General features: G+C 39.3%; 3 long non-coding RNA genes across 4 annotated transcripts; 1 reads left to right on the top strand and 2 right to left on the bottom strand.

Moving 5' to 3' along the window:
• Nucleotides 1-19,501: 19,501 nt before the first annotated feature.
• On the bottom strand, nucleotides 19,502-39,503 carry LOC125961899 (uncharacterized). Its single transcript, XR_007473003.1, has 3 exons — nucleotides 34,695-39,503; nucleotides 34,321-34,362; nucleotides 19,502-20,324 (listed from the first exon to the last, which is right to left on the bottom strand). It is a non-coding gene; the product is annotated as an uncharacterized LOC125961899 (long non-coding RNA).
• On the top strand, nucleotides 31,400-53,347 carry LOC117196090 (uncharacterized). 2 transcript variants are annotated; one of them, XR_007473002.1, is made up of 3 exons: nucleotides 31,400-31,920; nucleotides 32,960-33,468; nucleotides 52,682-53,347. It is a non-coding gene; the product is annotated as an uncharacterized LOC117196090 (long non-coding RNA). The 2 variants fall into 2 exon arrangements; XR_004476095.2 differs by lacking the exon at nucleotides 52,682-53,347 and having other exon boundaries at nucleotides 32,960-33,900.
• On the bottom strand, nucleotides 40,512-43,727 carry LOC117196086 (uncharacterized). Its single transcript, XR_004476086.2, has 3 exons — nucleotides 43,499-43,727; nucleotides 43,013-43,152; nucleotides 40,512-42,329 (listed from the first exon to the last, which is right to left on the bottom strand). It is a non-coding gene; the product is annotated as an uncharacterized LOC117196086 (long non-coding RNA).
• Nucleotides 53,348-72,089: the final 18,742 nt, after the last annotated feature.

Consider the following 72,089-nt stretch of genomic DNA (forward strand, 5'->3'; position numbering starts at 1 on the left):
TAAATGGCTATCTTGGGGTTTTCTTCCTTCCACGTTGTTTTTCCTTCTCACGCCACCAAATTTCACTTCTCGGAATCAGGACCTGAACCAAAGTTAAACATCATAAAGAAATTTGCCCAGTGAAACAGGATTTTTATTGACTGAAAAGCATTTTTACAGTGTAATCTGCATTTTTGTAAGTCCTTGTGGAAAATCCCCTAGGACTGAGTGGTACCTAAAGATTGAAAAATACACATTGCCCGGGAAGATTTCATAAATGGAAGAAAGGAGACAGAGAGGAAAAGAACTGATATATCTGACCCACCAGCCTGTTAACCACCTAAAGGACGAAAAGGCTGCTTTTATAAAGGACCGCAAATTTGGCCTCATCACTCAGACTGGACCCTAGATCTTGGGGAGATGCCTGTTCTCTGCCCAACAATGAAACCCTGACAAGACCAGGACAGCAGTCCCCTCTCTGCTCTGAGGACCCCTTCCCAGATCCTCTGTCTGCCGTCATTTGCATTCATATCCTTTCCTTCTTCTCTGTCCTCCCCAGTTTTCGCCCTTCACCAAAAATTTTCCTTTTCAACAAAAGTTTTATTCTCTAGACTCATTTATTCAAACAACTTCATCAGTTCATCAGAGGTTCTCATGAGCCAGAGGTCCACAGGTCCCTTCCCTTTCTTTTAATGTGAAATGACTAAGACACAAAAGCCCCCTGTCCATTTCTCTGATAACACATTAACCCCTTAATCCATAGCTCTGGACTCTCCCTTTCTCTTGTTTTCTGGCTCATACATGTGAGTGATTTGTATAAATGGGAGGGGATTCAATTGTTACTCTTTCTTCTTTGCACCTCGATAGGCTTTCTTGAGTGGGTGAGAATTGGGTGAAATTACAGTTAATTTGCCAGAAATCATATACTCCCATGAGAGCATGGAACACACGAACATTCTCAATCATGTGTACACAGTGGAAAATTTTTGAGAGCCACTGCTGAGGCATGCTATGCTGGTCTATTTTTACTAAATTTGCTCTATATTTTAAATTCTGTGCTCTTATTTAAAGTACCTTTTCTGGTCTTCTGTTTTGAGGCTCTCTTTGGTTCCTCTGAGGCTGTCTGGTGGCCTTCAGTCAAACGGTCTCTGGTCTCCTCCATGCTAAAACAAAAGAGAACGGAACACACCCACCTGTCAACCATCACACCATCACTCTGTTTTGGATCAATCCCTTTCTTCTCTTGATCATGCCAATTCCTTCTTTTCCTTTAAAATCCCCAATCTTCTTCCTATTCTATCATTTTTGAAACTATGTAGAGATCTGGGTTTTTATGGCCATCTTCATCATCATCCCAAAAGATGAATGCATTCCATACATGTGGATTGGCACTAAGTAATGTCTACGTTCGATGTTGTTGCCTGCTTTCTCCCTAGCATCAACTTGTGGTCAGCTTTCCTTCCGAATAGCCTTCTGCCTCTATGTTCATCCCTTTACAACCTTCCTTCCTGCGTGCCCCCCTCCCTCTGTGCCTGATCTTATTCCCACATTCTTGAACTTTGTCAAGAAGTTTTCATTCCCAAGTCACTTTTTTCATGCTCTCTCATCCTCCTTTCCTCACTTGTAGGATCTGTTTTGTGTAGCCCTTTACCCCCCAAATTTTCCTCCTCTCCTCTTATATAGAATCTGACATGGAAAAAGACATCCTAACTCCAAACCTATCAACACTTGGAATAGCAAATGACAAAGCAAAGACATAACTTCTTTTTTTCCTTTAGAAAAAGTCTACAGTTTCCCCAATATAGTTGGCAGCAAAATAAATTCTATATTTTTTCTTGAAATTGTAACTTTAAGTAAATTCTGAAGCTTCACAGTTTTTCCCCATAAACTTACCAGTTATGTCTTCCAGAGCATCATTTTAAAGATCTACCTACACTTTTGCTGAGCTGATTGAGTGATTTGGCATTGAGTGGAGGAACCATGACTACTTTTAAAACACACATGAGTTTATTCTTGAAACAGGATTTATTCAATCATGTATTGACTTACATTTGAAAGCTAATTATTGATTTTCACATCGGCAGTATTCTTCTGCTAATAATTGTAACCTATAGTTAAGTAGTATATGCCCCAATTAGGCATTCAATTGTCTTATTAAAATACTTATACCTAGAATTTTTTAGAAAATGTTTTCTTTATTTTATATTAATAATACTTCCTACTATCAGGTTTAAAATTTACCCAAGAAAAACCTTGAGGTTACAACTAAATGACATACTTTATTTTGGGTCATACATATCTAGATTGTAAGTTTATAAAGGACGTAAGTCTACAGCTAGAACAGAACTTAAAAAAGTAAGCTATGAATATGTTATAGACTTCTGAAACTCAACATGTACCAAGCCGAGTCATTAATTTTTTCCCTAAATTTCATCTAATTCTATGGCCATTTCTATACAAATTCCTACCAAATCTTTACCTTAAACCCTATGTTCAGACTTCCCTGGTGGCACAGTGGTTAAGAATCTGCCTGCCAATGCAGGGGACACAGGTTCGAGCTCTGGTCTGGGAAGATACCACATGTCACAGAGCAACTAAGCCCATGCACTACAACTACTGAGCCCTACTACTACTATTGTATGTGGCAGGTTATCCATTGTTATCTACTGAATTGAATTGAATAAATGGTTACTGAATGAAAAATATACATATAATTTTATCTACATAATTATAGCTAAGCTGATACAGGTGTGTACTATGTAATTCTTTTTGTTTCCAAGCCCCAACTTGCTGTTGAATCATTTGTAGACTTCCTGACAGATTATTTTTTTTATATTGCTAGGATTTAGTGGTATAAAAATATGATCTAACAATTTGACTTACTGCAAAAGTAGTTCCTTAGTTTTATAATCTGTGTATAGTAAGGGTGGTAACTGCATTATTCTTCCATCTTAAGTAAGGCAGGTTCAGTTTTAGGGTGAGGTTTTGCCTTTTGACTTTTGATGTCAGGCCTTTAAACTCAAACGGAACAATTTTATTCCCACAGAAGCTGATAAAAATTACACTACAGATGAATCTTGTGTTGCACATAGTTTATGGCCCATACTAAAATAAATTTTCAATAGTCTCTGCATATAAATTGAATGATTTGGTATAGACGGTCATACCCTGTACTAAATCTTCAACAACTCAAACTTTTCTGCAATGAATAAAGTCATCATAATAATATCATTTCCAGGTGGCAGCAGCTGATTGGAAATAAATAAAATATTAGGGAAGTTTCATTTACCTTGGCCCATTTCTATGTTGGAGATGGTAGCGACCCAAACTTCTCAGCTCTCCTATTTGGGGGCATCTTGGTGGCTTGGGGACACTTGAGCCACTGGAACATTTTCAGTCACTGACTCTCTGCCTTCAGCCTTAAAGGTCAATCCTATTTTGTTCTTGAGCCACTTGGATCACAGTTTCACTAATATCAGCCCCATGCCTACGTGAAGACCTGAAATTGGTATTTATCTTTACATTTTATTTTATAATAAATGCTTTTCATATTTCAAAACAAATCATAAGCAATTAATTTAAAACCGAAATCTAAAAAATTAACTGTAAGTTGATTAAAATACGGTCTTTAATTTGAAACTCCTTTCTCTGTTCCAAAGATTTAAAAGGGTTATTTTGCTCATTGAATTATGCCCAAAACTAATGATCAAATGTCTGGCAAATTAACCTGAAAACGTAATAGATTCAAATGAAGAACTCTATTACAGGCTTTTAAAATACAATTCATATGTTTCAATCACAAATCTTATTGATTTTAATCAAATATATTAGTCTCTAGTAGAGTCCTACATATCTGACATAATGTTTAGTCCATTCTGCTTGATATATTGAATTTTTTCATTTTTGAATAAAAGTTTGTCATTAAAAACAAGTCTCAGACTTCCCTGGTGGCACAGTGGTTAAGAATCCGCCTGCCAATGCAGGGGACATGGGTTCAAGCCCTGCTCCGGGAAGATCCCACATGCCACGGAGCAACTAAGCCCGTGTGCCACAAGTACTGAAGCCTGTGTGCCTAGAGCCTGTGCTCCGCAACGAGAAGCCACCACAATGAGAAGCCTGCGCACCACAACGAAGAGTAGCCCCTGCTCGCAGCAACTAGAGAAAGCCCGCGTGCACCCAAAAATAAAAATAAATTAATTAATTTAAAAAAACAGAAAAACAAAACAAGCAAGTCTCATCCATTGTAGTTAGAAGGCAAGTTTGTAGTTTCACAAACGAATGTATCAAATTTTAAAAGCCTATTTTTTCGGTAAAAGTAAATGTTCCCAGTGTCTTATAGAGCATTGCTTTTAACACATACAATGTCCTCCAGTGATCCCAGACCTACTTTCACTAGAAATTCTGAAATATTGTCCACTGTGATTGTTTCATTGGCCCTTGTCAGAATTCATAAGGGAGAAATTCTATAGCTCCAAATGAAAACAACTTTTGGCCTTTGAAACACATTACTTCATTTAGCCACGGCGTATGTTATTCCCTGTTCTGTGCATAGTAAGATTAATCCGAAGTAGGAGACAAAGCCCTTGGCCTCAAACAAGTCATTATAATCACATAACACAAAGGGCACAGACAACAAAAACTGTAGGAATTCCAGATGAGAAGAAATAGAGAAGCTGAGAGCAGGAAGAACGGTATTTGACCTTTTTGGTGGGTGTTGAGGAAACCCAACACGAGAAATGCTTGGGGTTAACCCTGAGGTGTTCAAGGATCAGAGGAATTCTGTTGAGGAGCAATAGAGATGGGGACAGATTCAAGTGTGAGGAGTATGGACAAGGAGTGAGAATGGTAGAAAAAATCCCTTGTTTTGCAGATGGTAGAACTGGGTTTGAGTTCGTAGTCTGCACCGAGCTGAGTGCCTGGGTCTGTGCTAAGACCTTAAGCAAAGGATTTGAACTCCATGAGCCTTCATTGATGAGATTCAGCACTTGTAAACCATAAAGCTCATTAAAAAAAGGCAAGATGATTTAAAAAATTATTAACATGTTATTAATGATCATATTAAAACATTCTCTGTTTAAAACCCTCTAGGGACTTCCCTTGGCACTTACCATCAAATCTCAACTTGTTGTGATCTACAGACGCTGACAGCATCTGGGACCTACCTACTCTTCAGCTTTGGTTTATTCTGTTGCTCACTTTTCTTCCGACGTACTGTCCCCCCTTCCTACACCCCCAGAACTTCCAAGCTGAACTACATCATCTGAACTTCCTATTTTCTCTGCTCATCGCTCCCTCCTCCCGACCCCACCCCCACTGAAAAAATCCATATCTCAACTCAAACATTTCAGAAAGGCCTTCTTTAGCCACTTTAAAGATCCCAGTTGTTCTCTGGATCCCTATCCTATGTGGTTTCTTCGTGGCATTTACTGTCATCTGAAATGACATCGTTTTGCAGTTTCTTTGTTGACCATTGGCTCCTGCATCATCAGTTGTTTCTGCTCTACTGCATTATTCTCATCCCCACGGAGCAACAAAACAAAACTTCTTGAGTCTACATCTCTCTTCAGTCGTTGCTTCCCTTTACTGCCTGCAAAACTCATTGAAAAGAGTTCTGAACATGCTGGCTCTATTTTCTGCTCTCCCCTCAGTCTCGAACTTACTCCAGTCAGGCCCTCTTCCACCCCACCCCATGACCCACTCCCTGACACTGCTCTTACTAACGTCATTAATGGCCTCACATTGCCAAATCCAATGGCCAATTCTCAACAACCATCTTCCTTTGATCAACAGCATTTGACAACATTGATCATTGCTTCCTCCTTAACATGTTTTTTTCCTTGGCCTCCCGGACTCCATTTTCTCTTTGTTCTTCTACAACCTCATAGACAGCTCTTAGTCTCCTTTATTAGGTCCTCACCATCTTGGAGGTCAGGAAGTAGGGCTCATCTTCAGGCTTTCACTCTGTCTACTCTCCCTCCCTAACTTGCCTTATTCAGTACTATGACTTTAATATCATCTCTGTGTTGGGCTTCAGATCATCCCCCCATAAGATGTCTTTATTTTGCAGAAGGACTCTGTCACCCACCACATAGTTGTTTCTGCACCTAATGTTATTTGCTAAAAAGCAACCTGATTGTTTAGGCAGTCAATAATGTGGTACCCCACTCTTGTAGAAACATAGATTTTTTTCTTGTTCATTGCTTTATTAGATATGAAAAATAACCCTAATTGTTTTAACAGATAAACCTCCCAATCTCAGTGACTTAGCACAAAATCTGTATCTCATTCATATCACAGTCCAACATGGGCCGAGGATTCAAGGACTCAAGTCTTTATCTGTGACTGCCTATTCCTCTGGGTCCCTGAAGGGCTTCCAATTTATCTATCTCATTGTGGTTCCTTCTTTGTGTCTTTAGTTTTAGAAGATCTTTTCTGGTATGTTCTGGTCTTTTTCATAGATGGTTGGTCTACAGACAGTTGTGATTTTGGTGTGCTCATGAGAGGAGGTGAACTCAGGGTGTTTCTACTCTGCCATCTTCCTGCTCACATCAATGAAACATAGAGTTCATAAAGACCTTAGTGGGCACTTAGCCTTTCTTTGTCATTTTACATAAGGAATTTGATAAGAGAGAAATCAAATGACTTGTCATAAGTCACATAGAGCCGAGGCTACAATCCAAGTTTTCTGATTCTAAAGATTCCTAAATCAAAGTTCTTTCTGATAGCCAACATTGCCTGAATTCTTACGTGAAAATATGTGCCTAAACATCAAGTATCACAGAACTAAAAACTAGCAGTGCCCTTCATCATCATCATTTCAGCTTTATCCCTTTGTAATTGGATGTGTCTCCACTGCCATTTAAAGCAGAGGAAATATATGCTACAACCAGTTACAGATTTGGACCTTCAGGCACAAAGACCCATGAGATGACAGGTTTCTTGAAATTCAGTCCATGCTCTTAAACTTTTATTAATCTAAATTCTGCTTGTCTTTTATTTATCTTTCTGCATCATCCCAGAGTATTTCTCTCTTTTCATTCATTATTAGTAGGGTTATTTCATCTGCTATTCTTTTGAAACCTTGCCATTCTGAAATGTCACATGGAAAAGTATTTACTTTGGCTTGAGAGCAGTTTCCCCTTCACAATGTCCTGTCCCACTCTATAACATTCTGTTCAGCTGGTCGGGTTGTCAACATAGGATGTTTGGTGATAAAATGCTGACATATTGCCTGTTTATATGCTGTCATGTCACTTTCTAATTGAGTGGCTTGAAAATAGAAGTTTATTATTCTCTGGATCCCTTCCACTGTTTGTTTCAATGTTCTTTCTTGGCAATCTCACTGGTTGTTGACTGACGTCAAAGCATTCTAAGCTGTTGTATCCTACTGAGGTTTGTTTCTTCTTTTTTTTTTTTAAGATTTTTGTTGTTGTTGTTTCTGTTTTATGTTTTGGTTTTTTGGCCATGAGGCATGTGGCATCTTAGCTCCCTGACCAGGGATAGAACCCACACCCCCTGCATTGGAAGGCAAAGTCTTAACCACTGGACTGCCAGGGAATTTCTGATAGTTCTACCCGATCAGGCAATGCCAGTTTCCTGCCTTCACAGTGTAGGACAGTCCATCACCGAAAGCAAGCTTTATCCCTAGCACCACTTTACCTTGAATTCACCATTCCCCCGTTAATTTACTTAGAAATTCTAGGATGAAGTGCAATGAATTACAACGTGTTTAGTCTTCAGTTGGCCAGCCTTTGCTCACCCCACAATATTGGACATGACGTTTATCATTCTTTTACTATCCTAAAGATGGGGGAAATATCACGACTTTTTTCCCAGAAGAACTTTCCTCATTTTCATCTTATTGATTCCTTCTTAATTTGGAGACAATGTCAAATTTCATTTTCAAACTTCATTTTTCCAAGGCCAGTGCAAGTCCCAGCTCAAAATATCTGTTTTTATAGCTATCATTTTTTACCTTCCTTCTTATCTAATAAGCAGAGATATCCCAGTTCCTTGCCTTCTTGCCATTCTATGATCTTCCTGCTCTACGAACTTACTTCTTCTGTTAATCCCTGCCCCTCCAGCAGGTTCAATGTCTGCATTGAATTGTTCTGTCTCTTCTGTCTTGCAAAAGGTGTCTTGAAAACCACCTTCCTGCTGCCTACACTTCATTCCTTTTGGTTGTCAAACTTCTCACCTGCTGCCTTCTACCCCTCCTGCCACCATCACTTTTCACTCTGGTCTCTCTCCAAACCATCACAATTCTGAAAGCCTGTTCTAAGGTTAACAATGACCTCCTTATCGATAAATTCAGTGCCCTTGGCACATTCCTTAGGGGCATTTGTAGTGTCTATCTACAGATTAGACCCTGCACTCCAGGCTGGAAACCCCCTCTCTGTAATCTATTTTTACTTCAACCTTTGGTTTCTCCTTCACCCCCTGCCAGTTCTTTACCTGCCTTCTTAGCAGCCTCTTCAATGCTTTCCCACTCCTCTAAGTATAAGGCTCTCCTAGGTATAGCTTCTGTCCTCTGCGCCTCTCTATACCTCAGCAATTTCATTTCCCATCTTAATTGTAAAACAGTATATCTTCAACTAAATTCACCCTACCCCTCTGAAAACTGGCTGCCCCTTCACACTTCTCTTTTAATAGACCACCATTTCCTAAGTCAGAGGATCTCAAAATTTCAGTATTGCCTGTATCAATTTTCTCTTACCTGTACTTCCTTACTCATGTTCAATCAGTCATGAAGTCTTATTTTTCTTCTGCACAAAATCTCTTAAATCTAACCCCCTGTTATTGTTTTTATCCTTATTATCAACATTATAATTTGGGCATTTACTTACTCATGCTAGATTTAATGCAATAGTTTTAAAGCACTGTCCTGGCCTGTAACTCCGGCCCTCCCCACAGTCCATTTTTTACATTATTATCCTATATGGCAGTTTTACATTATGTCACTGTCCACATCAAAAACCATCCCTGGTTACCTACCAACACACATAATTCACATTCCTTAATTTGCCATCTACTAAACAGCATCGTACTAAGCACTTTATTTATGCATTATGTCAATTTATACACACACACACATACACACACACACACACCTACCTCTAAGGAATAATTACGATTAACAATATTTTATAGATGAAGAAATGGAGGATTAGAAAGATGCTTTCTTTTCCCCCCAAAATAGTGAGTAGGTAACTTCTGGAATTCAAACCCAAGACTCAAAAGCAGCTCTTAATACCTAGGATATATTGTTTTTACCCTTGGACGCCAACCTACTTCTCAGACTGCAATTCTCCATTTTTCCCTTTCCACAAAAACATAACTGGCATGTTCCTATCTCTGTATTCTCTTCTTCATCTCCATCTACACATATTCTACTGGGACCCATCCTAGACCATTGAGCCCTCATAACTCTCTTTCCCTCTTGGACATTTACTATCACCACCATTCATTTGGTTCTCAACTGTATGTTGCTTGTTGATGTGTCTTGTAATGTTGTCTTGTATTGCTATTTCATCCTAGTCAACACTAATGCACATCAATGTATATTGTCTCATCAACTACATTGTAAGGAAAACAACTTTTCTTATATGTTTTTGGATCCACCTCTCAAATTCTATCTATCACGCTAACTCAATTTCCTCATAGCCCATGCTTATTGCATAGGTGACAATATGATTTTATTTGATGCCTACTGTATATATAGCAATATATGTTCTTTTTTTCCTTCAGAATGTATGGTTATTTTTGTGGTTTACTTACAGGGATTATTCATCTCAACAAGCATTTATTTTAAGTAGTCTAGCTTTTGATAATGTTTGTATTTTTAAATTTTTTCCAGCTTTATTGAGGTATATTAGATAAATAAAAATTATATATATTTAAGGTGTACAATATGATGCTTTGATATATGTGAATCGTGAAATGATACTACAATCAAGTTAATTAACATATCCATCACCTCACATGGTTACTTTTTCTATATGTGTGGTGAGAACACTTATGATCAACTCTCTTGGCAAATTTTGATTCTACAATACAGCATTATTACCTGTAGCCACCATGCTACACATTAGATCTCCAGAACTTATTCATCCCACACAACTGAACCTTTGTACCCTTTGACCAACATCTCCCCATTTCCCCCAGCACTCTCTCTTCTTCATAGATGACATGGCTCCTGCATTTGTGATCTAGTGGCTCCAGAAGATGTAAATTTGGAATGGTAAGTATGTCCTAAAAATGATGAAAGTTTGAAAGCATCCAAATAATATGTAATTCCACACCAAGCATACCAGATCTGTTTTAATATCCTATATATTTTATCATTTTTAAAATGTACTACTGCTAATGTAGTACATTTTATCATTTTTAAAATGTACTACTGCTAATCTCCTCCTTTATTTCCCAATGAGATGAGCTCTATTACAAACATTAAAAACATACAAAGGGCTAAAAGAAATCACAGTAGACATTCAGCCTAGAATCAAACAGCCAAAGTAAAATAAATATACAATATTTTATCTCTCTTAATTTTCCTTTGGTTGGTTTTAATAAAACTTGGTATTTTTAAGAGATTTATATAAATCTCTTAAAAAGCAATTCTGAATGATGATAAAACAGTTTTTGAAGGTGAATGGAAAAGCATCTCTGTCCAGGACCTACAGATTCTCCATAACCAAACTGAAAGCCCCCAATAAAGATTACATGAAAATATTTTGTTTCTTTCCAGATTTATTGGTTTTTATTGTATTTATTTAAAGTATACAACATGGTGATTTGATATACACATACATTGTGAGATGATTATCACAATCAAGTTAATTAACACATCCATCACCTCACATAGTTACCTTTTATTGAGTGGTAAGAATGCTGAAGATCTCCTTTCTCAGCATATTTCAAACGTACAGTACAATATTATTAACTCTAGTCTCCATGCTGTAATTAGACCCTCAGAAGTTATTCATCTGATAACTGAAAGATTATACCCTTTACCAACGTCCCCCCCATTTCCCCAACTCTTCAGCCAATTGCAATCATTATTCTAATTTCTGTTACTATGACGTCGACTTTTTTTTCTTTTTCGATTCCATATATAAGTGATTCCATGCAGTATTTGTCTTTCAATGTCTGGTTTATTTTATTTAGCATAGTGCCTTCAAGGTTCATCTGTGACATCCTGAATTTCCAAATGACAGGATTTCCTTCTTTTTTATGGTTAAAAAATATTCCATTGTACACACTTTCTTTATCCATTCATCCATCAATGGAAACTTACGTTGTTTCCATGTCTTGGCTATTGTAAATAATGCTGCAGTGAACATGGGGGTCCAAAAAACTCTTCAATATAGTGATATTATTTCCTTTAGATATACATCCATATGCTATGTCATATGACAGTTCTATTTTTAATTTGTTAAGGAAACTTCATACTGTTTTCCATAGTAGCTACACCAATTTACATTCCCACTGACAGGGCACAAGGGTTCCTTTTTCTCCTTATCCTCACCAATATTTATCTCTTGTATTTCTGATAATAGCCATTCCAACATGTGTGTGGTGATATCTCATGGTGTTTTTGATTTGCATTTACAAGATAATTATTGATGTTGACCATAATTTCATGTACCAGTTGGCCATTTTATTAATGTCTTTATTGGAGTATGATTGCTTTACAACGGTGTGTTAGTTTCTGCTTTATAAAAAAGTGAATCAGCCATACATATACTTATATCCTCATTTCCCCTCCCTCTTTCATCTCCCTCCCACCCTCCCTATCCCACCCCTCTAGGTGGTCACAAAGCACCGAGCTGATCTCCCTGTGCTATGCGGCTGCTATCTATTTTACATTTGCTAGTGTATATATGTTCATGCCACTCTCTCACTTCGTCCCATCTTACCCTTCCCACTCCCCGTGTCCTCAAGCCCATTCTCTACATCTGTGTCTTTATTCCTGTCCTGCCCCTAGGTTCTTCAGAACCACTTTTTTTTTAATTCCATACATATGTGTTAGCATATGGTATTTGTGTTTCTCTTTCTGACTTACTTCACTCTGTATGACAAACCCTAGTTTCATCCACCTCACTACAAATAACTCAATTTCGTTTCTTTTACGGCTGAGTAATATTCCATTGCATAGATGTGCCACATCTTCTTTATCCATTCATCTGTCGATAGACACTTAGGTTACTTACATGTCCTGGCTATTATAAATAGAGCTACAATGAACACTGTGGCACATGACTCTCTTTGAATTATAGTTTTCCCAGGGTATGTGCCCAGTACTGGGATTGCTGGGTCATATGGTAGTTCTATTTTTAGTTGTTTAAGGAACCTCCGTACTGTTCTCCATAGTGGCTGTATCAATTTACATTCCACCTATAGTGCAAGAGAGTTCCCTTTTCTCCACACCCTCTCCAGCATTTATTGTTTGCAGATTTTTTGATGATGGCCATTCTGACTGGTGTGAGGTGATACCTCATTGTACTTTTGATTTGCATTTCTCTAATTATTAGTGATATTGAGCATCCTTTCATGTGTTTCCTGGCTATCTGTATATCCTCTTTGGGGAAATGTCTATTTAGGTCTTCTTCTGATTTTTGGATTGGGTTATTTGTTTTTTTGATATTGAGCTGCATGAGCTGCTTGAATATTTTGGAGATTAATCCTTTGTCAGTTGCTTCGTTTGCAAATATTTTCTCCCATTTTGAGGGTTTTCTTTTCATCTTGTTTATGTTTTCCTTTGCTGTGCAAAAGCTTTTAGGTTTCATTAGGTCCCATTTGTTTATTCTTGTTTTTATTTCCATTTCTGTAGAACGTGGGTCAAAAAGGTTCTTGCTGTGATGTATGTCATAGAGTGTTCTGCCTAAGTTTTCCTCTAAGAGTTTTATAGTGTCTGGCCTTACATTTAGGTTTTTAATCCATTTTGATTTTATTCTTGTGTATGGTGTTAGGGAGTGTTCTAATTTCACTCTTTTACATGTAGCTGTCCAGTTTTCCCAATGCCACTTATTGAAGAGGATGTCTTTTCTCCATTGTATATTCTTGCCTCCTTTATCAAAAATAAGGTGACCATATATGTGTGGGTTTATCTCTGGGCTTTCTATCCTGTTCCATTGATCCGTATTTCTGTTTTTGTGCCAGTACCATACTGTCTTGATTACTGTAGCTTTATAGTATAGTCAGAAATCCAGGAGCCTGATTCCTCCAGCTCTGTTTTTCTTTCTCAAGATTGCTTTGGCTATTCGGGGTCTTTTGCATTTCTGTGAAAATTGTGAAATTTTTTGTTTTAGTTCTGTGAAAATGCCATTGGTATTTTGATAGGGATTGCATTGGCTCTGTAGATTGCTTTGGGAAGTATATTCATCTTCACAAGGTTGATTCTTCCAATCCAAGACATGGTATGTCTCTCCATCTGTTTGTATCATTTTTAACTTCTTTCAACAGTGTCTTAAAGTTTTCTGCATACAGGTCTTTTGTCTCCTTAGGTAGGTTTATTCCTAGGTGTTTAATCTTTTTGTTGCAGTGGCATATGGGAGTGTTTCCTTAATTTCTCTTTCAGACTTTTCATCATTAGTGTATAGAAATGCAAGAGATTTCTGTGCATTAATTTTGTATCCTACTACTTTACCAAATTCATTGATTAGCTCTAGTAGCTTTCTGCTAGTATCTTTAGGATTCTTTATGTATAGTATCATGTCATCTGCAAACAGTGACAGTTTACTTATTCTTTTCCAATTTGGATTCATTTTATTTCTTTCTCTTCTCTGATTGCTGTGGCTAAAACTTCCAAGACTATGTTGAATAATAGTGGTGAGAGTGGTCAACCTAGTCTTGTTCCTAATCTTAGAGGAAATGGTTTTGGTTTTTCACCATTGAGAACAATGTTGGCTGTGGGTTTGTCATATATGGCCTTTGTTATGTTGAGGTAAGTTCCCTCTATGCCTACTTTCTAGAGAGTTTTTATCATAAATTGGTGTTGAATTTTGTCAAAAGCTTTTTCTGCATCTATTGAGATTATCATATGGATTTATCCTTCAATTTATTCATATGGTTTATCACATTGATTGATTTGTGTATATTGAAGAATCCTTGCATTCCTAGGATAAACCCCACTTGATCTTGGTGTATGATCCTTTTAATGTGTTGTTGGATTCTGTTTGCTAGTATTTAGTTGAGGATTTTTGCATCTATGTTCGTGAGGGATATTGGCCTGTAGTTTTCTTTTTTTGTAGTATCTTTGCCTGGTTTTGGTATCAGGGTGATGAAAGCCTCGTAGAATGAGTTTGGGAGTGCTCCTCCTTCTGCTATATTTTGGAAGAGTTTGAGCAGGATAGGTGTTAGCTCTTCTCTAAATGTTTGATAGAATTCGCCTATGAAGGCATCTGGTCCTGGGCTTTTGCTCGCTGGAAGATTTTTAATCATAGTCTCAATTTCAATGCTTGTGATTGGTCTGTTTATATTTTCTATTTCTTCCTGGTTCAGTCTTGGAAGGTTGTGCTTTTCTAAGAAATTGTCCATTTCTTCCAGGTTGTCCATTGTATTGGCATATAGTTACTTGTAGTAATCTCTCATGATCTTTTGAACCTATGCAGTTTCAGTTGTTACTTCTCCTTTTTCATTTCTAATTCTATTGATTTGAGTCTTCTCCCTTTTTTTCTTGATGAGTCTGGCTAATGGTTTATCAATGTCGTCTATCTTCTCAAAGAACCAGTTTCTAGTTTTATCGATCTTTGCTATTGTTTCTTTCATTTCTTCTTCATTTATTTCTGATCTGATCTTTATGATTTCTTTCCATCTGCTAACTGTATGGTTTTTTTGTTCTTCTTTCTCTCATTGTTTTAGGTGTAAGGTTAGGTTGTTTATTTGAGATGTTTCTTGTTTCTTGAGGTAGGATTGTATTGTGTAAACTTCCCTCTTAGAACTGCTTTTGCTGCTTCCCATAGGTTTTGGGTCATCATGTTTTCATTGTCATTTGTTTCTAGGTATTTTTTGATTTCCTCTTTGATTTTTTCAGTGATCTGTTGGTTATTTAGTAATGTATTGTTTAGCCTCCCTCTGTTTGTATTTTTTACAGATTTTTTTCCTGTAATTGATATCTACTCTCATAGCATTGTGCTTGGGAGGATATTTGATACAATTTCAATTTTCTTAAGTTTACCAGGGCTTGATTTGTGACCCAAGATATGATCTATTCTGGAGAATGTCCAATTAGCACTTGAGAAGAAATTGTTTTCTGTTGTTTTTGGATGGAATGTCCTAAAATATCAATTAAGTCTACCTTGTTTAATGTATCATTTAAAGCTTGTGTTTCCTCATTTACTTTCATTTTAGATGATCTGTCCATTGGTGAAACTGGGGTGTTAAAGTTCCCTACTATGATTGTGTTACTGTCAATTTCCCTTTTTATGGCTGTTAGAATTTGCCTTATGTATTAAGGTGTCCCCAAATTGGGCACATAAATATTTACAGCTGTTATATCTTCTTCTTGGATTGATGCCTTGATCATTATGTAGTGTCCTTCTTTGTCTCTTGTAATAGAATTTGTTTTACAGTCTATTTTGTCTGATATGAGAATTGCTACTCCAGTTTTCTTTTGATTTCCATTTGCATGGAATATCTTTTTCCATCCCCTCACTTTCAGTCAGTATGTGTCCCTAGGTGTGAAGTGGATCTCTTGTAGACAGCATATATATGGGTCATGTTTTTGTATCCATTCAGCCAGCCTATGTCTTTTGGTTGGAGCATTTAATCCATTTACATTTATGGTAATTATCAATATGTATGTTCCTATTACCATTTTCTTAATTGTTTTGGGTTTGTTATTGCAGGTCTTTTCCTTCTCTTGTGTTTCCACCCTAGAGAAGTTCCTTTAGCATTTGTTGTAAAGCTGGTTTAGTGGTACTGAATTCTCTTAGATTTTGTTTGTCTGTAAAGTTTTTAATTTCTCTGTCAAATCTGAATGAGATCCTTGCTGGATAGAGTAATCTTGGTTGTAGGTTTTTGCCTTTCATCACTTTAAATATGTCCTGCCACTCCCTTCTGGCTTGCAGAGTTTCTGCTGAAAGATCAGCTGTTAACTTTATGGGGATTCCCTTGTATGTTATTTGTTGTTTTTCCCTTGCTGCTTTTAATATGTTTTCTTTGTATTTAATTTTGATAGTTTGATTAATATGTGCTTTGGCATGTTTCTCCTTGGATTTATCCTATATGGGACTCTCTGTGCTTCCTGGACTTGATTAACTATTTCCTTTCCCATATTAGGGAAGTTTTCAACTATAACCTCTTCAAATATTTTCTCAGTCCCTTTCTTTTTCTCTTCTTCTGGGACCCCTTATAATTCGAATGTTGCTGCGTTTAATATTGTCCCAGAGGTCTCTGAGACTGTCCTCAATTTTTTTCATTTTTTTCTTTATTCTGCTGTGCAGTAGTTATTTCCATTATTTTATCTTCCAGGTCACTAATCCATTCTTCTGCCTCAGTTATTCTGCTCTTGATTCCTTCCAGAGAATTTTTAATTTCATTTAGTGTATTTTTCATGATTGTTTCTTTGCTTTTTTGTTCTTCTAGGTCCATGTTAAACGTTTCTTTTATTTTACCCATTCTATTTCCAAGATTTTGGATCATCTTACTATCATTATTCTGATTCTTTTTCAGGTAGACTTCCTTTTCCTCTTAATTTGTTCAGCCTGGTAGGTTTTTACCTTGCTCCTTCATCTGTTGTGTGTTTCTCTGTCTTCTCATTTTGCTTAACTTACTGTGTTCGGGTTCTCTTATTTGCAGGCTGCAGGTTCGTAGTTCCTGTTGTTTTTGTTGTCTGCCCCCAGTGGCTAAGGTTTGTTCAGTGGGTTGTGTAGGCTTCCTGGTGGAGGGGACTAGTGCCTGTGTTCCGGTGGATGAGGATGGATCTTGTCTTTCTGGTGGACAGGTCCACGTCTGGTGGTGTGTTTTGGGGTGTCTGTGACCTTATTATGATTTTAGGCAGCCTCTCTGCTAATGGGTGGGGTTGTGTTTCTGTCTTGCTAGTTGTTTGGCATAGGGTGTCCAGCACTGTAAATTGCTGGTCATTGAGTGGAGCTGGGTCTTGGCATTGAGGTGGAGATCTCTGGGAGATTTTCTCCATTTGATATTACGTGGAGCTGAGAGGTCTCTTGTGGACCAGTGTCCTGAACTTGGCTCTCCCACCTCAGAGGCACAGCCCTGATGCCTGGCTGGAGCACCACGAGCCTGTCATCCACACGGCTCAGAATAAAAGGGAGAAAAGAAGAAAGAAAGAAAGAAAAAGATTTTTTTTAAGTTATTAAAATAAAAAACAAAAATAATTATTAAAAAAAATTCTTTAAGTAATTAAGAAAAGGAAAGAAAGAAGAGAACAACCAAACCAAAAAACAAATCCACCAATGATAACAAGCACAGAAAACTATACTAAAAAGAACAAAACAGGAAAAAAATGGACAGACAGAACCCTAGGACAAATGGTAAAAGCAAAGCTATACAGACAAAATCACACATGGAAGCATACACATACACACTCACAAAAAGAGAAAAAGGGAAAAAATATATATATCATTGCTCCCAAAGTCCACCTACTCAATTTGGGATGATTAGTTATCTATTCAGGTATTCCACAGATGCAGGTACAACAAGTTGATTGTGGAGATTTAATCCGCTGCTCCTGAGGCTGCTGGGAGAGATTTCCCTTTCTCTTCTTTGTTCTCACAGCTCCCGGGGTTCAGTTTTGGATCTGGACCCACCTCTGCATGTAGGTCGCCTGAGGGCCTCTGTTCTTCCCTCAGACAGGATGGGGTTAAAGGAGCAGCTGATTTCGGGGGCTCTGGCTCACTCAGGCCAGGGGGAGGGAGAGGTGCGGATGCAGGGTGAGCCTGCAGCGGCAGAGGCCGGCGTGACGTTGCACCAGCCTGAGGCGCACCGTGCGTTCTCCCGGGGAAGTTGTCCTTGGATCACGGGACCCTGGCAGTGGCGGGCTATACAGGCTCCCAGGAGGGGAGGTGTGGAGAGTGACCTGTGCTTGCACACAAGCTTCTTGGTTGCGGCAGCAGCAGCCTTAGCATCTCATGCCCATCTCTGGGGTCCGCGCTGATAGCCGCGGCTTGCGCCCGTCTCTGGAGCTCCTTTAAGCAGCGCTCTTAATCCCCTCTCCTCACAGACCAGGAAATAAAGAGGCAAGAAAAAGTCTCCTGCCTCTTCGGCAGGTCCAGACTTTTCCCTGGACTCTCTCCCAGCTAGCTGTGGCACACTAGCCCCCTTCAGGCTATGTTCATGCCGCCAACCCCAGTCCTCTCCCTGGGATCCGACCAAAGCCCGAGCCTCAGCTCCCAGCCCCCATCCACCCCAGCAGGTGAGCAGACAAGCCTCTCGGTCTGGCGAGTGCTGGTCGGCCCTGACCCTCTGTACAGGAATCTCTCCACATTTCCCCCCGCACCCCTGTTGCTGCACTCTCCTCTGCGGCTCCGAAGCTTCCCCGCTCCACCACCCGCAGTCTCCGCCCACGAAGGGGCTTCCTATTGTGTGGAAACCTTTCCTCCTTCACAGCTCCCTCCCACTGGTGCAGGTCCCATCCCTATTCTTTTGTCTCTGTTTATTCTTTTTTCTTTTGCCCTACCCAGGTACGTGGGGGGGTTTCTTGCCTTTTGGGAAGTCTGAGGTGTTCTGCCAGCCTTCAGTAGGTGTTCTGTAGGAGTTGTTCCACATGTAGATGTATTTCTGACGTATTTGTGGGGAGGAAGGTGATCTCCACGTCTTACTCTTCCGCCATCTTGAAGCTCCTCCAGGTCTTGTTTTTGTATCCATTCAGCCAGTATATGTCTTGTGGTTGGGGCATTTAATCCATTTACATTTACGGTAATTATCGATATGTATGTTCCTATTACCATTTTCTTAATTGTTTTGGGTTTGTTATTGTAGGTCTTTTCCTTCTTTTGTGTTTCCTGCCTAAAGTAGTTCCTTTAGCTTTTGTTGTAAATCTGGTTTGATGGTGCTGAATTCTCTTAGATTTTGCTTACCTGTAAAGTTTTTAATTTCTCTGTCAAATCTGAATGAGATCCTTGCTGTATAAAGTAATCTTGGTTGTAGGTTTTTCCCTTTCATCACTTTAAATATGTCCTGCCACTCCCTTCTGGCTTGCAGAGATTCTACTGAAAGATCAGCTGTTAACCTTATGGGGATTCCCTTGTGTATTATTTGTTGTTTTCCCTTGCTGCTTTTAATATTTTTTCTTTAATTTTTGATAGCTTGATTAATATGTCTTGATGTGTTTCTCCTTGGATTTACCCTGTATGGGACTCTGCGTTACCTGGACTTGACTATTTCCTTTCCCATGTTAGGGAAGTTTTCAACTATAATCTCTTCAAATATTTTCTCAGTCCCTTTCTTTTTCTCTTCTTCTTCTGGGACCCTTATAATTCAAATCTTGGTGCATTTAATGTTGTCCCAGTGGTCTCTGAGACTGTCCTCAATTCTTTTCATTCTTTTTTCTTTGTTCTGCTCTGCCATAGTTATTTCCACTATTTTATCTTCCAGGTCCCTTATCCGTTCTTCTGCCTCAGTTATTCTGCTATGGATTCCTTCTAGAGAATTTTTAATTTCATCTATTGTGTTGTTCATCACTGTTTGTTTGCCCTTTAGTTCTCCTAGGTCCTTGTTAAACGTTTCTTTTATTTTCTCCATCTTATTTCCAGGATTTTGGATCATCTTACTATCATTACTCTGAATTCTTTTTCAGGTAGACTACCTATGTCCTCTTCATTTGTTTGGTCTGATGGGTTTTTACCTTGCTCCTACATCTGGTGTGTGTTTCTCTGTCTTCTCATGTTACTTAACTTACTGTGTTTGGGGTCTCCTTTTTGCAGGCTGCAGGTTTGCAGTTACTGTTGTTTTTGGTGTCTGCCCCCTGTGGGTAAGTCTGGTTCACTGGGTTGTGTAGGTTTCCTGGTGGATGGGATTGGTGCCTGTGTTCTGGTGGATGAGGCTGGATCTTGTCTTTCTGGTGGGCAGGACCGCATCCAGTGGTGTGTTTTGGGGTGCCTGTGACCTTATTATGATTTTAGGCAGCCTCTCTGCTAATGGGTGGGGTTGTGTTCCTGTCTTGCTAGTTGTTTGGCATAGGGTGTCCAGCACTGTAGCTTGCTGGTCATTGAGTGGAGCTGGGTCTTAGTATTGACATGGAGATCTCTGGGAGAACCTTCACTGTTTGATATTACATGGAGCGGGGAGGTCTCTGGTAGACCCATGTACTGAACTCAGCTTTCCCTCCTCAGAGGCACAGGCCTGACACCCGGCTGGAGCACCAAGACCTGTCAGCCACAAGGCTCAAAATAAAAGGAAGAATAAAATAAAATAAAGTTATTTAAAAAATTAAAAAATTATTAAAAATAAAAAAAATTTTAAGTTATTAAAAAAAATGGACACACAGAACCCTAGTACAAATGGTAAAAGCAACGTTATACAGACAAAATCACACAAAGAAGCATACACATACCCATCCACAAAAAGAGAATAAGGAAAATTATATATATATATCTATATATATTAAAAAAAGGAAGAGAGCAAACAAATCAATAAACAATGTACAAATGATAATAAACTCTAAATACTAAACTAAGATAAACATAAAACCAGAAACAAATTAGTTGCAGAAAGCAAACCCCAAGTCTACAGTTGCTCCCAAAGTCTACCGCCTGAATTTTGGGGTGATATGTTTTCTGCTCAGGTATTCCACAGATGCAGGTACATCAAGTTGATTGTGGAGATTTAATTTGCTGCTCCTGAGGCTGCTGGGAGAGATTTCCCTTTCTTTTCTTTGTTTGCACCGCTCCTGGGGTTCAGCTTTGTATTTGGCCCTGCCTCTGTATGTAGGTCACCTGAGGGCATTTGTTCTTCCCTCGGACAGGACAGGGTTAAATGAGCAGCTGATTCGGGAGCTCTGGCTCACTCAGGCTGGGGGGAGGGAGGGGTACGGATGCGGGGTGAGCCTGCGGTGGCAGAGGCAGGCATGACGTTGCACCGGCTGGAGCTGCGCCATGCGTTTTCTGGGGGAAGCTGTCCCTGGATGACAGGACCCTGGCAGTGGCGAGCTATACAGGTTCCCAGGAGGGAAGGTGTGGAGAGTGACCTGTGCTTGCCCATAGGTTTCTTGGTGGCGGCAGCAGCTGCCTTAGCATCTCATGCCCGTCTCTGGGGTCCGTGCTGATAGCCACGGCTCGCGCCCATCCCTGGAGCTCATTTAGGCAGCGCTCTGAATCCCCTTTCCTCGCGCACCCCAAAACAATGGTTTCTTGCCTCTTCGGCAGGTCCAGACTTTTTCCTGGACTCTCTCCCGGCTAGCCATGGCGCACTAGCTCCCTTCAGGCTGTGTTCACGCCACCAACCCCAGTCCTCTCCCTGGGATCCGACCTCTGAAGCCCGAGTCTCATCTCCCAGCCCCCACCTGCCCCAGCGGGTGAGCAGACAAGCCTCTCGGGCTGGTGAGTGCCAGTTGGCACCGATCCTCTGTGCGGGAATCTCTCCACTTTGCCCCCGCACCCTTGTTGCTGTGCTCTCCTCCGCGGCTCCAAAGCTTCCCCCCTCTGCCCACCCACAGTCTCCCCCCGTGAAGGGGCTTTCTAGTGTGTGGAAACCTTTCCTCCTTCACAGCTCCCTCCCACTGGTGCAGGTCCCATCCCTATTCTTTTGTCTCTGTTTATTCTTTTTTCTTTTGCCCTACCCAGGTACGTGGGGAGTTTCTTGCCCTTTGGAAGGTCTGAGGTCTTCTGCCAGCGTTCAGTAAGTGTTCTGTAGGAGTTGTTCCACATGTAGATGTATTTCTGATGTATTTGTGGGGAGGAAGATGATCTCCACGTTTTACTACTCCGCCATCTTGAAGGTCTCCTCTGTTGGCCATTTTGTATGTCTTCTTCAGAAAAGTATCTAATCAGGTCTTCTGTGAATTTTTAAAATCAGATTTTTTTTTTGCTATTGGCTCCAGGCTTCACCCTTGAAATCAAACCTCCACAGAGCCCCAAGAGAGACCTTTCTAAAATATACATCTGAAAATCTCATTTCCTGGCTTAAAAGCATCCCATGGTTTCCCCTTATCTTCCGGAAGTTTCCTGAGAATAAAGTGTAAACCCTAGGGGTTAGCACACAATACACTTTGCCATCTGACTCTTGCTTTTTCTCTCTAGCCTCATCTCTCCACACTTAAGTTCTTCCTCCTCATGTTTCAGCTTTTAACGTTTAGGAGTTCTTTTTATGCCATTGCCCTTTACGATACTACTAGTTGGACTAGAAATATAGTACTAGATGCAAATTGTAAAGCTCAAGCAAAGGTTAGAGCATGTGAGAGTTTTCACGTGCTGGTGAATGAACCTCCAAGATGTGGTGTTGCTTGCTAGAACTGCAGTTATCTGAGTCTGGTATTTCCCCATGAACCCTACTTCCCTCTATACATCTTTTCCTTAGAAAAGAAAGGCGCTTTGCCCCCAGCAAAGTGGTAGCAAGAAATCAACAAGCTCTTTAGGGATTTGCCCATCTCTACAGGACAGAGAACAAATTTCTACTGTTTGTCAGGTTTCTGTGAATTTATAAAAACAAGTTTCCCAGACATGAAGGTACAAAACTCAGATGTAGAGGCAGAAAAACATCATAGTACAAAAAGTCATTCAATTCTCTTGGAAGCACTGTGCTTATTAAAGGCATAAACACTAGGTACAGAAAGTTCAGTAATCCTTTTCCTAAGGGAAATAATAGTTTTTACATTACAAAATCAAATGGTTGCTCCTTATTTGAAGGATGAAAATAAAGTGCCATTTTGGAGACGAAATAAAGTGTAACCAAGTCAAATACTTGCATCTGAATGGAGGGTCAGTCATTTTCCATCGTCAATAGCTTTCATCCAAGTGTATTTATAACGCAGTCAGGTTTTATTTTTACTTCTCCCAGGTTGTATATCTTTACCATTGGTTGAGATTCTGGCATAATCACAGAAACCCATCCACTCGCTTAATTCTTAGCTCTTTGGGCTCTCCCTGCATGTCCTACAGGGAAGCCAGGACATGGGAAGCAGGCAATTCAGCACCATGGGGAGCCTTTATCACAGAGCTATTGCCTCTCTCTGTTCTCACAATTGCAATATTGATAAGCAATAAAATTATACCTGACAACTACTTCCTCAGGAAAGAAAAGGAATAGGAAGTAAAGAGACCATGCTTTGAGTTACTTTGTAGAAGTGATCTCCCATATGAAAAAGACTCGAAAGTAGTTATTTTTGAAAGCGATGAATTCCTGCCACCACACTGCAGCTCGGCACACCAAGCCCAGAAGTGAAGTGTATTGCCCAAGCTCTTGCAGTTAGTAAGTGACAGAACCAGGATATAAACTGATATTCAAAGGACGTGTTCTTTCCCCTCCATGCCAGCTGCTTCCCAGAAAAGAAGCATAACCCTATTGTGATGCAGTTACTTTCTAGCAAACCAGAAATCTAAATCTGGAAACTGATTCTAAGCAATTCCTATGGCTTCCTTGTATCTTGAATAATGAGCGGGATCATGCAAAAAATAGGTTCCACATCTCACGGTTTCCATTTTCGTTCTGTTGTAATGAACATTATTACAATGATACTGACTCTCTAAATTCTGGGTTTTGATTTCATTAAAAGGCGTTTATAACTCAACAAATATCTCCAGGACAAGTGGAGGCAATGATAAAAGATATCAAGGCACAGAAAAGGGATTACTGCCTTAAACGTAAAACCACCTCTGCTTCCCCAGTACACACCTTTAACCGCAAATGAAATCTTCTCTTTGAGTGTCGCATTGTGATGAACAATGAAATGCAAAGGAATTACCCTTGTGTTACCTCTGCGGATATTACAAGTTTGGACTACAATCCATAGTAGTATCCTTCATGAACTCAACCACTGCTAGTAAATTTAAAAATCAATCTTTCATGGCACCAAAGGTCAATGTATCACTGGCCTTTTGTTGTTGCTTAGATATCTGTCCCTAAATAGTCCTCTCCAAACATCCATTCACTCAGTAAAGTGTCTGTTGTGTATGCCACATTATGCTAGGAAACATAAAAGGCCCAATGGGCTATAGCTCCAAAAACAGACATGTCTTTTTTTATATATATAAATAAATTTATTTATTTATTTTTGGCTGCGTTGGGTCTTTGTTGCTGTGCACAGGCTTTCTCTAGTTGCGGCGAGCGGGGGTTACTCTTCGTTGCAGTGCGCGGGCTTCTCATTGCGATGGCTTCTTTTGTTGCGGAGCACAGGCTCTAGGCACGTGGGCTTCAGTAGTTGTGGCTCTTGGGCTCAGTAGTTGGGGCTCGTGAGCTCTAGAGCACAGGCTCAGTAGTTGTGGCACACGGGCTTAGTTGCTCCATGGCATGTGGGATCTTCCCAGACCAGGGCTCGAACCCATGTCCCTTACATTGGCACGTGGATTCTTAACCACTGCACCACCAGGGAAGTCCCAAAACCAGGCACTTCTTACATCTCTACTACTCTCCTCATAATATAAACAAACATCATCTCCCACCTAGAACACGGCAGCGGCCTTCTAAATGGTCTCTGAAGTCTTTTGAAAATCAAAATCCAACTACAACACACGCCTATTAAGTTCTTCCAATGACTGCTTATTGCAATTACAACAAAAATCGAGGGCTTTACCTTGACCTACAAAACCTGCACGATGTGACCCCTGCTATGCTCTGGCCACACTGCAACTTTATGTTACATATTCCCTTTACCTGGAGTGATTTTGCCTCAAATCTTCACACATCTGGGATTCTCCCCATCATTCAGGTTCACCTTCTCAGAGAGACCCCTCCTGAAGATTCCATCTTAAATAAAAATAAACTCTCTACAATATTTTCCTCTTTAAATACTCTTTGGAGCATGTATTATGATATGAAATAATTTTTAAACTGTTTAATATCTATTGTTATCACTAGAATGTCAATCTCTTGAGGACGGGGAACTTAGTGATTTTATTTACCACTGATTCCAGGGCCTTAAGCAGAACCTGGTTCACCCAGGAGCTCAAGAAAATCACATATTTAAAGTATACAATTCGGGTTTTCCTGGTGGCTCAGCAGTTAAGAATCCACCTGCCAATGCAGGGGACACGGTTTCGAGCCCTGGGGCAGGAAGATCCCACATGCGGTGGAGCAACTAAGGCCATGCACCACAACTACTGAGCCCACATGCCACAACTACTGAAGCCCACATGCCTAGAGCCTGTGCTCCACAACAAGAGGAGCCACCGCAATAAGAAACCCGCGCACCACAAGGAACAGTAGCCCCTGCTTGCCACAACTAGAGAAGGCCCGTGCAGCAAAGACCCAACACAGTCAAAAATAAGTAAATAAATTAGTTTAAAAATAAATAAAGTATACAATTCATTCATTTTTTTGTGTATTCAGTCATGTAGGCATCACCCTAATCAATCTTAGAACATTTAGATTGCTGCAAAAAAAGTCCCATACTCATTAACTGTCGCTCCCCATTCTTCCTCCATCCCCAAACACAAACTTTTAAAAACAGAAACAGTGGTATGTAGAAACTAAGAAAAGTAATGCGGAGGAACAAAAGAAACTAAAGGAAGAAACAGCAACTGCCAGGGAGGTGTAGGAAAAAATGAGCAAAGCCATACATGGAAGGAGATAAATAAATGATCATGTTGTTCACTCCAAATCCACATTTCAGCAAGCACCCTAGTGATGCCAGCACCACAATGGGCTCACTTCCTTAACCAATAGTCCTCCTCTTGTCAGAAGGGGAAACACGTATACTAGTTAAAGATACCTTATCAGGACCTGTTTAAACACAACTTGTCAGAATATAATAAAAATGAAACTAAATAATCAGACTGTTGACCACAATTCTGTTACAATGAAAGCCATAGAATATTTCATAACTTAGGAAGTACTGAGATGGCAAAACTTACAAGCTGATCATTTTTTCTACAGCCCAAAAGGAGTCTCCATTCCTGACACTCTGCGATATTATAATGAATTATAAAACATTTTCCATCATATTGGCGGGAATAATGTCTTGGACCATTCAAACATCTGAGAAGACTTCTTATTTTTACAACATCTTCTCCCTCATCTGATTTAATTATTTAATAGAAGGTCATTCTTGGACAAAGGGTCACAGAATACTGTTCTGGTATCTTGACCTTCCACGCTCACATGTTCAGGAAACACGTGGAAGGTCATGTTAGCCCGCCCAAGTTGAAGCTATGACTCAGATTTTGCCAGCTGCAATCTCACTCTCCTTCATCTAAACTTTTGCACCTTTCCAGACCACAGAAGTCTAACTCAGTGATAGACAAGGAAAAAACACCTAGAAGTAAATTTTCCAGGAGCCTGACTTTCTTAAGTTTTGAGGTAATTGCCATAGGTTCAAAAAGAAGAGGAGTTTACATGTAGCTGGAAAAATCTACACTGTACGGGAATCATGCAGGTAGGATACCAGTTGTTAAGAAGGGCTCCCTTAAAGACTGGGTTGCTAGGTCGTTGATAAATAAAAACAAGCAAGGTTAACTACGGAAGTACTGAGTCTGAACATGACTTCTTGGACAGAGAAATCAATAAAATGCCACTTCATGAGGTAAGAAGAATGAGATTAAACATACAAAGTCTACTAGCATTTTTTTTTTTCTTTTTTTTAAAATAAATTTATTTATTTATTTTTGGCTGGGTTGGGTCTTCGTTGCTGCATGTGGGCTTTCTCTAGTTGTGGCGAGCGGGGGCTAGCGGGGGGTACTCTTCGTTGCGGTGCGCGGGCTTCTCATTGCGGTGGCTTCTCTTGTTGCGGAGCACAGGCTCTAGGCGCACGGGCTTCAGTAGTTGTGGCATGAGGGCTCAGTAGTTGTGGCTCACCAGCTCTAGAGCTCAGGCTCAGTAGTTGTGGCACACGGGCTTAGTTGCCCCGCGGCATGTGGGATCTTCCCAGACCGGGGCTCGAACCTGTGTCCCCTGCACTGGCAGGCAGATTCTTAACTGCTGCACCACCAGGGAAGTCCCATACTTTTTTTCAAGAAGTAATTACTCAAAGACAGGTGCAGGACTTCCCTGGTGCAGGGAAGACAGGTGCAGGACTTCCTCTGAGCCTGTGCTCAAAGACAGGTGCAGGACTTCCTCTGAGCCTGCGCTCTAGAGGCCCCGAGCCACAACTACTGAGCCCACGAGCCACAACAACTGAAGCCCGTGTGCCTAGAGCCCATGCTCCTCAACAAGACAGGTGCAGTGAGAAATCACTGATGTGGGAAATGGGAAACTGATGAGATGAAGTTTGTTTTAACAGTAGGGTTAAAAGGAAAGGGTTGGACCAGTGACACAACCATCGGCGTGTTGTCATCTGCAGTTTGTTCTGTGGAATGGCCTTAGGCCCCAGGTACACAAACCAACTATTTGTTGAAAAACTGTACTTTGGAGACCGAATCAGATTTCTCACAGCTTCCTACAAGGTGTTAGGACAACAGATCTGTGAACAAACAAAAGGTTGCTTGGGCTACTACATACAAACTGAAAGGTTCACAGCAGTATGCTCTTCCTTAGAGAGCTCCCCATCGGCTTCCAGGGAGAAACCAATTCCCAAGGCTGTCTGGTATTCAAGACTTTTCCCAATCACAGCCCAACCACTTTTCCAAAGGTAACTGCTTTGCTCTCTGACACAAGCAAATTGCTTCCTCTGTCCAGACTACTGGGCTCACTATCATCTCCCCCAGTCTCAAGACACACATTGCCCTTGCCCATCCAGAATGCCTTCCTTGTACCTCTCCATCTTTCCAAATCTGATCTCAAGAAATCTCTCAAGCCTCACCTCCTTCACAAAACTTTCTAGCTCACTACAGCCTAAAGAAATCTCTCTTTCCTCCCATAACCTCTATTGTATATAGTCTGTGGTCTGAGTGATGACATACCTGTACAGGCAATTTTATTATTATGTGTTTTATCCGTTCAATTGGACTATAAATGCCTTAAAGAAAAGGACTAAGAATCATTCATTCTTGTTTTCACACCCTCAAAGAGTGAGGGTCTAACACATAGTCAGTGTTCAATAAATGTTGATAACTTTATGTAGATGGAAAAGGGAAAGACCCTGTATTAGGGAACTAAAAGCTACTATAAAAAGTGCAATGCAGTGGTTGAAACTGTCCAGTTTTATCACGAGGCTTGCCTTTACACAGGTGTTCAGGGCGCCAGGCTGATGCAGCTCTGCCAACTTCAACAAATGGCTTCCATCATCAGTTTCATGGCTTCCATCCCCCACCCCAACCCCCAGTAGAAAGAGAGGGAAAAGTAGAGATCCAGGGCTTCCCTGGTGGCGCAGTGGTTGAGAGTCCACCTGCGGATGCAGGGGACACGGGTTCGTGCCCCGGTCCGGGAAGATCCCACATGCCGCGGAGCGGCTGGGCCCGTGAGCCATGGCCGCTGAGCCTGCGCGTCCGGAGCGTATGCTCCGCAACGGGAGAGGCCACAACAGTGAGAGGCCCGCGTACCACAAAAAAAAAAAAAAAAAAAAGAAAAGTAGAGATCCAGTGCCAGACTTTCCCTCTCGAAATGAGTGAGACGTTGCACACATCAATTTTGAGCACATTTCTTTGCCTCAATCCTGGCTGCAGAGGGAGCTGGGCACTGCAGTGCTGAGGTAGGCAGCCACTCCCAGCTGCAGCTCTGCCATCAGGAAAGAAGGGTAGAAGAAGTTTCCGTGGACAAGTAGCACCCTCAACACAGACACTCCGGGCATCTTTCCCGTCTGCAGAGATGATGAAACTTTTTATCTAACGACATAGTGTCCTTCTTGATGCTGGAATCAGGCTTTCTATGAAACGTCAACCTCTTGTAATCCAGGGATGAATCTCATCTCTCCCTGCTCAAATCTCACCATGGAATGGCCAAGAACCACATTTTGGGATAATGTGCCAAGCAGAAGTAGCTCTCTCTCTTCACTGTCTAGTAGAGGAGGAAAGCCCTGTCCCTTACGTCTCCATGGTGAGTCCAAGTGAAAGATGCCTCCTGCCCACCAGCTCACCTCCCATCTGCTGTCTCACTGAGGGGCTGGGATCAGTGAGGACGTCCCCTGCTGCTGACTGTCAAAGAGGCTGGAGTGTCCTATGCGTTTCAATTTATTGTACTCTTATGTCCCCAGAGCCACACTTACCTCCTAAGTTTTGTAATAAATATGCCCAGACCACTTAGAGATATTGAGAGGCTATCCACATAATACCTAATTTTAATTCAATTCTAAAACATTTATCTATCGTATATTATGAGCAAAGCACTATGTAGATACTGAGATTTTTTAAATTCCTGCCCTGAAGTTGTTTAGAATCCCCTGCAGGGGATAGATATCAGCAACTCACTTTATTACAAAACATAATTGGGCAGGTCTAGCTAGAGATAACAAACAAAGTGCTATGAGACTGACCAAAAGAGCAATCAATTCTAAGTAGATGGCCAGAGAAGGCTTTAAAACATATTTAGATAAAAATGCTGCCTGGAGGAGGTGACATTTGACCGGGGCCTTGAGGGATGAGTAGAATTTTAACAAGTGGCAGAGAAAGAAAGTGACATTCTAGGCGGTGTGTGAGCAAAGGGGCAGAGGAGCCAGAGCGATCCAGATCCAGGAGATGCCAGATGCCTGCGGGGCTGGGATGAAGGAGCCTCAGGCGTGAAGTAGGGATGGCTTTGAGTACCAGCAATGACCTGTGATTCCTGAGGAGGGCAGCAACTTGATCGGTTCTGGGTAGAAGGAAGACAACTTTGCTGATCGTGGGAAGGTGAGGTAAAGAGGAAGGAAGATTAGTGGACACTCCTAATAATTCCTTTTTTTTTTTTTTGGCTACGCTGCATGGCTTGCAGGATCTTAGTTCCCTGACCAGGAATTGAACCCAGGCCACAGGCAGTGAAAGCACCAAGTCCTGACCACTGGACCACCAGGCAACTCCCCATAATAATTCTTATTGAGCCCTAACTATCCAAGCACCATGCTAAGTATTTTATTTGCCTGCTCCCATTTAAGAGGGAAGTCCCATTATTATGCCCGTATTACAGCTGGGTAATGACATCCTCCACATGCAAAGGCAGGACATGAGCCAGGGCTTTGCCTGGGTAACCATTACACTATAGTCCTGTCGACGTGACAGCTATCCAGCCTGGGGACACGAAGGGGCTGTATGAGGGCAAGTGCCATGGAGAGAGGGCACTGAACAGATGTGCCAGAGTGGGATCAAAAGAAGACTCGGAGGCTTCCCTGGTGGAGCAGTGGTTGAGAGTCCGCCTGCCGATGCAGTGGACGCGGGTTCCTGCCCCGGTCCGGGAAGATCCCACATGCCGCAGAGCGGCTGGGCCCGTGAGCCATGGCCACTGAGTCTGCGCATCCGGAGCCTGTGCTCCGCAACGGGAGAGGCCACAGGAATTAGAGGCCCACGTACCGCAAAAAAAAAAAAAAAAGACTCGGGACAGTGCCTTGAAGGAGAATGAGCCTGGAAGCGGGCAAAGATAGACCCATGGAGTTCTGATGGCTAGAAAGGAAAAATACTGGGACTGCAAACCATCCCTGAGAGCTGGGGTCTGGGGATTAAGGCGAAACAGGCACAGAGTGGCAAGTTACAGAGCTCACAGTTGTTGATACCGTGCTCAAGTAAATCAAGCAGCATGTGAACAAACAAGGCAAAAGGCAAGTGGCTGCCTGGGTGAGTTCTAATGAGCTGATTTGGAAGAAAAATTCAACTTGATTGACTGGGCTGCATTATACTGATAGCAGTAAATCCCTTTGGCCAAACAGAACTTGGTTCAACCTTAAAGGTATGTTATGCATTATCGCTCTGCATACCAAAATATTCATCCATCTTGGGAGAGTCTAAAAAAATTATGTTTTTCCTTTCAAAGAGTGGAATGTAAAATACCCACCAAATCCACCTGGATGGTGCCTGGGTGAATGTATTCCTTGTTATTTCATTTAAGCTGCTAAATATCTATTAGAGTAAAATTATGGGCTCTTTGCATGTGGAGTTTCCGTTTGTAGCTTCCTGAGCACCGCAGCAATAAATGTGATTCGGAGCCCTTCATTTTGTAAGGCAGATCTGCTTCGTGCCTGTGATTGCCTAGCAAGTGGGCAATGGTCCCTACAAGAAACTGTTTGCTCTATGATCTAAACCAGAGGGTCACGTAGACTCAAAAAGGTAGCCCAGATCCTGGATGGACATAGTGACCAAGCAAGGGCATCTGCTGATGTTAGACTTTCCGGGGAAAACCTCAAGACACTGGCAATTAAAATTATCTAAGCATGTCTCTCTGTGACCTTCACTCTGACAGAGACTGCTCTTTCCAGAAATGACCAACCTACTTTGCAAAGTCAGGATGACTCCTTTCTCTGTAAGCTCTTTCTACTCAACCTACAGTGTGTATTTCAGGTTTTTCAAGTGAGACACCTGTGTCCTTCACTAAGCCATGAATGGAAGGGGAAGGTGGAGGTATAACTCAAGTGCTTATAAAAACACACACAACCATTCCCTTTATTCAGCTGTACTAACTTTCTCAGCACATAGACTGAACAAATACAAGTGAGACGTTAAGATCAGCAGCTGTATCAAAGCACAGAGCTGTCAAGTTCTGGGGGAGGCTATTTGCCAGATCAGAGCACATAAACTTTTAGGATAGAAACTAGAATATGAATTAAGCTCATATCACTCAAAAAAGAGCTGAATGCATCTGAAACCAAAGTACACTGTCAGCCTCCTCCACTTGCTCCGGGCGCTGATGCTTCGATTAGCTATGCAAGAAGCTACCTGCTATTTTAGAATTATATGAAGTCACCTCGGGGTATCTACAAGCTTCTCACGCACAAGATACTGACTTTTTTTTTTCCTCCTTATTCTTGGCTTAGAGCACAGTTGTTGCTCCATCCCGGTAAGTACTATATCATGGATTGTTATTGCATAAGCTGTCATTAAGGCAACTTGGCTTCTCACAGAAGAATCAGCCTGCAAATAATAATGGTTTGTTACTAAACCCCCCCTAAGACTAAAAGACACCTCGCATATTTTTTCAAATAGTAAGTATTCCCCTAAAAGATTAGGGAGCTGAAAGCTTAATTTCTAAAGAGGACTTTTTTTAAATAATGGAGAACATTCCCTCCACCCCATTTTTTAAAAATATTTGTCTCTTGAAATAGTAACTAAATTTATAGGAACAAAAGAATAGCTCACGTGATAGGTAGCTAAGCCACGAAGCTGCCAGTGTACATAGGATTACAGGTACCATGCAGTTTAACATGTTTCTACCTGAGGTACATGGATTCTGTTTTGATACTGGACGGCTTCAGAACATTTTTAGATGAAAATGTGATCATGAAAGTGAGGGCCTGACAACTCAGTCTTCAAAAGCCAAGGTTAATAAAGGGCTTTTGTAGAGTTTCCCAAATAAATACATTAACACAGTTAACCTTTGACCTACAGTGTCCTTAATCTTTCAGCCCCAAGTTTCTCCCCTGGGAAGGGTGTAACGATGTTGCCAAAATGAGCTTTGCCAAAAAGAGTGCTGAGCACTCACTCTGGTTTAGACCGAAACCACCTTCATCACTCACCTTTCATCTTGCCAGATTTCCAGAGTCTAACTCTTCCAACTGCGCTTAGATTTCTCAGGTTTAATCTGCCCTACAAAACTTGAGTATTTCCAATGAAAAAGAAAGGCACTAGATTTCTGCTTCTGCTCACTTAGCTCGGACGCATTTCCCAGCTCTAACTCATGATACCACCTTAAAAAGTATTGCTCGGAATCTGAGTACCCACCTGCTCCAAACTCAGATTGGAATCCCTATCCGCTAGCCCCTGTGCTAGTTTCTCACTTGTGTAACCATATGTGGCCTATAAGTCCACTCTTCCCGAGGCTTTAATAAAACTTCCTTTACGGCACATGCAATTACTAAGCATGCAATTTATATTTCCAGGTGCAAAAATGTCTCATGCTAATCTCTTTGACCTGAAGTAAATGCAGGCACCTTCGAAACAGGAGTCTTAGAGTCTACTTCTTACTCAACAGATCCACAGCAAACGCCACTGACCTCATCTTATTCTGCCCTACTCCAAATCGCCAGGGCTTAATTAGACATATCTGGAACCAAGCCTGGCTTCTCCAAACCCATCATGGATGAACTGGATGAACTGAGCTGCAGCTATGCAACGGCTTTTGTCTCTGTGGTTTATACAAGTAAAGAAGGTGACTAAAATCCAAGAGTTCTACTCTTGTGACGTGAAGACTATGGCTTCTACGTGGTTCTGACCTAGGCTGTTTTGACCATATAAACTGTAAGAAAAAGAAAAGAATATGAAATAGTTACTGCTACCAGTATTTCAAAACGAAACCAAATGCTCTAAAGCATCACCCTGAAATCAAATTTCCAGTTGATTAAGTGGAAGTTTGGAAGAGGGAGAGACGGATGCATTGGGAAGCTGTTGAGTAAGTAATCTCCAGGCATGGCCCGTGGCCCACGGAGCAGCACACAAGTTGAGTGTTCCAGAAAGATTACATGAGTTACAACCCTTGACCTTTTATTCCCAGCTAGACAAGGATTAGTTCTCCTCAGCATGCAGGAAAATGTGAATGCATTTTTCTAGGGCTAGTGCTAAGGCAGAGAAGCCACCAGTGGAAGGACCGTGAGTACTTCCTGTATTAATATTATCTCAACTCCTGGGAACAATAGGCAAATGCACTTGAAAAGCTACCCTTGTCCCTGGAATCAAGGAGAACACTTTGCCATTGGCTAATTACTTATTTATTCATTCAACAAATATTTATTCATAGTATACTTAAGTTCTTGCATGCATGCATCATTACACTGGAAACACACTGTAGCAGGAAACCCTATCTAAATAAATGCTAGTTTCTTTCTTTCTTCTCTCTGGGTAAATGTGTTCTAATCAAATACAATGAACTGACAAGCAATCTTTGAGGACTGCCTTTAACTAAATTCAAGATATAACAGGAAGGGTTATGGGAGGCTCCAAACTGCTCATTCCTTTTTCAAATTACTTCATTTCCAAGTGGATACTGCTAATGAGAGTTAAGGTAGGCCAGCCTTCCACATGCAAGAAGTAAAGCTCATTGTGCTATCTGAAGTTTCCTTACCATATTTCTTGACGCAAAGTACAATATCATTAGATTTAAAAACAAATTAAAACAGGTATTTTTTCTCTTCAGTCTTCAGGTGTAATTTGGCACATGTAAATTGTTTTTTCTTGATAATTTAAAGAGTGACATGATAGATTTGATCAGTAGCATTTTATTACAAAATCAACAGGCAATCATTACCTGGGTGACTCATGATGGGGTGTAGAGCTGTTCTTAACCCATCTAAAAAGGAAGAAAAGTTCATTAAAGTTCAGGTGTTGAGAACACAAATTTGAAAGCCTAGGTGTTTGAAAATTGCCCAATTTCATGAAGCATAGACTCCCTTAAAATCTGACTCTCACCCAGGCTTTGTAAATACATGACTTCAGCAACTTAAATTAGTCATGTGAAGGGGAGCTGGCTAGTTACAAGATGGGAATCATGCCATTCTCCTCTGTTTACCACAGACTAACAGGGGTTGAGTTACAAGTGTTTATTATTTCTGAAGCTGTACTATCACATAAACACCAATGTGAAATTCTCAAAGTGGACATTGCCTAGGAACAAGGACTCACAGGGGTGACAGAGGAGTAAACCTACGCCAGTCTCCATGCAGTCTCCTCTTTCCCCGAGGCAGCCTGTGACGTGAGATGTCACTTGCCCAGCTCAAACGAAGGGAGGATCTACAGGCCGATAGGGGAAGAAAGGGTCATTAGGTAAACATATGCAAGCAGAAGTCCTTTCTGAAATGGATCGAGTATCTTTAATCCTGTATTCTGGCCTCCAGTTGATTTATGGCTCTTATTTTCTTTTCTCTCTTTCCTTGTAAAGCTTGCCAAAGTAGACTTTCCCTCTGCTTGAAGCGTGCAAGCACAGAGTTCTATCTTTCTTGATGAATCGGATTCTTGCCAAGTGAAAGCTTTCATGACAAAATTATGCTCTGAAGAAGGGACAAGGTGATAGCCTGAGAGACTTGAGAGAAACACCACAGAGTGCTCCTTGGGCTGTTAAAGTTTAGGAGATTAAGAACTAGGCCATGATCCTCCCCCCACACCTCATTAGTGTCCCCACACCCTCCCCTAACTGCAGCTCAGTGATAATACAAAAATTGCACATATGTTAAGTCTGATTTGCTCCATTTTGGGTAAGGCATTAGGGGTTCTGCCCTATCACCTTTTGGTTCTGCTTTACCTTAAATGACAAGGAACTGCTATGTGCATTCTCTAATCCTTCCCCTCCCTCAACCTTTGGCCTTATGTCAAATTGGGAAGTAGGTAAAGTGTGTCTCAGGCACCCAGTCACGTTCCTTTGTGATCTTCTCCATCCACACCCACCCCAGCCTTCCAGAGCTCCACATCACTCAGACTTCCTCCTGTGAGGACCTGGTCATTATAAACAAGGATATTCAAAACTGCAAGAGACCTTCCTTTTCTCGTTCTTTTCAAGCCTACCATTACAGGAGAAGACTTCCAAATTTCTCTCTCCACCCCAGATCTCTACCCTGAGTTGCAGAGCTACACATTGAACAATATGTTGGACATGTGCACAGGAATAGTCAACCGATATCTTCCATTGTCAATCTGTCTTTCTGTACTGACTAGTGGAGCAGTCTTCCTTCCCATAACCCAGATCCATAGTCATAGAATTTCGATACACCCTATCCTTTCCTTTACCATCAAAGCAATGTTCAATTCTTGTCTATTCTACCTTCTATTCAGTTTATCAACAAGTATCTATGGAATGCCTATTCCGTGCCAGGAATGTTTCTAGGCTCTTGGGATATATCAGCAAGCAAAGTGGGAAAAGAGCCCTGCCCTCCTAGAGTTTACATTCAAGTTTTGACAGACCGGACCCTTCCTAATAATGGTGATAATGATGACAATGATAACGATGACAATGATGATGACAGATAAGTAACTTAAACAGTCTCTTAGAGAATGAGAAGTGTAATGGGAAAAAAATTTTAAGTAGAATTAAGAGGATTGGGAGTGACACATGAGTGGGCAGTCGGGGTTGAAACTTTTAACAAAGAGGGCAGGTAGGCCTCACTGAGATGTGCTATTCAAGCACAGGGGCATAGCCATGATGGTATCTGGAGGAAGAATGTTCCCTGGCAGAGGGAACAGCCAGTGCACAGGTTGTCCAATGAGAATGTTCCTGGTCTGTTCACAGAACAGCAAAGTGGTCAGTATGGCTGAAGCAAGTGAAAGGGTGGGAGAGTGGTACCAGAGGAGGCCAGAGGGGCAACTGAGGGCCAGAGGGTATGAGGTCTTGGGCTTCCATGTAAGAACTTTGACTTTTACCAAAGTCCAACGTGGAAAAAATGTAGGATTTCATGTTTTTACTTAGAAGAGAATTATTCCGGCTACTGCACTGGAAACTGAGGAAGCAGGAACAGAAACAAAAAGACCAATTAGAAGGTTATTACAATAATCCAAGTGAGAGATAATTATATCTTGAATCAAAGTGGTTTCAACAGAGGTTAGAAGAAGTGACCAGATTCTACATAAATTCCAATGGAAGGTCCAACAAGATTTCTTTTTCTTTTTAGTCTTGGTCTTCTTTTTCCCTTCATTTTGAAATAATTTTAGACTTACAGAAATGTTGCAAAAAAAAAAGAGAGAGTTCCCATATACCCATCACTCAGCTTCCCCAAATATTTACAACTTACTTAATTGCAGTTGTTATTATTTAAAACCAGGAAATTAACAATGATACAATACGATTAACTAAATTACAAACTTCATTCAACTTTCTCCGGTTTCTCTCAATGTCATTTCTCTGTGCCAGGATCCCACACTGCATTTAGTACTTGTGTCTTCATAATTTCCTCCAATCTGTGACACACAGTTCCTCAGTATTTCCTTGTGTTTCACGACCTTGGCATTCTCGATGAGTAATGGTCAGTTATTTTGTAGAATGTCCCACAATATAGGTTTGTCTGATATTTTCTCATAATTGGATTGCATTTTTGGCAAAAAAAATATGACAGACAAGATGTATTTCTTTCTCTATGCATCATATCGGAATATACACGGTGACAAAGTGTCTTATTAACTGGCGGTGTTACTCTTCAACGAGATTTCTTGACAGATTGAAATATGGGGAATGAGGACAAGAGGAGTCAGGAATGACTCCAAGATTTTTGTCCTGAACAGCTAGAAGGATAGAGTTATAAACTGGGGTAGGTGGAGCAGGTCTAGGGGAAGCTGAGTTCATCTTTGAACATATTAAGTTTGAGGTGTCTACTAGATATCTAAGTAAGTGTAGGTTTTATGCAGGCAGTTGCATATATAAGTTTGGAGTATGAGAAAGAGGTTGGGCTAGAGAAATTAATTTTGGAATCGTCAGCATATGGATGGTTTTTACAGTTATAGGATTAAATTAAGTTCACTAAGCAAGAACATAAGAATAGACAAGTAAAAAATAAGGAGTGAGCCCTGGGACTTTCCAACATCAGAAAGTTGGTGAGAAGAGGAGAAACTTGCAAATGATATTAGAAACAGCAACCAGTAAAGGATTAGGAAACAGTCTTGGTTGATTCTTTATCCTTTCCTCTCCATCTTTATTCCCATGGACTTAACCTAGGCCAGTTTCCTTAAAATATTGTCTACCCCTTCAGGATTCCATTTTCCTCTGGAAAATGGGGTTTTAAATAGCTTTTAATTCTTAGGTCTGATATGAGAGTTAGGAGAGAAAATAGCTATAAATTATTTTGCAGTGTCTGGCATGCGGAAAATGTTAGCTACTTTTGTCATTATTATTCTTCTCTGTCTCCTTCATTAGACTGTGAACATCTTAATAGCTGACCCAGTTTTATTTTCTTTTGTTCCATTCCCTAATACTGCATTAGTACATTATTAATGCTCAATGAACAATCCTTGAATGAATAGAAAAAAGAAGAAAAAAGTTAAGGGCCCAGCTTAACCCAAAAGATGGAACTCTTATGAAATTCCAAACAATGGCACTTAGGATACATTTTGCCAGAGGGTCTTCCTTGACACCTCTCAGAGCATATTCCCTGGGCGACCACCTTGGTGTCAATTTTCCCATTCTGTGTCTTGAGTTCAGAAGAGCTACAACTGAGCTCAGGCTGGCCCTTGTCCGAAACTTCCCCTCATTGCATTTAGCTTCTCAGGATTTATGAGCCAAATCAATCTCTCCCAATGACAACCCTCTCAAGAATGGCACTGAACTCCTGACAATCTAGAATAGAAAGATATGCTTGACCTTGGACAAGTTAATTAATTCTTTTTTATGTCTTGGTTGTATTTGTTAAGTGGTTGTATCTGTAAAACTGGAGATGATGCCTCTTCTAGTAGAGCACAATGGCTGAACAAGACCATCTCTTGAGGTGGTCTTTCTTTTTTTTTTTTTTTTTTGAGGTTCTTATTCTTAATAGACAACAACATGATGAGAAATAGAAACCAGTATTATATTTATTGTTCTATATTAGATGGTTAAGTGGGCTGGTAGAGGGACCACATACCTACTGAGACTCCATGTATGGGATTATCTAATGTTATAGTATTAAATCTCACTGCAGTATTATGGAATAAATATTAATATTAGCAAATATTTAAGAATTTGTAGAGAGAGATAGGGACTCGAGTCCTTCTGATCCAAATGAGTGCTTTTTCCACTGCACCAGGCTGGAAAATAAGATAGAGAATCTATCTGAGTTGAAGAAAGTGCTCATCTGAACTCTGGGTGGAAAAAACCACAAGGCTCTGTGCTTCTGCCCTCTGCAGGGACTCCTAGACTGTTCTAGTATACTATTCTGAGTTTCCATTTTGGCAGTCTAATTTAAAGGAAAACTTCACCTGCGTAATTAAAACTAGGCATTTATGCTACAGAGACCTGTGATTTTTTTCTCCTTACATCAATGTTACAGACTTGCTTGCTTTCAATATTTTCTCCTTAACCAACATTGCACTTTTAACTCTCTTGGGTGAGGGGGTAAGAAGCAAGACAGAAAAAATCAATGGCACCAATGTTCAGAGTTCCCTGTATAGGAAGTAGTAAAACTGGAACTCAACTATTAAGAACCTTTTAGTAATTAGTCTTGTTTTGGTTTGGTTTTTCTTCCTATGTCCCACTTTATTAAAAAAAAAAAACACACAAAAAACGGAGGTCACTAGAAAACAAGTATATAGCAGAGATTTAACATTGGCATCAAAAAAGCAATTTCTAGGGGCTTCCCTGGTGGCGCAGTGGTTGAGAGTCCGCCTGCCGATGCAGGGGACACGGGTTCGTGCCCTGGTCCGGGAAGATCCCACATGCCGTGGAGCGGCTGGACCCGTGAGCCATGGCCGCTGAGGCTGTGCGTCCGGAGCCTGTGCTCCGCAACGGGAGAGGCCACAACAGTCAGAGGCCCACGTACCGAAAAAAAAAAGCAATTTCTAGAGTAAATCCCAGTCCTCATACACACACAATTAGCTAAACCTTCAGTATCTACATTTGCTCGGCTGCAAAATGAGAGTTCTTATCTTTAATCATGACCTAGGGGCACTGCAAGATAATCATTAAATATATTCACTGAACTGTACTTACAAGGGCAGAAAATTGGAATAGCACATCAGAAAGATTTTTTTAAACAAAGATTGAAATTTAGAACTGGTTTTCTAGTTAATTTTCAGTTAATTTTAAAAATGTTACTCTATCCCACCACAGCAGTTTCTGATGGAAGATAACATAAAATGAAAATCATTTGTCTCCATATGATTCATTTTAGCAAACATTAATTCAGTGCCAGGTATTTTGTTCATTGCCAGCAGTGTATGAAAATAAATATAAGATAGACTTACCATTTAGAACAGGGTTAACAAACTGCGGCCCACGGACCAAGCTTATTTTCATATGGTCCATGAGCTAAAGAGAGTTTTTACATTTTTTATGGTTGGGGAAAAAAGTCAGAAGAAAAAAAAATTTTGTGACACGTGAAAATTATATGAAATTCAAATTTCTGTCCATAAGTAAAGTCTTATAGGAACACAGCCACACTCATTTTTTAGATATTTATCTAGGGATGCTTTCACACTAAGATGGCTTAATTTAGTAGTTGACACTGGTACGATTGGCTTGCAAAGCCCTCTCCCGAAAAAGTTTGCCAACCCCTACTTGAGAAGCTCACAATCTATGGTGGGAGAGAGGTACACATATGCACTTAGTTTTCCTAACATGATTAGTGCTGTAACAGTGGAAAAGTTATTCCTTCTGTCTGTAGAAGTCTGAATTTAATGAGTATATTTAAGGAGAATGAAGGCAATGAGGTAATGAAAAAAATTCTAAGCAAAGACATGGAGAATGAGAGCATAATATAGGGACAGAGAATAATGAGTCCATATTGTATCTGAGAGAAGTTCTGGGAGGAGTCTGGAAAGAAGTGGGAGATGAGATTAAGAAAGTACGTGAAATCTGTGCAAATGTAAATTGGTGCAGCCACTGTGGCAAACAGTATGGAGGTTCCTCAAAAAATTAAAAATAGAACTACCATACAATCCAGCAATTCCACTCCTGGGGTTATATACAAAGAAAATGAAGACATTCATTTGAAAAAATATGCATACCCTATGTCCATTGCAGCATTATTTACAATAGCCAGGATGTGGAAACAACCTAAATGCTCATGAATAGATGAATGGATAAAGAAGATGTGATACACACACACACACACACACACTGGAATATTAGTCATAAAAAAAGAATGAAATCTTGCCATTTGTGACAACATAGATGGACCTAGAAGATATTATGCTAAGTGAAATAAGTCAAACAAAGAAAGGTAAATACTGTGTAATTTCACTTATATGTAGAATCTAAAAACAGATGAACAAACATAAGTAAAGAGAAACAGAGTCATAGATACAGAGAACAAACAGGTGGTTGCCAGCAGCAAGGCAGGTGGGGGAGGAGAGAAATAGGTGAGGGAGACTAAGAGGTACAAACTCTCAGTTACAAATGTCATGGGTATGAAATGTATAGTGTGGGAATATAGTCAATAATTATGTAATAACTTTGCATGGCGACAGAGGGAAACTAGATTTATCCTAATGATCATCTTGAAATGTACAGAAATACTGAATCACTGTGTTGTGTACCAGGAAATAACGTAGTGTTGTAGATCCTTCATACTTCAAAAACAAACAAACTCATAGAAAAAAAGATCAGATTTATGGTTACCAGAGGTGGTGGTGGGGGAAGGAGGAATTGGATGAAGATGGTCAAACACACGAATTTCCAGCTATAAGATAAATAAGTACTAGGAATGTAATGTACAACACGACTGATATAATTAACACATGTATATTATATATATAACTGTATATTATATACAAATATATATATAATATATAATATATAAAACTGTCAAGAAAGTATGTATTATATATAAATTGTTAAGAAAGTAAATCCTAAAAATTCTCATCACAGGAAAATGAGATGGTAACTATTGTGGTAACTATTTCATGATGTACGTAAGTCAAATCATTATGCTGTACATCTTAAATTTATGTAGTGCTGTACGTCAATTGTATCTTGATAAAAAAAATGGGAGATGAGATTAAGAAAGTACATGAAATCAGATTAGTATTTCTAACCTATTCAAAGATTAGGTGTCTCCTGTAGTTGGTCATTAAAGATTTTAAAGCAGAAGTGCTTGATCAGATCTCTGAGAAAGATAACTCCAGCAGAAATGTGGAGGAGTATTCCAGTTAATTTTACTTTAAAATACCATACCTGGATGCCTATTCCCTTGTTAAACTATAAAATAATCCTGTTTAATTGAATAGGCACTGCAGATCTCCACAGCCTGGCTTCATTGTCCCATTGGAAAGATTTGGCAACCACCTGCTGCTATAACATTTTCTTTTTTATTTTTTGAAATAAATTTATTTATTTATTTATTATTTTTGGCTGTGTTGGGTCTTCGTTGCTGTGCGTGGGCTTCTCATTGTCGTGGCTTCTCTTGTTGCGGAGCACGGGCTCTAGGAGCGTGTGGGCTTCAGTAGTTGTGGCTCATGGGCTCAGTAGTTGTGGCTTGTGAGCTCAGTAGTTGTGACTTGCCGGCTCTAGAGAGCAGGATCAGCAGTTGTGGCGCACAGGCTTAGTTGCTCCGCGGGCATTTGGGATCTTCCCAGGCCAGGGCTCAAACCCATGTCCCTTGCATTGGCAGGCAGATTCTTAACCACTGCGCCACCAGGGAAGTCCTGCTATAACATTTTCAATGTCATAAAAATATTAGGTAAGAAGGAAAGAAAAAAGAATATCAACTATATTCAAAAACATCTTTAAATGATTTGGTGTATTCTGCTGTTGTACTACAATAAAGCAAAATCAGAGTTATCTTTGTATTCAAACAGTAACACTGACATTAAATTTTAAACTGAGTTTAGAAAATAAAATGAGTATATATGTCAGGCATGGAACCCAGAATTTGCTTTAAATATGATGTTAAGTATTTGGAAAACAGAAACAAACAAAAATACTTGATTGTATTGCAACTCTAGGCATAAAGACTTGTGCATTCTTCTGTTATTGGAAAGTGAACTCCAATTGCCAGAGGCAAGTTGGTTGGACGGGGGTCATCCACAAGGTGAAACCCCAAGGGAGAAAACTGGTAGGATTTGGTTTCCTTCTCCCATTGTATGACACTTGCGGGTGTTTGGGAAACATAGCATTTCGAAAAGTGAAACATATTTTGATACGTCTGGACTTCCTGGTCTTTAATCCAATAATGTATCTCATACATCTTCAAGAGTAGGGTACTATGTGATACATTTTCTAAACTTATTTGACCACAAAGTAATTTTATTCAGAGTATCTAATAGAACTAGTCTATCGTGGAACCCACTTTGGGGAAAAAAATATACTAATTAGCCTCAAAACTACACACCTCTTTGCAGGCAATTTTATCCACTGCTATCTTTCAATAACCATATATTTGCTGATGATGAGCAAATTTATATCTCCATTCAAGTATTTTCTCTCTTGAGCTCCAGATATGTGTCTTGCAGACATCATCATTTGAATGTCCTGCAAGCACCAAAAAAATCTATACGTCAAAAATTGTCAACATTTCCATCTCTGCTTCTCCCTACCACACACACACACACACACACACACACACACACACACACACACACACACACACACACACATTCATTTTCAGCCCTCTGAGTACTCTCAATCTCAGGAAATAGTACTACCGTATGGCCAGTTGCTTCAATAAGAAATCTTGGAGATATCTTTGAGTTATTTTTCTTCCTTACCACTGATACCCATTCACCTCCTTGATGTAACTACCTCTGAAATATCTCTTAATTCAAGTCTTTTTTCATAAGCCCTACCATCCTGATTCAAGCAATGGTCTTTAACATACCTCCGGTCTTGCTTCCTTCCAGTCCATTCTTTGTGACACAGACAAATGTTACATGGGTTTATACAGTTGTCAAAACTCACTGCAACACCCAAGATGTGTGTATTCTATTTTATGTAAATTATATTTCAATAAATATAAATGTTGCAGCGCCTTGATACCAACTAATTCAGGTGCCTTTAAATAAGAAAAGGTAAGTTAGTTACTGGTTCTCTAATGTAATTATTGCTGAACTAATTTTGATTAGTGAATTGAATGAATCATCTAAAATTCTGCTGTCATGAGTCAGTGATCTTCTCATGGTTATAAGTGCCAATAAAACTCAAACTAGTCAGATTGGTACATGTCTAATAAAAAGTAAACACACAGGCAAACCTCAACACTGTAAGGTAAGATTACTCAGAACAAATATTTCAACACCCAGGCAGAGCCAGTGTTGGCTCAAAGATCACAACATGGTGCTTCTGTAGCTAACTTTTCACCAATTTAAGAAAGAAAGAACTGAGAATTACAGACAGAATTTTGTCTCTACATCACATTCTATTTTGTATTTGGCAAAATAGCCTTATAAACTGTCTTAAAAGCCATTAAGAAAACGCAGGTCTTTTTTCCCACAAATCTCTTTTTTTATCCACATCCTCATACTGTCACGCATATAGGGAAAAAAATCCACATTTCCAAAAGAATTTAACATTTTTTTCTTCACTCTGAATTCCTTTAAACAAAGCCCATATATTCAAGAACCAAAAAGGAAAAACACAATTGTGATATTACTTAAAAGGCAGACACAGAAAATAAAATAAGAATGGCTTTAAAGAGCTATAAGTTTATGTAAATCAACTATACGTCAATAAAATAAATTTTTTTTAAAGCTATAAGTTTAGTTTCCTCATGTAATAGTTCTCATGGAAGCTTTCAGGGCTGTCATGGCTGCTGCAGAGTACTGAGAATCCAGGATTTTTCATCTACTCGGTATGCCAACTTCAGCTGGAAGCTTCCAACTCTTGGTCCGAAGGCAACTTAAACTCTTACCATCTGTGATGGTTAATTTTTAAATGTCAACTTGACTGGGCCACAGGGGGCCCAGATATTTGATCAACATTCTTCTGGGTATGTTGTGGGGTGTGTTTGGATGAGATGAACATTTGAATCAGGAGACTGAGTAAAGTAGATTGCTTTTCTGAATGTGGGTGGGGCCTCACCCAATCAGTTGAAAGCCTGAATAGAACAAAAAGACCTAACCTCTTGTAAATAAGAAAGAATTCCTCTCTATCTGACAGTTTTCAAATGTGACCTCAGTCTTCTCCTGCCTTTGGACTCAGGCTCAGACTGGAACTTACATCCTTGGTGGCCCTGGTTCTCGTACCTTCAGATTCAGACTGGAACTATACCACTGGCTCACCTGGGTCTCTAGCCTGCCAATTTCAGATCTTAAGGCATCTCAACCTCCATAACTACTTGAGCCAAAAATTTATAATCAGTCTCTCTCTTTCTCTCTCTCTCTCTTTACACACACACACACACATACACACATCCTTTTGGTTCTATATCTATGGAGAACCCAGAATAATATATATTTTGGTACCAAGAGCGGTTCTAGAGGAACAGAAGTTTAAGGATGAGTTTTCCAAATTGTTTCAAGAGTTTCTGGTATCGACTCTCTAATCTGATTAGATTTAAAAATGATAATTACTCTATTCCTAGTGGTAAAGAAAGAATTGATAGTCCGTGGACTGATCTGGCAATAGAGATATGCAAAATACCTCCACTGGATACACCACATCAACCACTCCTAAGAAGCAAGGAGGTGGGCGACTGTGTATATGATACTTTCAAACAATTTGGGAAAACTAACAAATAGAATGAGATTGCCTGGTTGTTCCTAATGTCACTGGACAAAGTGGTGAAAGTAAAGGATGAGCTCAGGGATTTGAATTCCCAGCTCAAGTACTGCTTCAAAGACTTGAAAGTGTCTACTAGTGCCCTAAAGAGAGCTTTATCTCCTGTAGCCACGGGGCGAGGATTGCTGAAAATCAAACACAGAATCTTATCTTGTGACTGGTTGAATTACAAGTTGCACTCCCATCCTCACAGGATATCTACTGTGAAAGTAAGGATATAAATTGGGAAAGAATGGGATGCTCTAAGTTGGTATGGGAAGACCCAGATGAAACGAGAGACATTGAACCCCTAAATTCTGATGAGTCTTCTCTGCTACTGGAAGCAGCCTCCCCACCCCCAGAGGGAGAGGCTTTCCCATCGCCAATGGTAGGTAACAGCCTCTTCACCCCTGTCAAAGGGGATTAAACCTGCATTGCCTGAGGAAGCTGTAATCAACTCCCCTGAGGCAGTTGCCATAAAAGACTATCCTGATTCTCCTCAGAACCCCCTGAACACTCCTCTTTGCTTCTAGACCTGTAACTAGATTCACATCACAGTGGGCCTCTAAAGGTGAGGTACAAAGCGTGACCCATGAGAAGGTATGCTACATTCCAGAAGAACTGCATGGGTTTTCTAATTTAGATGGAAATCTGAGGGAAGTGTGTGGGAATGGACACTGAGGGTGTGGATAATGGTGGGAGGAACATAAAGTGGGATCAGGCCAAATGTATTGATATGAGCTCATGAGCTTAGATTCTGCATTCAGTGTTGCAGCCCAGGGCGTTAGGAAGGGTTCTAACGGTGTGTTTTGTTGGCCAAACCATGGACCAAAATGTGGTCCACAGTGAGCCATTGAGAAATGTTACCTCTGCCTTACTTTAATGTAGAGGAAGGGATTGAAAAGTTTGGAAAGACTGGAATGTTAGAGTCGATTTGTTACTTATAAGGCTTATTCTCACACGATGGGAGAGTCTAGCAAACAAACCTACTCTCCACAAATGTGAGAAAGAAATTTGTGAAGGGAGATTCGGTATCCTTGAAGAGCTCCGTGACCACTCTTGTTTGCAGGCCAGACCTTAGCAGACACTGAAGTCACTGAATCAGGAAACCTAAATACAATGGGAATAATTGGATCCCAGCATGGCAGGGGTCAACTGGCAGCATTCAACCTCCAGAGGCATGGTGCACGTGTTATCATAACGGATAGTAGAGTTAAAGCATCAGTCAAGAGTCTACATTGTATATATCCATGGCATTTGGCTAATGGATCATGGTGCTTCTAGAAGTGAAATAGATAGGAAGCCTACTAAGTGCTTCCTCGATCTATATACACAGAAAATTTCCAGGTCAGATGAACAAAAGTCTCGTCAGAATCATAAAAACAAAGTCATGGTTTCTCAGTTATCTCCCAGACATAAGCCCGTTTACAGACCCAGGTTCCTAGGAGAAAGGCCCTGGTACACTACCCAAACTTTATACTGTTCATGTTTCTTCCAGCCTTCCCCAAAGGGACCTACAGCCTTTTACCAGGGTAACTGTGCCTTTCTGGAGTTCTGGACACTGGCTCTGGACTGACACTAATTCCAAGAGACCCAAAACGTCACTGTGGCCCACCGTCAAAGAAGGGGCCTATGGAGGTCAGGAAATCAATGGAATTTAACTCAGGTTCATCTCACAGTGGGCCCAGTGGGTCTGTGAGCCCATCCTGTAGTTATTTCCCCAGTTCTAGAACACATAATTAGAATAAATGTACTTAGCTGCTGGCAGAATCCTTGCATTGATTCCCTGATGTGGGAGTGAGGGTTGTCATGGTAGGAAAGGCCAGGTGGAAGCCAATACAATTTCCTCTACCTATGAAATACTAAATCAGTGGCAGATATCTCATGCCTTAACATTTTTGACAAGAAATATTTTATTATTTTAATGCTATTCCATTTTTAGGAATCTAGACTTTAAATTCCATGAGGCTAAGGACTGTGTTTTTCTTATTCAACAGTGTATATTCAGCACCTAGAGAGGGTCTAACACATTACTATACAATTGGTGTTCAATAATAATACTGAATAAATGAATAAGCAACAGTAAATCAACAAATATTTTTATGTAGTAAAATGATACAATAATCTTTGCTTTTTAGACAATATGAAGAAAGTAGGATGGGAGTTAGAAAACATTTAAAACTAAATGATCAAGAAATATTATACATATGAAAACTCATTAGATGCAGCTAAAATAATGTTAGAGGAAAATCTATAACCTTAGATGCTTATATTAGAAAAGAAGAGTTAAAAATTAAAGGGCTAAATATCCAACACAAGAAATTATTAAAATAGCGATAAAATAAACCCAAAGAAAATAAAATTTAGGAAATATTTTAAGGTAATAATAATAAGAAATAAGAAATTAAATAATAAACTTAAAATAATCTAAAAGTTAATAGAAAGGAACAAATCCAAAGTTGATTCTTTGAACAAAATATTGATAAATAAAATTAACAATCTCAGAGACTGATCTTGAGAAAAAGAGCAGTGTAAGAAGCAATATGATAAATGGAAGAGGAACATTATTTAAGATGAAGGAGGAGGTTTTAGAATACATTATGAGAAAATATTATGATCATTTTTGATTCTAAAGGAAACCAAATGTGATTGAGGAGCAGAGGGGTTTGAAATTCTACTTCCCCTTTTAAATACCCTGTGAGATGACAAAGCTTAGGTTCATTGCTTATGTAATCAGAGAACCAAGGATCAGATCAGATTCCCCTGCAAGCAAATTTGAATGAAATCACTACCGATTACAGCTATGGTCACTGGGCACCTTCCCAATTAGTAACTTTGTTCTCAAAAGCAAACTCGGGCTTCCCTGGTGGCACAGTGGTTAAGAATCCGCCTGCCAATTCAGGAGACATGAGTTCGAGGCCTGGTCCAGAAAGATCCCACATGCTGCAGAGCAACTAAGCCCATGCACCACAACTACTGAGCCTGCATGCCACAACTACTGAAGCCCGTGCACCTAGAGCCCATGCTCTGCAACAAGAGAAGCCACCGCAATGAGAAGCCCACACACCACAGTGAAGAGTAGCCCCCGCTCGCCGCAACTAGAGAAAGACCGCGTGCAGCAACAAAGACGCAATGCAGCCAAAAATAAATAAAATAAAATAAAATAATTAATTATTTAAAAAGTAAACACAATCTTTCCCCAGTATATCAAGGTCACAACTGCCAAAAAGAAAACCAAAGGAAAACATGCCCTTCTCTTGAGAGTTATCAGATTGATGACACTGCAACATTAGAATGATAGCCATTATTTCACTTATAGATGTACAGATAGAGATGGAGTTGAAGATAAGAGATAACGAGTGAGATTTATCCTTGTTCGTTCTGCCAATTTTTTTTTCTGTTCTATTTTTGTTTGTTCGTTTTTTTCTGGGTTGACAACTATACTCAACCTAAAATGAATTTATAATTAATATGATTCTATTCTAATGGAAATAGCTAAAATTAGAGCTTAGTTTACATCTACTCTTTGCTGGTCGCTGTTTGAACTGTATTTCCTTCCAAAGTTTTGTGAAGTTGCTTGGTGCACTTTTCATTAGGTTAAAAACACATCATTTGTTTGGAAAAATACATGATTTTTTATAAAAGCTCTAATAAATTCTAATAAATTTTAAGTGTTGAAAATTGAAGGAAAAAGAGTTTACACAGAGACTTCCATTTAATAAACTTATGTTTATACACATTCATCTCAGCAAACAATTAATCTTTGTAAAAAAATTAATAAAACGGAAACCTCAATTAAAATAGAATCAGGTGACAAGAAAGGGGGCATGCTCTGCTAGAGATCAGAGCCACCAGAAAGAAGAAAGACTTCCTCCTCTTTCTTGCCAAGAGCTCAGCCAATGAGAGACTGTCAGGACTCAGCCAATGAAAAGCCACAATACTTTGAACACTCAATTCCTCCAATGGATTCTTTGTTTACCACAGCCCTCCCAACTTCCTTTCCCCTTCTTTAAAACAGTTCTTCTCTCCCTGCTGGGACTTGCTCGAGGCTCGCCATGGTTGCAGACCCAGAATTGCAGTTCTTTGTTGATCCAAATTAATCCATTTGTGCTGGAGAAATAACTGCCAGTCTATTTGATTTAGGTCAGCACCTTCTTCCTTTCAGATGAAAGTTTGCTGCTTGCAGCCATGGGGACTTCATGGGCAGGCGAGTTTCCAGGGTGTCTGATATAAACAAGATGGGATTTGGTTCAGTTACAGATTAAAGTGAACACAGCATGGAGGCGGGTAGAATAAAGTGGAACAGAGGCCATAGCATAGGTTCATCTTGGGACACGGTGTCATATAAAGACATACTCTAGAATCAGGGCTCAATGCCCAGCTCCGCTTCTTACTAGATGCTGATCATGGGTAAGCTCCCTAACCTTACTGTGCATCAGTTCCCCCTTCTGCAAAATGAGGTTAATAATAGTACTTACTGCATAAAGTATTGGAAGGACCAAATGACACAGGCATGTAAATCTTTTAGCATAGTGTATAATATGGTGAATATTTTAATAAGTAGTTGCCATTATTATTATTATCATCAGAAACATCTTGTAAAGCTGTCTGGACCTAGCAGATGAGGTCACATGGTGAGGACCACAGAGTGGGTCATACCTGAGTAGCTGTGTCTCTCATATTTTAGATGAAATATTCCTAGTATCATTGACCATATTTGATTAAAATGTCCACATAGATACACCGTAAGAACTCTGCATTCAAGCAGCATGATATTTTTCATAATATTCTTTCTGTAAAGACTTTTCATTATAAAGAAATAAAATTCTTCTTAGTATAACCTAGTTTAGAGGATGGTAATTTGAGGGGTTAATTGACACTTGCTATTCCCAACTCAGTATCCTTCAGCTGAGGCTGCCTCCTGGGTCACAATTGCACAGGGTCAGTGAGATATTCACACAGACACAAGAATATGAGAAATAAAATGCATCTCATATGAAAACCTTGATAGATACAGTACAGAACTGCAAAGAATTCCAAAATAAGTTTCAACAAGAGCAAAATATATATGAAGTGGAGATGATAAATCTAACAAGCTGTGGAGGCAACAATAATTCAAAAATTCCTTCTCGGGGCTTCCCTGGTGGTGCAGTGGTTGAGAGTCCGCCTGCCGATGCAGGGGACACGGGTTCGTGCCCCGGTCCGGGAAGATCCCACATGCCGCGGAGCGGCTGGGCCCGTGAGCCATGGCCGCTGAGCCTGCGCGTCTGGAGCCTGTGCTCTGCAACGGGAGAGGCCACAACAGTGAGAGGCCCGAGTACCGCAAAAAAAAAAAAAAAAAAAGAATTCCTTCTCTCCTACCCTAGGGATAACATCTCACTGCTGGGGCACCTTCTTCCCTACCCTTATCACCACTGCACACACCTCTCCAGAATGACCAGCCTTTGTGTGGGAGGTGCGGGGTGGGGTGCGGCGGGGAGAGGTAGAGTCCTGCTGTGGCAGAAACCTCCTTCTGAAGAATAAACTGTCTAAGCCCAGTCCTGACTCTGCAGGGAGTAAGAAATCAGGAGGAGGGAGTGGAGAGTGATTATAAATAGAAATGTATATAAGAAATACACATAGAGGAAGATGTCTGAAAGCTTTCAAAGATTCTCAAGAATCAAACCTTCCATCCACCAATAAACCATATTACCAAAGTAAATCCGTAAATGACAATTTGAAACATATACATTCTCACACAGGGCTCCCTAAATTTCCATCTGTCCATTTTCCATCACTTTAGGGATGGGCTCTTTAAAAAATATTTCACACCAACCAAAGGAAATCAGTAAGCACTTTGGGTACGTGGTCTGTGATGAAATAGTTATGGCCAGCCACAGCCGTTGATATCTCAGGTGCAGAATGACCAATCTATTCTTAGATTTTTTTAACAAATTCACCCAGCTCAAAATCAATCACTTTAGCCACCGAGAAGTGGTGGTTGAGAAACGGTGTCAAGGAATGTTCTGGAAGACAGATATCACTATTCCAAGAGGTTATTTTTGCCCTGCCAGGATTCTCATCTAGAGGATAGTAGGCTGAGTATCGTGATAGAGAGTATACAGTAGGACAGAGGAGCAAAGAGGGGGAACATATACATCAGACTGGAGGAACTTTGGGTAGGGGGGATGGGTCAGAAAATTTGATGAGGAAAAAGTCTTGCTGAAGCTGTCAATTCCAATCCTGACCCCAGAAATAGCTCCTATTAACGCGTCGCCTTCTACCAAGTCTTTGAAGAATCACTCCCCAATCCCAGGAGCTCCCCATATATTGCCCTCTACCTATCAGTACAGCCTGGAAAATACTGTTTTTCCTCCCTAAACCTCTAGGCCTAAGTTGAGAAGTTTCTCACTTTCTCATATACTATTACCATATACCAGGTTCTCTGTTAGCTGAGATTATGATAAATCCAAGTAAAGACTTTTTTTAAAACTTATTTTTTTCAAGTATAGTTGATTTACAATGTTGTATTAATTTCTACTGTACAGCAAAGTGATTCAGTTTTACATATATATATATATTCTTTTTCATATTCTTTTCCCTGATTTTTTATCACAGGATATTGTATATAGTTCCCTGTGCTATACAGTAGGCCCTTGTTATTGATCACTATATATATATATATATATATATATATATATATATATATATATATACACTTTATATATATATATTGAAAAAATATACATAGTAAATACTTTATATATATATAAAGTAATATATATATAAAATATCCAGACAAATCAATACTTAAATTTCAATTACTGGATATATATATATCTTATAACTTAAGTTTCTGTCCCTATTACAGATTTCTTGCTTAGGTGGAGAAAATAGTATTTCAGAAATTTCAAAAACATTATGTGTCATAAACAGATTAGAAATTCTCTAATATAAACAATCTGATCCAACATCTGTTAACATGTGGCCAACCACTTAAGAATTTAACCAAACTCCAAGTCTTAGCTTTTAATATCTTCTTGCAGGTAAGTCAAACAAGAACTTATTTTCACTCCAACTTTTTGATGCTTTTAACGAAGCGTTTTTCAATGCAGTTTAGATGAGAAAGACCATGAACAGTTTTCACTCAAAACTCTATTTTCTCAAAACATATAGTACGATGAAAACATCATTGTAGTTAGGCCCCAGAACACTTTTCTTAGCACAATTTTCTAAAGCCTAGGTGTAATGAGAAAAATATCATTATTGGGTTTGGTTCTCTTTGGCCATTTTACCCAAAGCCTTGTTTTCTTTTTGTCATTTGCAGATTTCATGGGAGGAAAGTCGGGGAGCAGGGCATGCAGAGGAACAATTCCTCCAGCGTTTATCTGAGTTCATGTCTGTCCCTGGGTGGGGATGAATGACATTCTTTGCATTATGTTTATACAAAACTATAAAGGCTGTTGCTAATTGTTTTTATGATCTTCTCTATCTGGTTTGTATTTTAAGCAGAAGAGCAAGAAGATTTGATTCACCTGAAAAAATTAACAGTTTTGTGTGCCTTTTTTTGTTTGTTTGTTTTGTTTTTGCGGTACGCTGGCCTCCCACCGCTGTGGCCTCTCCCGTCGCGGAGCACAGGCTCCGGACGCGCAGGCTCAGCGGCCATGGCTCACAGGCCCCACGGCGTGTGGAACCTTCCCGGACCGGGGCACGAACCCGTGTCCCCTACATCGGCAGGCGGACTCTCAACCACTGTGCCACCAAGGAAGCCCTACAGTTTGTGTGTCTTTGCTTCACCCTGGAATTTTACACTGCAAAAATCTACTGCTATTTTTGTCTCCCAGAATGTGTTCTAACAGTGTACAGAGTTTATGCCTAATACCCAAACAAAGATTAAATTGTCATAAACTATAAAAATTAATTTCAGGAGGCTCAGGAATATATTTGAGTAGAAAGAGTCATATTAGATAGGCTTGACTCATCAAAACATGTTCTTCCCCCACCCAGAAAATTCTCCCAACAATAAGCCCTCAGCATTATATTCAGAAGCAAAACATGGAAATTGGGAGATGGTATTATCAAAATATAATTGGTCTAGAATGGAAGCAACTTAAATGTCCATCGACAGATGAATAGATAAAAGAGATGTGGTATATATATATATATATATATACATATATATATATATATATATACACACACACACAATGGAATATTATTCAGCCACACAAAAGAATAAAATAATGTCATTTGTAGCAACATGCATGGACCTAGAGATTATCATACTAAGTGAAGTAAGCCAGACAAAGACAAATATAATAGGATATCACTTACATGTGGGCTCTTAAAAAATGATACAAATGAACTTATTTACAAAACAGAAACAGACTCAGACATAGAAAACAAATGTATGGCTACCAAAGTGGATGGGGGGGGGAATAAATTAAGAGTTTGGGATTAACATATACACACTACTATATATAAAATAGATGAACAACAAGGACCTACTGTATAGCCCAGGGAATTATACTCAATATTTTGTAATAACCTATAAGGGAAAAGAATCTGAAAAAGAATATATATGTATGTATAACTGAATCACTTTACATCTAAAACTAACACAACATTGTAAATCAACTAAAGAAAAAAATTCGTCTACAAATATATGGGTATATTTTAATTATAATTCATGGAAAATATTATATTAAAAACTTAAAGACACACCCATTAGAATGGCTACTATTAAAAAAATAAAGCACAGAAAATAACAAGTCCTGGCAAGGATATGGAGCAATTAAAAACTTGGTCCACTGCTGGTGGAAAAATTTCTACAGCAGCTGTAGAAATATTTTGGTGCTTCCTCAGAAAGTTAAAGGTGGAAGTATCACATGATCCAGCAATTCCACTTCCGGTTATATACCCAAAAGAATTGAAAGCAGGGACTCAGATACTTGTACACCAATGTTCATAACAGCATTATTCATTATAACCAAAAAATGGAAATAGCCCAAATATCTGTCAATAGATGAATGAAAAAGCAAAATGTGGTATCTACATGTAATGATATATTGTTCAGCCTTAAAAAGTAATGGAATTCTGATACATGTCATAACCAGGATGAATCTTGAAAACATATCCTAAGTGAAACAAGCCAGACACATAAAAGACAAATATTGTATGATTGCACTTATCTGAGGTACCTAGAAGAGTCAAACTCATAAAAGACAGAAAATAGAACAGAGGTTACCAGATATTGGGGGCAAGGGGAGCATGGGGAATTATTGTTTAACGGGTATGGAGTTTCTGTTCTGGATGATGAAAAAGTTCTGGAACTGGATGGTGGTAAGGGTCACACGACACTGTGAATGGGCTTGATGTCACTGGGTTGCACACTTAAAAATGGTTAAAATGGTAAATTTTATGTATATTTTACCATAATAAAGGAAATTAAATGCTTTTAAAAATGTGAAGAAATGCAGTGCAATTTATACAAAATTAAGTAAGATGCCACATACATAGCTAATCTCTTCATCTGTGGCAGGGAGAAAGAATGCAGAAAGGAAGCCAAAGACCCTCGATGCTTGAAGATAGGCTAGCCTATGGCCACGGATTCTGTTGGGCCAAAACATCCCCTCAGAAGATCAGTCAAAACTACAACAATGTCACAGAGAAAAAAAAAATTTATTAATTAAATATTTCAGCTTCCAGGCAATTGTTACATTGTCTTGAATATACAGCCTAAGAATTAAGAAATTTATGCTCTTACTTAAAACAACAAATTATTTCACCTAGGGTTTTCCCTCACAGTGATTTAGTTAAAGAACACTATAATTCACTTATTAAACTATTTTATTTCCATCACATAAATGTACAAATACAGCCACCTAAATTGATAATCAAATATATCTTGTAGAAGATGATCAGATCATAGAACCAGACTCAGTAGCTATGTAATCCTTGGATAAATCCATATCCCTAGAGCCTTGGTTTCCTAATCTGTAAAATGGGAATAAATACATAGCCACCACAGAATCAGTGTAAGAATGAAATGAGATAATGTGAAAGCACCACCTCTGGCACATTATGAGGATCCAAATATTTTTTGATTATGTAAATGAGTGAATATAAATGAAGCGACTGGAAGAAAATAAGAAATTTAGAACTTTAAGCAACTATATACATGCACATTGTCAACACATGATTTCATCTGATCTGTGGAAGCTTTTATGCAAAATGGGTGTGGAGATTCACAAGATTGGACCTGAAATTAACTGATGCATTCAGACATACTATATGTTATACTAATTCTAAAATAAAGCAAAAATAAACAAAATGACACCAGTAAAATACACAGACAAGATGATACAGGAGAAACCACATATAATTGGATAATAACCACCACCACTGTGAATAGCATGCAATTGTGACTCACAAAACATTTGTTTGCTATGGTTTCTTTCTTTCTTTCTTTCTTTTTTCTGTCCCTTTCATGAAAAAAAAAAGAAGTTTGTTTTTCTTCAAAATAAAAACACTGGTTTGTGGGTTTGGATTGATTTTTTTTTTTTTTTTTACTCTTTGTTTAAAAGGGTCAGTAACTGTCAACGCACGTATGAGAGGGTAAAAGTTTCTGGCTCTCGAAATTTGATTGTCGAACAAAAGAAAAAAAGAGACCACCTTGTATCACTGAAGACAAAATAAAGAAAACATTACATGTTTCCAACTTGCATGTCATAAGGAATTTTGATCACTTTGGCATTAGTGTTGGAGAAAACACTATGTTAATGTTTGTTTTCCTGACACTTCAAAAGTTATTTCTTATATCCAAATAAGAAAGGAACATATCTCCCCTGACAAGAATTTTTAATACCAAAGTAAACAATCTGTTGGATTGTTTTACTGTAACTTGACTAAACACCGATGGTTCTCTAATTTAAACTCTATGAAAATTAAAGTTGCATCATGGTAATGACAACATGAATTGTGCCAAAGAAACAATATTTTGCTGAGATCCATGGCAATGTCACAGTCATCACACGTATGGAACAAACCTCTAGAACATTAGGTCATATTTACCTCATCAGGTAAAAGTCAGAAAGGATAACTGTGGATCATTATAATATTGGAGTTAACGAATTTATTTTTAACTCACTTCTCACTCATCTAAATAGTTAATTTAGTCCTGACCACTAAATTACATTTTCTTAATAATCTGTGTGTGTGGTTTTTAAAAAATATATTTGCAGTTATACGTCATGTCAGTTCGTTTTGAAGTGATGAAATAGCTTCCTTTTCTTTGTATAAATGTCATCTACCTTAGATTAGACTCTGTGGAGGAAATAAATATTTCTTACCTGATGACTCCAAGATTTTTCACAGAACCAATTTGCCCGTATCTACTCAAGATAAATATTAAAAGATAATATCTACTTCGATCAGAAAGTACACATATTGTAGTAATGGTACAATGTAGTATTGTACCATTACTACAATATTATTTTGATGGCTAAAATTATAATCCTATCTAAAAATAAATGCAAAAATGTAAGTTAGTTTCTCCTTTAAGTCACTTTTTTGTTTTGAAAGATGGAAGAAATATTCAGGATCCATATATGTATAAGACTTTGCCATTAAATAAATGAAGATAAGATGGGAAAAGAAAAATACTTGTAATATAATTATATTGTTAAGGCCATACTTACAGAGAAATGAATCCACTAATTGAAGAGTTTAGGAAGGGAAGCAGATTCACATTCTCAGACAGTGATATTCTGATTGGAATACTTGCTATAAATCTTTCTTATTCACTATATTTCTTAATGGAGATAGTTTTACACACTGGCCCCAAGCTAAGTCAGAGCAGAAACTAATAATGAAACTAGTAACAGTGATAACATCTGTGCATTTACACAACTGTTACTTTTTCTATGGTAGAAAGTCAAAATTGTTACACTTATTGGGGCTTGAAGTGAGGATAGCACTTAATAATAAGGAGGGAAGTGGTGACTTCTTAACAAGTACAAGGTTTTTGAAGACATTTTTAGTCAAGAGATAGAGATCAGTAGTATTCTGCCTCTTTGAAAAACCGAAGGAAGCCAGATGAACTAATAAAACAGCAGAAGCGATCCTCTGCTTTGAAAAGAAAAAGAATGCTCTAGTGGAGAGCTTCCTAATGGGAGAGAACCTTAAGTCAAGATGTAGGTATGGACTCCTCTCCCCTCTAACCAAGAAGAAAGAATACATCTATCTAGAATACCTAGAATGTCAACCGGGACATTGTGAATATCTTTTTGACTGTCACCACTGTGGGAGGGGGGAAAGGTCTCCTGGCATCTAGTAGGTAGAGGAAGGCAGGGATGCTACTAAACACCCTACAATGCAAAAGACGGTCCCCCGCAAGAAAGAATAACCAGCCTGAAATGTCAATAGCGCTGAGGCTGAGAAATGTTTAATTAGAATGATACGGGCAGGGGTAGGCAAACGTTTTTGTAAAGGACCAGATGATAAATATTTTAGGCTTTGCCACTGCTACAGTCTCTGTTGCCACTATTCAGGAACTCTGCTCCTGTAGCACAAAAGCAGCCATAGGGGATAACACCTATTTTATTTATAAAAACAGGCAGCAGGACCCATTTGGTTCTCCTGCCTTACTTTGCTGACTCCTGGTATAGGTCATTTCTCCTCTTAAAGATTGCTCTAATTCATATTTCTGGAATTGGAAAGAATACCAATTATCATGATGACCCTTTGGTAGTAGGAGTCTATACTTAGGAATGACATCCAATATGAGATTAAAAAAAAACAACAACTCTACTTCTAACAGGAAAATTAAATCTATGCAATGGCAGTCACAAAATTTTTTAAAATTTACTCTCTACTTTGAAAGGAAATCATTTTTCCACTAAGATTTCATAAAACAGATTTAAAATTAAACCACTTGGCACCCCTCCAAAAAAAATTGGCAAATGAACAAACAAGAGTAGGTTTACACCCTGATTTTCTAAACCAGAGATTCTTATTCTATCTGTCATGGTGCCATGGAAAGTCCTCAGATAGATCCAGGGGTTTATAAACTTGTTGAAATTATATGTAAAGTATAGTAGGTATGTATGCATGTGCATTCTCATGATGTTCTGGACCTCCTGAAAATGTAAGATCCACTGCTAAACCATGCAAGGTAATTCAGAGAGTGTGTTTTCAAGAATGGACTACTTTTCTGAGGCTGCCAGCATAACCGAAAAGCACTACACAATAGCAGATTTGATTCTGTGTCTTCGACGACTGAACCAGTTGTTATAGATTACTGCATAGTTTCTGAACAACTACATTAATCTTGGCCTCTAATTTGTGTTATACTCAATTTGGTTAGATGGCAAAATTACATTTCTGAATCTAAAGTCTTGGTACCAACGTTTTTTCACTGCCTTGTTCCAAAAACCATCTAAGAAGGTTTTCAAAGATAAGTATTTAGAGTGATATAGTGTACATTTTTAAAAGTTGAGAAAGATAGAGGGAAGGGAAAACATGCAGGAACAAAAATCAAGCCAATAATAGAAATGTTTCTACTATGAACTCACTACACGTATTATAGCAAAAATGTCATTTGATTTCTTGCTGCTTCTGTTTCCTAATCTTTAGATCTGAAATAGATGATTTCTACATGACATTTTCCTTATACTCAGGATTTATTGGTGGTATAGTAATCAGTCAACAAACGTCTAGTAAATCTTCACTGTGAATATAGGACTTCACTAGGTGGTACGGTGAGTCAGAAATAAGTTTCGCCTACTGAATCATTAACCTCACTTCCTGTATTAAGTGTGCTCTTTTGGGAGGTTCTTCTGTCATCTGGTCCCACAATAATCTGCTTATGAAATCAGACTTAAACTATACCCTGACTAAAGACAGTTTGTATGAGTCTCCTCAGAGTGAGAAAACAAATAATGGGGGAAAGAATGGGAGAAACAGTGGATACTTTGATGAAACAAGAACAATGACTTGCAAGCACTGTTTCTTTTAGCTATTACAAAACATTAGATTTGGAAACTAATATGAGAAATAGATCTAAAGTGGGAATGAAATTCTGCAAATCTTCAACACTGGTTATTGGAATCACCAACATGGGGGAAAATAAACAATATCCTTTCCTAGGGGAAAGACTATAAGGGATATCAGGCAAGAAGAAAGAGTGAAGAATTTCTGTTTCTCTTTTAACTGTCAAGATGAAACAGAACTGATGGTGCCAAAACATGTTCTTCCAATATTACACAGCTCTTTTTTAAGGTGCCTTATTGAGTTTAAAGGATCAGTTTACTTGGCTGGGGAGTCCATCCATCCATACCATATTAAGTCAGAATCTGAAGATTCTACTTTTCTTCTTTTTGCTTTCGTTGCTTAAGGGTGAATTGCTGGCTCATTGTGCTGCTCGTGGGAGAGGTATGCATTCTTTAAATTACAGAACATAGCTGCATCTTACTGCTGTACAACAGGAAAGTAGAACTGCTCCAAGCAATGAGCACTGAGTCTCTATTTTCATGGTTGTTACCATGTAGTCACAAACAAAAATGGATGATGAAAGAATTAAGTTAATCTATCTCATGCAATATCATTAGTCACTTCCTAGGTTCTGGAGCTCCCTAAAGCAAAGAGAGAATAAAATTTCAAAATATTACTTTGCTAGTCAGTTTTACAGATATCAAGTTTGTACAGGCACATAAATCAAAATCTATTCAAAGTAAGGAGCAGATGTTTGAACTATTTCAACAAAGTAAAATCATCTTCTCTCGTACATGCTACAAATCCACAGCCTTTTCATAAGTATGAAAGTTGTGAAAAGGATTGGGATTCATCATTTAGGTTATTTACATTCCCTTTGAATTTTTTGCACCACGTGGTGGGACCCGAGGACATCTTGTTATTTCCATAACCATGGCCATTTGTGGTGAGCAGTCCCACTGTATACTGAGGCAGAAGTAGGCAGAAACCAACCCCACTGAATTTTTAAGATAATAATAATCTTTCTTGTTGGCATTTGATTCGAAGTTATCCTTCCAACCAACATTAAGAACACGGTGGAGAGAAAAAGAATAATAATGGGAAAGAATTCAAGAAGGCCATAGAAGACTTCATTTAGATTATTTTCCAGCAGAGAATAGATATTAAAATATATATGAATATATACATAATATATATGTATATTCATTTTACACCCTGCTTCCTTATAAGAGTTGGCTTATAGACTTTCACCTAGTTAAGGCATGTTAAGACAAATGATTGGAAGATTAAACTGAGTCTGTCTGAAAGATACAAAATTAGCAAAAGCGATGCTGTTGCTAAAGAGGTATTTCCCAATCCTTCTTACAGTATAAATGTTTATCTATCTTATACAAGTCCTATAATGAGAGATCAGAGAGAACAGAGCTTGTGTTTGTTGCTTCTACACAGATCACAACCCCCAACACACTTCGTATACAGCAGAGCTTTAGCAATTAATAATAATAAACTTAGGCTTTCCTACCATGCAGTCTGCAGGTATATGTCACAGGAGCACTACATCAGTGAGGATCTCTTATTTGGAGTTCTTTTCTTTCTTTTTTTTTTAAATTAATTAATTTATTTAGTTTTGGCTGCGTTGGGTCTTCGTTGCTGTGCACGGGCTTTCTCTAGTTGCGGCGAGGGGGGAGCTACTTTTCGTTCTGGTGCGCGGGCTCCTTATTGTGGTGGCTTCTCTTGTTGCCGAGCATGGACTCTAGGCCCGCGGGCTTCAGTAGTTGTGGCACACGGGCTCAGTAGTTGTGGCTCGCAGGCTCTAGAGCACAGGCTCAGTAGGTGTGGTGCACTGGCTTAGTTTTCCATGCCATATGGGACCAGGGCTCGAACCTGTGTCCCCTGCATTGGCAGGCAGATTCTTAACCACTGCATCACCAGAGAAGTCCCTGGAGTTACTTTCATACTTAAGGAAACTATCGCCCTTGTATAGAATTCAAGATGAATCCTTGCACTGAATCAGTATGGAAAAAATCTCCAACATCAAAAAACAACAATAACATAAACTGTCTTAACTTCTAAGACAGTGTTCTAATAAAATGTTAGAATTAGATTCCAGTTGAATATCAAATATAAATGAATATATAATAATGCAGAATTAAAAATTTAACAAGGATAACTTGGAAACTAACTCACATAATTATCTTAGGATATTACCAAAATAATAAATCAATAAATTTTGAGCAGTAGAACAGATTTTCTGCTCTTTGTTAAATCATTGTTTCAGTAAAACTGTTAAAATTAGTAGGGGGAAAATCACATTATTTTATCTGTAACACCAAGAAAAAATATGACTCTGAAAATATTGTTTAGAAATATAAGGAAATTACAAAGTGTCAAAGTCCTTATCACCGGGAATATCTTCATAGAGAAGCATTATTTCTCCCACTAACTGTGTGCATCACAAGAGTCAGAATTATCTTTTTAACTCTCTGTATCCCTGGTACTAGCTCAGTACTCACTCTTCAGAAATTATTTAATGAACAAAGCAATGAATGAATGAATAATTTGCGGGTAAACCAACATAATATCCTTCATTTATAAAAATGCTGCCATAGAAGGCACACTTCAACATTCTTTTTCAGCCTCAGGTGTAGTAGCTGATTTAGTTAGTTCTAGCCCTATCCTTCTATCAAGGCTGTGCTTGTCACATTAACCAGAGAGGCGTGGGATGTAATTTGCCACCAAAGCTAATGAGACCAGTGTCCTACAGGCTTTGTCTCCCCTGGAGCTTTGGGGGTTTGCCTTTGTTAGGGCAGGTCTATAGTTGGTCTTACTCTAGGTGTTGTCTTTTCTGGGTTCTAACGGCAGTGTTCTGATCTCTGCTCTCTGGCAGGGTTGAACTCGAATATCTTTCTGTACACCTTCCCCTCAGCATGCTTAGTCCTAGTCTATTCTGCTCTCAATCCTGTAGTAGATGCTCTCCAGTAATTTCCAGGTGGTCTTACCCTGCACGTGATGAATAGCCCAGCCTTCAGCCATAGACTCATGGGTGACCCCAACATGGACTCCTGGGTACCCCTCACTCCCTTATCTCTGTTGTCCTGACTCAGAGGTTCCAGCCATTTCAGCTCTCCCCAACTCTGATCTCCATATCCTCAGCTCAACGGAAACACCATGTTCAGCTCAGATCCCAACTCTCTGTAACACAGTAAATTATCCCCAAGCAGAATGGGCAATTGTGAGGTACGTCTCAAAGTTTTCTTCCCTAAGAGTTAACTGCCCAAAAACAGTTGTGTCCTATGTTTCACCCAATTTTATATTTGTTCACAATGTGAAGATTAGTTCAGTACTAGTACTACATCATGCCTAGGAATAGAACTGAATGTAATGGAGTGGATTGGAATGAATAGAATAGAATAGAATAGGATAGGATAGGATAGGATAGGATAGGATAGGATAGAATAGGATAGGATAGAGGATCATAACAATAATACTGACCTCTCAGGATCATAGTAATAACAAAATAATGTAAGTTATATTATGCAAACTTTCCATCAAAGATTTTGTTTCTATGACCTGAGCACATTTTTTTTAAAGTATGCACAAATTCTATGGAATTCAATTAATCTGATTCCTATGCATTTTTTTAATTAATTAATTTATTTATTTATGGCTGTGTTGGGTCTTCGTTTCTGTGCGAGGGCTTTCTCTAGTTGTGGCAAGCGGGGTCCACTCTTCATCGTGGTGAGCAGGCCTCTCACTGTCGTGGCCTCTCTTGTTGCGGAGCACAGGCTTCAGACGTGCAGGCTCAGTAGTTGTGGCTCACGGGCCCAGCTGCTCCGCGGCATGTGGGGTCTTCCCAGACCAGGGCTCGAACCCGTGTCCCCTGCATTGGCAGGCAGATTCTCAACCACTGCGCCACCAGGGAAGCCCCTGAGCATATTTTGAACAAAGATCTTCATGCAACAATCTTACCTCAGAGGTTCAGGCTTGGAAAGAGAATTGTTTCCAGAATAGATCGAAGGAGGCTCATTGTGAGCACTCATTTGGGAATCAATTCAATCCTGTGAACTTCGGCTAATATCAGTGATGCTGACCTCTGGCTGAACATTAGCACTTCCAGGGCACTTATAAAGGTATCAATGCCCAGCCAATGACATCAGAATCTCTGGGGGTGCAAATTAGGCATAGGTAGCTTTACAAAGTTTCCCTCCACCTCCCCCAACGCCAAGTGAATCTAATGTGCAGTTAGGTTGAGAATTACTAGGTCTGTCAGCCTCAGGTTCTTTATTCGCAAAATAGGACTAAGTCCTTGCTCATAAATATAAGGATTCAAAGAGACAATGTCTATAAAGCACTTGGCACATTTTTTTTTTTACCCGTGCCACGCATGTGGGATCTTAGCTCCCGGAGCAGGGATCGAACCCTCACCTCCTGCATTGGAAGCTCAGAGTCTTAACCACTGGACTGCCAGGGAAGTCCTGGTACATTTTCGCAATTTGATAAAAATCCTTTCCTATCCTCATGCTCCTTCAATTAATTGCCTTACTTTTTACTAATTGCTGGGATACTAGAACTGTTTTCTTCTTCAATAGTGTCTTTTCGGTAGGTTTATTTATTTGTTGCTTTTAGTTGAAATGGACCAGCAGCTTTTGGCAGTGACTCAACCTCAGCCCTCCTGAGGAACACCTTACATTTCCCCACCGGCAACGTCAGTAGGAGAGCTTCCCTGAGCAGAGATACACTATTATATAAAAGATGCCCCTCCCTCCCCCCTAGCTAGCTAACCTGCCGTAACTCCCAGAAAGATTCCCCTTCTCCCCTGAGAATACTATAACTTTTAGTGATTCCCACACCAGTATCTCTTTAAAAGTGCAGATTCCTGGGCCCTGCCCTTAACCTACTGAACTAATCTCAGGAGTTACAACTGTCTTTTTAACAGCCTCTCAGGTGATTCTTACGCGTACTAATGTTTGGGGAACGTTGGCGGGAGGACGGTAACACCAAGCTTTCTTTCTTTCTTTTTTTTTTTTTAATCCAATTGCTCTCTACTTTCTAAAAGATTTTTTTGACCTTGAAAAAGTTTTTTGCTCCCATAGCGTCTCTTAAATATCATCGGATTCGGCCTCTTGTTTTATAAGAAAGGCTGTGACTTTCCCAAAGTTACCAACCTCGTGGCACCATATTCCTTAAAGTAAATAGCTGTCAACTCTTCTTTTAAAAGACAAAAACGTTTGTGTTGGTGGCTGCATGAAGATACAGCTCTACACTCGCCAGAATGTGTGCATACACAGCTCTGCCGCCTCTCCTGCCCCCCACCCCCACCGCCCCTTGAAAGGCAATTTCTTCTCTAAAGTTCAGAAATATATCCCATTTCACAAATTCAGGGAATGGTCAGTAGTCAAGGACAGATTCCCATGCACAGCAGATTTTAAATACATAATTGAGCAAAAAGGAGACTTCTACACTGGTTGTAACAGATTTAGAAATGATTTACTTGGAGAGACCTGAGACTGTTAGGGCAAAAGCACCTTGCACACAGGTAAATGATTGTCAGAGCCATGGAGACTGCTAAATCACAGTCCTACATTAGTGACACATCGTCCCAGCTAACTGACTCCCAAATGGGTGAGAAAAGTCAGCACAGAGCCTTATTTGTGCACAAATTCAGAAGAACCAACTCAACCAGCAATGGAAACCAAGAACACTGGTATCATTAGAATAATCCCTTTCACAGTCATAGCTTTGGAATTTGTAAATGTACAGATACAAGGAGCATTATCCATGTTTACTTAACTTGGCTTCCTACTATTATTGCATTCATTTTTATTCTGAAGTGTTTTTACATTTCTAAAGCTTGATTCATTAAGGAATTGCCATCCTTCTATCTGGGTCATTGGTCATATTTATTGCAAAAGAAAAATACAAATCATTATTCAAGAGCAAATTCCACATATTTTCCACGTCCTAAACTTTTCAACCTCTCTTATTTTGTGCGGGGTTGATTCATTCCAAGGAACAGCACATTCCCCAGAGGTAATCAGACTGAAGCAGGAGAGGAACAGGGCTGGTCTTCACTAGAGAGGGCCACAGAGTTTTTGCCATTTGCTGTCCTTAGTATTAGGCCTTGTTTCTGAACATTATTAAGAGGTTTTAAAAATAAGCCTGTGGTTAGATTGGTTAAAATCGCCCTGACTCGTAAATTGTGGGGAGAATTCACACACACACACACTCACACACACACACACACACACACTTCCCTTTCCTCTTCTTGTTCACAGAATAAGCAGGGCATTGTTTTCAGCTCTTCATTTCACTGTTGAAGAAAACATAAATAAAACATGGCAGGATGAATGGGTCACACCATTAACTTAAACGGCCCCATACTTGAGAAGAATATACAGCTTACAAAATAATGAAGTGTCTGGAGCGTGCGCGTAGAAAGTGTTCCTGTTTGTAAATAATGTATGCAGCATTGTCCTTGTTTCTTTCACGTTCTCATTGTTTTTTTCATTCCATTCTTTTTCCACTACAGTCATCATAGAGTCTAGATTATCCTTTTGTATTTGTGTTCCCTGGATTGCCATCTAAGCTATTTTTAAAAGCTCATACAACGTAAACAATTTAAGATTCTTAAAAGCCAAAGGCTGTAGGAGGCCCCCAAATGAATGGGAAGAAAGAGTCCTTTCACCTTCTAAACAACCTTTTCCTAGGAAAGCCAGAGGACCCAGGGAGGAAGAGAAGCAGCTGGCATTTACCGAGGGTTTGCTGCCACGCCTTGTGTTGGGAGCTTTACATACAGAGCTCATTTTCCCTCACAATAACCTTATGAAATCAAAATTATTATCCCCACTTAACAGATAAAGAACAAAGATTCAGAGAGGTGAAATGACTTGCTTGAGATTATAAAATAATAAATGGAAAGGATCTATCCAAATCTAGGCTCCGTTTAACTGACTTTAAATGCTATGTGTGTTCTTTCTATACTGCTCAAAGATGAATATCTTTTCCTTTGCAAAGATATCATAGATTGTTTCCATGGTGTATGGGATTTTTTGTTTGTTTGCTTCTTTGTTGATTGTTTGGGTTTGGGGGGTTTAAATCCTGTGCGTTATCTGATATGCCTTCAGGAAGAGAGAGAGTTAGAACCTTGGAACTCTGGTGCCCTCAAGTCCAGAATGATCACCACCTAAAAGTTATTTGTGACAATCAGTTATCTATTGAGCCCAACTGCTCTTACTTGTGAGGCAGAAAACGAGGCAATCCCAACTAAGACACGCAGGGCCGATGAGACATTTGGACATATATTGACAGAGAGGGCGTGGGTTGAGCCTGTGAGAGAAGGTACAGACGGTGCTGTCTGGATTCCTCTCTGAAGGTACTGTAGTCCCTTCGGACTCCTCAGGTACCCACCCACATTTCAGACCTTTCATTGTACATTGGATATTTCCTTACCTTGTTGCTTCTTAGGAAGCCCATCACACCAGAAAGTAGAATATCACCATCCTGACAGACAGGAGCCTCAGTGGATCATGGGACCAAAAGAAGACATGTGGGAGCCACCTCTGGGTGAGAAGCAAGGACGTCCTTAGACACAGGCTGTTCTTGCTTTTGTCTTTAACCATGTGATAAACCATGTCATAAAAGAGAATAACAAAATAATGGAACGATATGTCCTTCCACACTGCTGTGGTTTCCCAGAATTCTTCCAATACCCAGTGCAAGTACAGTGGAAAGAGTGTCAACTCTGGAATTGGACTGACCTGGTTTTGCATTTCAGATAAACAATTCACTAGCTGAATTAACCTCTCTGACTCTCTGTCCTCACTCGTAGAACAGGGATAATAGTACCAACCTTACCACATTGTTTTGAGGATTAAAGATAATAGAAGTGAAATGTCTAGAAGATTACTGGTTGGTTATTTTAGCCTAAAGAGTGCCTAGACCTAAAATCTTAGAGTTTGAAGGAGTCTTGGAGGTCTATTCCAACAGCTTTCTAATGTAGAAATATCCTCTCTCACATCTTTGATAGAAAAAGTTTGAATACTTTCTGCTTTGGTAGACAATCTGGGCCCACTGTTGGATCTATAGAGCAAAAATGATGAACTATTGTTCACGTATTTGTAGAATTAGAAAACTATCAAGTGAGGTTATTCAAATGGATTCTTTTTATTCGAGAAATAAAGTATAGAGTTTTGAGCAAGGTAGAATAAATGAGTTAATGAAGTTAAGGGGTGACCATCTAGGGCATGAAATATATTAAATATCTCAGAAGGGAAATGCTTTTACACTCACAAAGTAGAACATTAATGCCACAATTAAATTCATATGTGTTTGACTGTCCTGGCAAAACTTTTGTTCAGTTTGAGGTAATAAACTTGTAGGTTTTCTTTTTTATACTTGCTGAAGAAATGAGTTCTAAATATGGAAAGATTTGATTAAATAGTCAAAGATTGTCTTTGCTACTTAATTTCTAAGAAATTATGTTGTACCATTCCTGTCCTTGAGCTCTACTCAACATACCCATTCAAAAATTAGAAAATTTGTGTGGAGAAAAGGGAACCCTCCTTGCTGATGGGAATGTAAACTGTACAGCCACTATGGAGAACAGTATGGAGGTTCCTTAAAAAACCAAAAATAGAGCTACCATATGAGCCAGCAATCCCACTCCTGGGCATATACCCAGAGAAAACCATAATTCGAAAAGATACATGCACCCCAATGTTCATTGCAGCACTATTTACAATAGGCAGGACATGGAAACAGCATGGAAATGTCCATCAACAGAGGAATGGATAAAGAAGACGTGGTACATATATACAATGGAATATTATTCAGCCATAAGAAAGAACAAAATAATGCCATTTGCAGCAACATGGATGGACTTAGAGATTGTCCTACTGAGTGAAGTAAGTCAGACACAGAAAGACAAATATCTTATGATATCGCTTATATGTAGAATCTAAAAAAAGGGATTCAAATGAACTTATTTACAAAACAGAGTCACAGATGTAGAAAACAAATTTATGGTTACCAGGGGATGGAGTGGGGGGAGGAATAAATTGGGAGATTGCAACTGACATATACACACTACTATATATAAAATAGATAACTAATAAGAACCTGCTATATAGCACAGGGAACTCTACTCAATACTCTGTAATGGCTTACATGGGCAAAGAATCTAAAAAAAAAAAAAAAAAAGAAAAGTGGATATATGTATATGTATAGCTGATTCACTTTGCTGTATACCTGAAACTAACACAACATTGTAAATCAACTATACTCTAATAAAAATATTTTTTAAAAATTAAAAAATTACGTTTCAGCAGGACGAGGGTATACAGTCAGAAAACAAACCTTAGTAGACATTCTGGGCTAGTACAACTCAACTGGGTCCCTGTGTTCAAATGAAAACACCATGCCAAAAGGCTGAGTCAGGGGCATAGACAGTCACACATATCCCACAGCCAAAATGCTTGTCAGTTTCTAAGACTTGATAAATGTGATCTTTGAAACCCAACTTGACCCTGGGAAAAATGCTTCTGAGATTACACTAAAGCCACCAGGTGATAACTGGACCTCACATGCCAGAAACAGGTGGATAATCTGGACCGCCTGTAGAAAAACTGTGGATCAGTTACATCTCTTTCAGGAAATGGAATTAAGTTTAGGTGTATCTGCACTTGAGAAAGAGACTAAAGTAGCCATCCTTAGAGGGAAAAAAAAAAAATGATCACCTTTTTCAAATCACTTGAACAACCTTAATTTGTGCTCTTTATATTTTGCTCACAAATATGACCAAAAAGATAGCTAGTATTAAGGGAATTATAGAAATATAACTTTTTTAAGTGTCTAGAAAGTTAATTAGATGAATTTTCTATTTTCAACACATATTTGTTTCAGGCAATAATTTGTAAATTGAACAAGTAAGTGAGCCTAGCTTTGTATATTTACCCTTCACTTACTATTAAAACTGCCAGTGGTAACAATTATGTACTATTTGGAAATAGACAATATACTAACAAATTTCACTTAGGTTCTCTATTCCCCACGAAAACTGAATCAAATTTAAGTCTCTCTGCTTAATAGGAGAAAAGAAACAAGGAGCAAAATTCGGTCAAACATTCCAAACATTCAGCTTTACTCAATAGTTTGGTTTTAGTTTTGGTTTGGGGGGCATAATTTATACACAGTAAAATGTATAAATCCATAGTGGGCAGTTTAAGAAATTTTTACTTATATTTATACCCAGTAGCCACCAGCCAGGTCAGGATATGAAAAATTTTTATCACCTCAGAAAGATCACTCATGCCCCTTCCCACTCAAAGTTCTGCCCACTTCTATAATGTAACTTGGCTTTTCCCCACACTTTTCATTTATTCCTTTGTTTGAAAAATGATGAGAGCTTCATTCAATAATTCATTATTAGCACAAATTCAGTGCTAATCACTAGGAATATAAACATGAAAACTGATATGCCCTTGCCTTCAAGTTTTTTCAGTCTTTTTGACTTTAGAATTCCGATGAAGTGTATTTTCAATATTTAAAGCACATCTTTTCAAGGTGTTCAAAATCATTTATCATCAGGAAATGCAAACCAAAACCACCGTGAGATATCACCTCACATCTGTTAGAAAAACTATTATCAAAAAACAAAAGATAAATATTGATGGGGATGTAGAGAGAGGAGAACCCTTGTGCACTGTTGATGGGCATATATATTGATACAGCCACTATGGAAAACAATACAGAGGTTCCTCAAAAAATTAAAAATAGAACTTTCATATAATACAGCAGAGGTCCCCAACCCCCAGGCCACAGACCAGTATCGGTCTGTGGCCTGTTAGGAACCAAGCCACACAGCAGGAGGTGAGCCACGGGCAAGAGAGCAAGACTTCATCTGTATTTACAGCCACTCCCCATCACTCTCATTACCGCCTGAGCTCCGCCTCCTGTCAGATCAGCGGCAGCATTAGAGTCTCATAGGAACGTGAACGCTACTGTGAACTGCGCATGCGCATGAGAGGGATCTGGTTTGGGTGCTCCTTATGAGAATCTAATGCCTGATGATCTGAGGTGGAGGTGAGGCAGTGATGCTAGCGCTGGGGAGCGGCTGCAAATACAGATTATCATTAACAGAGAGGTTTGACTGCACAGAGACCATAATAAATCAATTGCTTGCAGACTCTTATCGAAAACCTATCAGTGAGTGGCAAGTGAAAACAAGCTCAGGGCTCCCACTGATTCTGCATTATGGTGAGTTGTATAATTATTTCATTACATATTACAATGTCATAATAATAGAAATAAAGTGCACAATAAATGTAATGTGCTTGAATCATCCCGAAACCATCCCCACCCCACCCCTCTCCCAGTCCATGGAAAACTTGTCTTCCACAAAACCAGTCCCTGGTGCCAAAAATGCTGGGGACCACTGTAATACAGCAAGTCCATGCCTGGGTATATAGCCAAAGGAAACAAAATCAGTATCTTGAGCTATTCACACTCCCGTGTTCGTTACAATGTTATTCACAGTAGCCGAGACATGACAAATGAATGGATAAAGAAAATGTGTTAGATATATACAAAGTAATATTATTCAGTCATAAAAAAGAAAGAAATCCTGCCATTTGTAACAACATGGATGAAACTGAAGGGCGTTATGCTAAGTGAAATAAACCAAGCAGAGAAAGACAAACACTGTATGGTATACTTCCATGTGGAATGCTAAAAAAAAAAAAAAAAAAAAAGGACAAACTCATAAAAACAAAGTAAAATGGTGGTTTTCTAGAGCGGGGGGTTTGGGAGAAATGGGGAAATGTTAGTTAAAAGATATAAATTTTCAAATATAAGATGAATAAGTCCTGAGAATCTAATGTACAGCATAGCGACTATAGTCAATAATACTGTACTGCATATTTGAAAGTTGCTAATCTAATATTCAGTATAATGATTATAGTTCAATACTGTATTATATACTTGAAATGTGCTGAGAGTAAATCTTTAGCATTCTCACCACAACCAAAAAAAGGTAACTAACAACATGAGGTGATAGATGTGTTAATTAACTTGATTGTAGTATTTCTCAATGTATGCATATCATCATGGTGTACACTTTAACATATACAAGTTTATTTGTCAATTATACCTCGATAAAGCTGGAGTTGGGTGTGGGGTAACACCTTTCAGTAATGAAAAAATTCCTGGATCAGGTATCACACTGCAGATGCGGACTAGATTAACCACCAGAAATGTTGGTATCTACCCCACAAACAACTATATCTACCCCAGAACAACAGCTTCCTTCTTCTTTTTTCTTCATTTTAGATTTATTTTTCATTGAGGTAACATTGGTGTATAACATTATGTAAGTTTCATGTGTACAACATTATATTTCCATTTCTGTATACCCTATAGCCTGCTCACCACCAAAAATTTCATTTCCATCCATAAATATACAGTTGATCCCCTTTACCCATTTCACCATCACTATCCCCACCCTACCCCTTCCCCTCTGGTAACCACTACTCTCTTCTCTGTATCTATATGTTTGCTTTTGTTTGGTTTGGTTTGTTCATTTTTTTGTTTTTTATTTTTTGTTTGTTTGTTTCTTATATTCCACATGTGAATGAAATCATACTGCAGTTGTCTTTCTCCATCCGACTTATTTCCCTTAGCATAATACCCTTATGGTCCATCCATATTGTCTCAAATGGCAAGATTTCTCTTTTTTACAGCTGAGTAGT

The sequence above is a fragment of the Orcinus orca genome, chromosome 18 (assembly GCF_937001465.1).
Source record: "Orcinus orca chromosome 18, mOrcOrc1.1, whole genome shotgun sequence".
NCBI classification, from domain to species: domain Eukaryota; kingdom Metazoa; phylum Chordata; class Mammalia; order Artiodactyla; family Delphinidae; genus Orcinus; species Orcinus orca.